We start from the raw sequence: 72,089 nt of genomic DNA, 5'->3' as shown, positions 1-72,089 counted from the left end.
TGTACAAAAATATTTATAACAGCACTCTTTATATTGGCCAAAAACTGAAAATCAAGGGGATGCCCATCAATTGGGGAATGACTGAATAAATTGTGGTATATAAATGTAATGGAATACTATTGTGCTGTAAGAAATGATGAAGAAGAAGGCTTCAGAGAGGCCTGGAAAGATTTATATGATCTCATGCTGAGTGAGAGGATCAGAACCAGGAGAACTTTGTGCACAGAAACGACCACAGTGTGTGAGAGTTTCTTCTGGTAGACTTGAAACTTCCTTGCAATGCAAGGACCTGAAAAATCCCCAGTGGTCTCTTAAGGCAAAATGCCTTCCACATCCAGAGAAAGAACTATGGAATTCAATCGCAGAATGTAACAGGTCATATTCTTTTGTATTACGTTTTGGTTTGTTATATCATTTCACCCTTTCATTTGAATTCTTCTACACAGCATGACTATAGTGAAAATGCATTTAATAGGAATGAATGTGTATAACCTATATAAAATTGTATGCCATCTTGGGGATTGAGGGTGAAGGTAGAGGGGAGGTAGGGGGAACAAAAAACTCTAATTTGTATGGCAGTGGTTGTAGAGCTTTGAAAATAAAAAAAATAAAAAAATTTAAAAAATTGATTTCACATGAAATTGAGGGGGGAAGAAATATTATTTTCATATAATTAAAAGGATAGTCATTTTTGTTCCATTTTGTTCCCTAGAAAAGAACCAGAATTTGACAGATGTTTTAGACACTTTTTTTCTGCTAAGGGGAGGAACAAATGGCATCAATTCATAGGTTCTTAAATATAATCATAAAATAGGAAAAGGAGGCATTCTATTTTAATCTCATTTTATAGATGTGGATACTTAGACTGATAAATGTGATGTGCCTGTTAAAATCACATAATAAGTAACAGAGCTGGAGCGTACGCCATTTCCTCTGAATTCAAATGCAATGTTCATTTAATGGCCAATTTATAATAATTAGAACTATGGTAAAGGTAAATAAGATGGTTTAATAGTTAATGGATTCTTCTTTAGTGAAGGATTTCGCACAAATCTGGATGACCATTTGTCACTTATATAGGATTGTTATTGACATATAAGTTGGACACTACATGCTTTCTGAGTTCATTTCTAACTTTGAAAATTTTTCTGTTATGATCTACATTGTTTTATAATTCGTTTCCTAAAGCAATATATATCAAAAATCAGAAAAAATATTACTGATTTGCTTGTTTTTTTCCTTTTCGTTCTGTCCTCTCCACAATAAAACAAATTAAAAATATTGATCATTTTAATTGATTGGATTTTCTTGTAAACAAAGTATGTCTGGCTTAGACAAAAAGTATTTGATTAAAATTCTGAATTTTAAAAGTCTTATCCCAACCTATCTTTCAATATTCTGCTTGTAAATATTTCTGCGAACTGAAAAAGAATAAGATATTAGTCATTATCATATTTGGGCCATCACATCATATATTCACTGATTGAAATCAGTTGATTTAAACAAAATCCATCTTTTGAAAACAAATACTGTAACAAAAATTTGATAAGTCCATAATTTATAGAATATCATGATCTCAGAAGAATCGTAAGTTAAGGTGATTAAATGAACAATCAAAAAAAGATAATGATGAATATAACTAGGCAGCAGCTTCATGACACAAGATGCAGAATGAAAATCAAAGAAATATATGAGGGGACAAGGAGGTGCAAAATAAATTTAACTAGATGAAAGGATATCAGATGGATAGTCAAAGTGTTGAGAGATGAAACAGGCAATATTAAAACAACTAGGGAAAATTTTTGGGGGGAACACAGCCAAGATGGCAGAGTAGAAAGAAGTACATACACTAGCTCTTCCCCCACAGCCCATAAAATCCCCGTGAAGAAAGACTTTCAACAAATTCTAGAGCAGCAGAAGCTACAGAACAACAGAGTAGAGGGGATTTCCAGCCCAATGTGACCCGAAAGGAAACGTCTGTCCCACCAGACACAGAGCAGAGACGAGGCCAGTCTTGGCTGTAAGGCTCGGCTCTAGGAGGAGGACGACAGCAGACTTCGGGGGCAGAATCCCCAGGTGCAGTAGTAGCGGTTCACAGATGCCTCTACCCACAGGCACCAAAGGTTAGTGAAAGGGTTTTTTCAGCTGGCTGAGAAGGGAGAAGGGCCTGCCGATAGCTCTGGCTTCAAGAGGCGGTCAAAGACGTCACAACTGGGCAGGATTCAGCAGCTTCCACAGTAGCCCCTACAGCAGACCTCATCCACTGTTGGATAGTAAAACCCCTGGGGGCACTGAGCAGCTGATTCTTACCTCAGCCCTGTGTAGCAGCCCTGCCTCCACCTAATACTCTTGAGGGATCTGAGCAGCCGAACTTTACCTCCCACTGAATGGCGGCCCTGACCCTGCAACTTATCCAAATCTCAGCCCCCTGTGCTGGCTTGGCAGAACTGGAGGCGAGGTGATTGTGAAGACGAGACTCTACTACTCAGATTCTGAGCACAAACATTTCTGTTTGCTCCCAGACCAGTGTACACTCTTGATTTTACCATGTTGGAGGAACTGAGATCTTAGAGATCCCCAGAGTATACCCTACTCTTGACAAAGGACCCAAAAGTCAAGTAACTGGTTCGGAAAATGCCTAAAAAAGGGGGGAAAATAAGACTATAGAAGGTTACTTTTTTTTGGTGAACAGATATCTTCTTCCCATACTTTCAGATGAGGAAGAGCAATGCTTACCATCAGGGAAAGACATATAAGTCAAGGCTTCTGTATCCCAAACATCCAAAATGAATATTGAAATGTCTCAGGTCATGGAACAGCACAAAACGGATTTGAAAATCAAATAAGAGAGGTGGAGGAAAAATTGGGAAGAGAAATGAGAGAGATGTAAGAAAATCATGAAAAGCGGGTCAACGGCTTGCTAAAGGAGACACCAAAAATGCTGAAGAAAATAACACCTTTAAAAATAGGCTAACTCAATTGGCAAAAGAGGTTCAAAACTCAATGAGAAGAATGCTTTAAAGAGCAGAATTAGCCAAATGGAAAAGGAGGTTCAAAAGATCACGGAAGGAAATACTTATCTCAAAATTAGAATGGAACAGATGGAGGCCAATGACTTCATGAGAAACCAAGAAATCACAAAACAAAATCACAATAATGAAAAAATGGAAGATAATGTGAAATATCTCATTGGAAAAACAACTGACCTAGAAAATAGATCCAGGAGAGACAATTTAAAAATTATGTGCCTACCTGAAAGCCATGGTCAAAAAAAGATCCTAGACATCATCTTTCACGACATTATCAAGGAAAACTGCTCTGATATTCTAGAACCAGGGGGCAAAACAAATACTGAAAGAATTCATTGATCATCTCCTGAAAGAGATCCAAAAAGAGAAATTCCTAGGAACATTGTGGCCAAATTCCAGAGCTCTCAGGTCAAGGAGAAAATATTGCAAGCAGCTAGAAAGAAACAATTTGAGTATTGTGGAAATACAACCAGGATAACAGAGAATCTGGCAGCTTCTACATTAAGGGATTGAAGGGCAAGGAATATGACATTCCAGAAGTCAAAGGAAATAAGACTAAAGCCAAGAATCCCCTGTCCAGCAAAACTGAGTATAATACTTCAGGGGAAAAATGGTCTTTCAATGAAATAAAGGATTTTCAAGCATTCTTAATGAACAGACCAGAGCTGAAAAGGAAATTTGACTTTCAAACACAAGAATGAAGAGAAGCATGAAAAGGTAAACAGCAAGGAGAAGTCATAAGGGAGTTACTAAAGTTGAACAGTTTACATTCCTACGTGGAAAGACAATATTTGTAACTCTTGAAACTTTTTTCAGTATCTGGATAGTTGGTGGGATTACACACACACACACACACACACACACACACACACACACACAGGGGTGGGGAGAAAGAGAGAGACAGAGACAGAGACAAAGAGCCCAGGGTGAGTTGAATAGGATGGGATCATACCTTAAAAATGAAATTAAGGGGTGAGAGATGAATATATTGGGAGGAGAAAGGGAGAAATGCAATGGGGAAAATTATCTCTCATAAAAGAGTAAGTAAAAGACTTTTCAGTGGAGGGAAAAAGGGGGAAGGTGAGTGAGAAAACATGGAGCTTACTCTCATCACATTCGACTCAAGGAAGGAATAAAATGCAAACTCATTTTGGTATAAAAACCTATCTTCCAATACAGGAAAGTGGGGGAGAAGGGGATAAGCAAGGTGGGGGGGGGACTATGGGAGGGCGGGCAGTGGGGGAAGGACAAGGTCAAAAGAGTGAATAGAAGAAATGGGAGGCAGGATAGGATGGGGGGAAATATAGTTAGTCTTAACCAACACTACTATTATGGAAGTCATTTGCAAAACTACACAGATAGGACTATATTGAATTTCTTGCCGTCTCAAAGGTGATGAGTGGGGAGAGAGGGAGGAAGAGAAGTTGGAATTCAAAGTTTTAAGAACAACTGTTGAGTATTGTTCCTGCATACAATTAGGAAATCAGAAATACAGGTAATGGGGTACAGAAATTTATCTTGCCATACAGGACAAAAGAGAAGATGGGGATAAGGGAAGGGAGGGAATCTTAGAATGGAGGGCAGATTGGTGAGAGGAGTAATTAGAATGCTTGAGGTTTTGGGGTAGGAGGAGGGGAGAAATGGGGAGAAAATTTGGAACTAAAAATTTTGTGGAAATGAATGTTGAAAATTTAAATAAATTAGTTAGAAATGCATCTATGAAAATAGAAAATTTTTAAAAAATATTGACTAGACTTATTAATGTACTGGACTTTTAAATTCGTTCCAAAATAACTCTCCTCCCATCATTTCAAAGGAAAACATATGATGTGTTCCCTATATATTTGATATTTATATTCTGTAACTTATATTCTTGTATTGTTTTGAAATTAAATATTAGATTTTTCAGGAAAATCAACCCATAACAAAATCTTACCTTTAAAGAATATACGGCACACCATATTTATTTGTTCATTTCATGGCAATTATTACATTTGTATTTAGGCATGTACAACTATAATGATTTGTGTGTATACAAAAGTCATATAACATACATGCATATATGAATACATGCATGCGTATCTACAAATATGTAACACATATGTGAGTATATATTTCTATGTGTTCAAGTCACTTACCTTTGTTTATATTACCTACATGCATACATTTGTAGATATGTTAAAGGTAGATTTAAGTTCAAATTTCTTCTATAATCTCTTTTACAAATCATTATAAATTTGAAAGTTCCATTAGTTGGTTAATAAGTACAGTTTAAGTCATATATACATTTTATATTTCATCATTAGAAAGTATTATTAAAACTATGACTTGACTATTGTGTGGTTTCTTCTGCTTTAGGTGATCCTTCTATGGACGGTTCATAAAAATTAAAGAAAAAATATTTGTGTGGTTGACAATGAACTAGATGTCATGCAGTGTACCAATGTATGGATTAGCCATTATATATACACAGAAGTTTCAATGACTTTGTAGTAAATGTTTATTTATGAAATGGAATATTATACGTTGAAAAAAATTCCTTGCACTCAGATTAAATATAAAAGATTCATTGCATAAAGGAATAAGTCCAAAAACTTAGTAGGGTATGTATATTTATATTTTGTAAAGAAAATTATTTTTCTGTGAGCCACTCCACTATTTCATACGTTTGTATTTCATATGAATTTTTCATCCCAGGATTCTATTTGAATTCTTTATACAAAAAGGAATAATATATATTTTTTAAAAATTTTAATGACTTTTTCCCCTAACCAGAGCTATGCAGAAGTGAAAACATAATTTTAATAATGGGAAAAAAACAAAAATTTCTTGGTATCCCCTGGGAAATGAATATGGCTTGGCAATGCTCAAAGGGACTAATTACTTGGAGAAAAAACAAATTATTTTTTTTGTTGTTATTACTGCTATTACTTCATTGGTGTTCTCTTTGCCAGTGCAACGATTGCCTGTTCCAGTGATCCCTACAGAACTGATTACTGTAAATTTTCTATGGAACCTAAATAAAAACAACATAAAAGTCTGTTTTTAATGAGTCCTTAAGGGAATAAACTTTTACATTGAAATCTTCATGAAATCCAGTTATCAGGACTATTGAGATTAACTTAGACAGAACAAGCTAGACAATGTTTCCTTAGAAAGTAAAAAAAAAATGCAAAATAATTAGCAATAAATTCTAAGGAATCTTGGGGCCCTAAATAAGAAACATAAGACAGATACTAAGTGAAGCTTTTCGTTAATGTCTTCAAAGTATTATTTCTCTTTTGAAGATTCTCAATAGAGAATGAGTTGAGGGAAGGATTTCGTTCTCAGCTTCTCCATTTTATTGAGTAGAACCTGTGGTAATGCCCTAGAGACTACATTTAGACCAGGAGGTCCTAACCTAAATTTAATGTATATTTAAAAATCAGTACCTGTAGTTTAATATCAGTGAGTCTTAGCAATCTATGCAACTAATTGTGTGCCTTTAAAAATCTTACTCTGGTAAAGTGTCTATTGACTTTGTTTTTGTTGTTGTTCAGTCATTTCACTCGTGTATTATTCTTTATCACCCCATTTCGGGTTTTCTTTTCCTTCATGAGTTTATTTTACAGATGAAGAAACTGTGAAAAAATATGGTTAAATGGCTTGCCAAATGACAAATAGCTTGTATGTGGGACTGAGTTTGAACTCATGCAGGTGTCCTCCTGATTTCATGCCAAGTATTTTATCAGTTGTGAAACCTAATTGCCCTTGGCTTTGGCAGTGTCCAAATTGCAAAAGAGGACCAAAGAAAAGATTTAGTACCTTTAGGTAGGACTCTCTGAAGATTGAAATACCATTGATTCAACATTTGAACTAATCTTTAGAAATATTTAACAGTGTGTTTACTTGAATTTCCTAACAAACTTTTGAAATCATATATAGCAAAGAAATAAGATAGCAAAATTGGATCTGGGAGTGGTATTAAATCCCCTACTCAGAAAATTAGGCTAAAAACAATCACACAGACTTACATTCATGCTGAGGAAACTTATGTCCAGAATAGATTATCGACTTGCTCAAAGTCAAAAAGGTAGCAAGCAATAGCCTAAGGCATTTGTAGGGAGCACCTTTGTGACACGTACAAGGATGTATGGAGATTACCTAGCACTATGTCACAACGACATGGGGCCAAAACACCAAACATTCTGTACTTAAGAGTTTGTCAAGAGACTGTTAAATCATACTTCTTAATATTTTGAAAGGCTTAGCAGTTTCTTTATTCAACATCAATTCTAAATCCTTCAATTCAAATATATGTATGATGTTTGTATTTCCTTTAATATCTATGAATATGGTCTTGTGTTAAGGAATGCATTTGAATGATACAGAAAAAAATGTATGCACTAGTTCCTACACGAATTTGTTGTGACGTAAAAGAAATCATGTAAACTTTGTGGATCTCAATCTCTTTACATATAAAATTAAGGGACAGGACTGGAGGACCTCTAAGGTTCCTTACAATTCTGAAAATTATTGAGTTCATGATAACACACGAATAGATTACACTGTACATATGTGTGGTATCTTTTTGTAAGCAATTTGAGTACAATCATCATAAAATAGCACTTTAACTTTATTCTATACATTAATTAATCAATATGTGTTAATATGTATATGTAAGTAATATGTATCATTATATACAATATGTTGAATATATTATAATGTACATTGAACATTAATATGTATGTGAATAATAATATAATTGATATGTATATGCAATATATGCAACTAATAACAGAAATATGTATGTGTGTATATACATATGTATGTATACATTATATATACATTCATACATACATATATATATACAGTAAGTTCTTCAATTTGTAAAGGCTACAAGCCAAGATCAAAGTGGAGAGAGTGTTGGTGCGTGATTTTCTGTTTGCAGATGATTGTGCACTCAATATAGCCTCTGAAGCTGAGATGCAACAAAGTATGGATCAACTCCCTGCTGCCTGCGCTAATTTTGGCCTAATAATTTACACCAAGAAAACGCAGGTGCTCCATCAGTCACGACCACACCATCCATATGGGAAACCATTGGTTACAGCAAATGGAGAAGTTTTGAATGTTTTAGATGAGTTCACTTACCTTGGTAGTGTACTTTCCAGGGATGTACACATTGACAATGAGGTTAATGAACGCATTGTTAGAGCTAGCTCAGTGTTTGGGAGGCTCTAAATAAAACTTTGGGAGAGAAGAGGTATTTTACTGACTACCAAAATGAAGGTCTACAGAGCAGATGTGCTGACCTCATTGTTGTATGTCTGTGAAACATGGACAGTCTACCAGTTCCATGCCAGATGATTTAATCGCTTCCATTTGAACTGTCTTAGGAAGATTCTGAGGATCACCTGGCAGAATAAGGTACCAGACACTGAAGTTCTTGCTCGAGCTGAACTGCCAACCATTCAAACTACCCTTCAAAGAGCGCAACTCAGATGGACTGACCACGGTGTTCAAATTCAAAATTTATGCTTGCCGAAAAGACTATTTTATGAAGAACTCACATGAGGCAGGCAATCACGTGGTGGTCAAAAGAAGCGGTACGAGGATACTCTCAAGAGCTTTGCATTTGACTGTGCAACATAGGAGGGACTGGCACAGGACTGCTCAGCATGGCGTGTCCACATCAGAAAGGGTGTTCTGCTCCATGAGCAAAGCAGAATTGAGACATCACAAAGGATGTGCAAATTTGGAGTATCCACCCAATATTCACGCGGACTATCAGTGCCGAAACTGTGGTAGAGCATTCCGAGCTCATATTGGTCTGATCAGTCACAGCTGGACACACTGAGTTTTCACTTTATCATGGTGATGTCATTTTGATCCTCTTTGAGAAAGAAGTACAACAATCAACCAATGTGGTAAGATTATTAATATTTCCTTTTGATAGATGGTCACACGATTCAGTTGTGAATGGACCCTTTGAACTATAGTTTATTTACAATACAGAGTGTTTACGTTCTCTGTAACACACCTTTTGCAAACCAACCATTTCAGTTTTCAAATATATTGTTATTAATCCTTTATTTTCAAAGGCGACCGATGCCATCACAAGTTGATGTCACGGCTCTTACATAAACTGTACTTAAGTGAAACATAGTTGCACAAAGTCATGAATCCCACTCTCTTCCAGATTCATCAAAGTCCAGTTGCAAGACAAGTAACAGGATTACTGGCAACAGCCGAGAACACAGTGAATAATCTTGGTGACTTTGATGACTGACCAAGCCCTAGGGGTTCCATAGTGCGTGCTTCACCTGTCTTCATGGTCTTAGTCCAAATAGTTCTCTCCTACCCATTCCACCAGGGGAAGTCTTCACATGTTTGACCTGTACACACCCATTAATATACTGATGGTTTGTGACCCATTGGTTATCCTCAACCTGATTTAGTCCAACTACCCACACACTTTTGCCAGATGTGGATCCTATGCATACTACACATTCTTGGAGCTACAGATAAGAGTAAATTGCTGGTTGGACATCAAAGTTGGATGAACAGCCTGGAAAATGACTTGGAAAGCCCTAACACCATAGGTGCTAATCTTCATTGAACGCCCATACAACTCTTATTTAAATATAGAGTCCATCTCCTTTATCCTTTCCTTCTTTTTTCATTTTCTTCCTTCTTTTTTCCTTTTCCTTTTTTCTTTCTTTCTTTCTTTCTTTCATTCATTAATTCTTTCTTTCTTTCCTTCCTCCTTCCTTCCTTCCTTCTTTCCTTCTTTCATTCTTTCATTCCTTCCTTTATTTTCCCTCCCTGAATCTCACGTTCCATATGAAGGAAAGTGACTCTTTCAGAAATACAGAAAATGATCTGGATAAAGTATAGTCTTGTAAATACTGACTTTTAGCTTCAGTTAAGGGCTGGAACAGTATTAGATTAATACTGATATTAAAAACTTCCTTGCAGTGTTCATCCATCCATTTACTAAGAATTTTCTGAACATTTTTTAAATCTCTACAATCAAAGACAGCTTCGATACAAAGAGGAATAAATATACTGCTTGCCTCCATGAAGTTCAAAAGTTAATAGTATAATCTACTCATAGACAAGTCTAAACAGTGTTAATTTATTGAAAAGATATTCGCTGAATATTTTTTTGTGTGGGCAGAGCCTCTTGATTGACAGAATGGGATGTAAGAATAAGACATAGTTCCTTCCCTCTGGGACATAAAAATCTAGTAAATCATGAAATAAAATTGGAAGCATATATTACTTGCATAAATCTACACATAGTCATAGGACAAGGCAATATTTTAAAGTGATAAGATACCACTTTTTCTGATACCTGAAGTGCTATTACATGGAAAAAGAATCAGCTTTCTTGAGCCTGAACCCAGATGGCGGAACTAGGAGCAAAAGGTGAGATTTGCAGAGAGGTAACATTAAGTAAAACTCATGTAATGGTGGTGTTATGTTGGGGATCAGAGAGACATAATTCAATTTAAAGGAAAGCTTTTCATTTTCTTTTTTACAATTTCACTATAGTCATATTGAATAAAAGAATTAAAACGAGTGGGAGAAAGGATAGAACAAAACAAAACAAAACAGAACGCAAAAGAAAATGGTCTTCTTCAATCTGCCATCCAATTACACAATTGTTTCTCTGGATGTGGAAAGTGTTTTGCCTCAAATGTCCGTTAGGAATTTTTTAGTTCCTGGTTCCCGTGAAGGACTTAGTCTATCAGAAAAATTCCTCACACGCTGTGGCTGTTGCTGTGTACAAAGTTCTCCTGGTCCTGCTCCTTTCACTCAGCGTCGGTTCATATAAGTCTTTTCCGGAATCTCTGAAGTTTTCCAGTTCACCGCTTCTTATGGAACAATAGTACTTTATTACATTCATATACCACAACTTGTTCAGTCATTCCCCAATTGATGGGCATCCCTTTGATATCCAGTTTATGGCCACCACAAAGAGTGCTGCTATAAATATTTTTGTACATGTGGGACCCTTTCCCACTTTTATGATCTCTTTGGGATACAGTCCTAGAAGAGATATTGCTGGATCGAAGGGTATTCACATTTTTGTAGCCCTTTAGGCATAGTTTTAAATAGTTCTCCACAATAATTGGATCAGCTTGCAGTTCCACCAACAATGAATTAGTGGTCCCACTCACCCACATCTTCTCCAACATTTATCATTATCCTGTTTTATCATGTTAGCCAACCTCATAGGTGTGATGACGTACCTCAGAGTTGTTTTGGTTTGCATCTCTCTAATCAAGAGTGATTTAGAGCATTTTTTCATTTGACTATAGATAGTTTTAATTTCTTCCTTTAAAAACTGCCTGTTCATATCCTTTGACGATTTATCAATTGGGGAATGACTTGTATTCTTGTACATTTGACTCATTTCTCTATATATTTTAGAAATTAGACCTTTATTACAGACACTAGTTGGAAAATTTTTTTCCCAGTTTTCTGCTTCGCTCCTAATCTTGGTCGCATGGGGTGTCTTTGTGCAAAAACCTAAACAAAACAAAACGGAAGACAAAAGAGTCTGCTTAATTCTGCGCTCCAATTCCATAGTTCATTCTCTGGATGTGAAAGGTGTTTTGCCTCAAGAGTTCACTGGGAATTTTTTAGGTCCTTGAATTGCTGTGAAGGGCTAAGTCTACCAGAAAAATTCGTTGCACACTGTGATTGTTGCTGTGCACAAAGCTCTCTTGGGTCTCCTCCTTTCACTCAGCATCAGTTCATTTAAGTCGTTCCAGGCCTCTGAAGTCTTCTGATCATCATTTTTTATAGCACAGGTGTATTCCATTACATTCATATCCCACAGTTTGGTAAGCCTTTCCCCAACTGATAGTCATCCCCATGATTTCCAGATCTTTGTCACGAGAAAGAGAAATACTATAAATATTTTGTGTATGTGTGACCCTTCCTCATTTTTATGATCTCTTTGGGATATAGTCCTGTAAGCAATATTCCTGTAAGCAATATTTTCCAGGTCAGTTGTCTAAAGGGCCCAAGGTCTCCCAGTGCATCCTGGGTCATCTCCAGTCATCTTGAGGAATATAAGATCTCTGGATCCAGATGGTTCTGGAGTAGAAGTGAAAGTGGTTACCTGCACAGCCCTCCCTCACTCAAACCAAAGTCAAATGCAAGTCATGTCATCATTTCTCTGATTGCATGGGGTTCTTCAGCAACGAAGAATGAACACAATTCTTTCAGGAGTCTATTAAATTTCCCTGGGCATGATGAATCCATGGCATATCAACCACAAACAGAAGCCTATAAGGTAAGAGCCGCTTCATGAAATTAGACAGATGTGAACTTTTTCACTTATTACAGTCTGGGCAATTTCCATGACATGGTCATACAAAATCAATTAAATACTTCCATTGCTTTAGGGATATTGCCTCATGAGGACAGAGAAAATCATAAAGTCTTACTAGCAGCTGAAAACACTGCAGAAGTTTCTACCTTCCAGATGAGCAGGTAACACTATTCTTTGTGAGCTTACAGAGGAATTTAGAAATCAGCGTTCAAAAACTGATGACAATGCATATTGCGGGGGTGAATAGGAGAATTTTTGCCCTTAGGTTGAAATTGTTCCCATTGAAATGACATTAAATCCTTCCAGGAAAACTAACAAATGAGAATTCCTAACTGTGACAATTTCCACAGAAACTTGTCTTCAACTAGAAAAATGAAATGCTTTCTTCAAGGGATATTTATCACTAATAATGTGTGAGATCAGAGTGTTTATAGTCACCACTATGTAACTGGACATCATCTTAAAAAGTAGAAAGTCTCTTGGAAGAAAATATATTAAAGACACAAAAATTATTAGCCTAGGTCACTTACATAATCTAGAAGCAAGGACTCTTTTCTCTAAAAAGACAAAGGGAAAGGAGACTACAAAGAGTACGTAGAAATATTTAGTCTTCCTTAATGTCACACAATTAGTGATTGCATAAGGCAGAGACTGAAATAGATCCTGGACATTTATCTTGAGGGGATCAGGGGATTCCTAAAAAGGAAATTCCGTTTCTTTGCACTGACCATCACTTTACAACTGATAGCCATAGGTAATGCCTGAAAAATCAGGAAATTTCTTGGATAGCAGAGATTGTTTGTAATTGAGCATAACATGCTGTTTATCCCATCAATACTTAGTTTCAAAGTAAACTTGATATCTACTACATCGTAATTCCAATAAAAGGCAATCTTATATGCTCTATCTTACATCAGTATCACATTATAACCTCTTTTGTCATTGATTAGTTAAAACATTTTAAAATGTATCCACAATATTTTCTGGTCCCATCACTTGGAGAAAAGTAATTTCATACTTTACTATTTTGTAGAATAAAACCATATTCACTGTCTTATTTGTGGTAAGATACTGATGTGATGAGAAATGATATGATGTAATGTGATATTATATCAAAGGATAAAATGTGATATTTTTTCAATTTGCCTGAATTTACCACATGGAATCTATATGATTTAAATTACATTATAATTTAATGGGGAAATTCCTGCTCATCTCAATCTAACACATTTATTGACATTAACAGCCTAGTTATCTATAAAAATAGTACTCAAAAAGACTTCTTTCTTTTGTTGTCAGAATATGGTTCTTGGATTGAAGAAATGATCAGTCTGAATGAAACTACAGGGAGTCAGGTTGCTGAATATAGTCTCACGAGAATCACAAATTGTCCTGAGCTGCAGGGCCCCCTCTTTGTTCTGTTTTTCCTCAATTACATGGCCGTAGTTGTGGGGAACATTGGTCTAATCATCCTAACCAGTGTGGATTCCCACCTCAAAACGCCCATGTACTTTTTCCTCAAGTATCTGGCATTTGTTGATCTTGGCTATTCCACAGTTATTGGGTCAAAAATGCTAGTTGGATTCATGGAGGAGAAAAGTATTATTTCTTATAATTGATGTGCATTGCAGCTATTTTTCTGTGTGATATTTATTGCCAGTGAACTTTTTATTCTGTCAGCTAGGCATGTGACCGCTATGTGGCCATCTGTAAGCCCCTCTAGTATATGGTCCTCCTATCAGACATGGTATGTTGGCTCTTGGTGGCTATGTCATATCTCTATAGCACCATGGTATCCCTACCGTTTCCAATAAAGCTTTTTAAATTATCTTCCTGCAAATCAAATGTAATAAAACATTTCTTCTGTGATGTTCCTTCCCTATTGTCCATTGCATGCTCAGACACAAGTGAGATTGAAGTCATCGTTATCATCTTTGGTGTACTTAATTTTGTTTCTTCACATCTGATTATTATTATTTCCTACATGTTCGTTCTTGTAACCATCCTCAGGATAAATTCTTCTGAGGGTTGACACAAAGCCTTCTCCACATTTGGCTTTCACCTTACAGGTGTGGTCATATTCTATGGGACACTTCTCTTCCTGTATCTGCAGCCACAATCTAGCCATTCCTTTGACACAGACAAAATAGCCACAGTGTTTAACACTGTAGTCATCCCCATGCTCAACCGTTTGATGTATCGTTTGAGAAACAAAGAAGTGAAGGGTGCCTTGCGGAGACTCTTTAAGAAAATCACCTAAGCCTTCTTTTAAAAAAACAAACAAAATACTTTGTTTTCAAAAGTCACTTCTAAAAGTTTTTTACTTTTAAATTTTCTCCCCCTCCTTTTCTTTCTCCATTTGCAAAATAGCATGCAATCTGATAAAGCCTCTACATATGCATTCCTCATAATCATATTTTCACAGTAGTCATGTTGTAAATAAGAATTAGAATGAATGGGATTAACTACGAGAAGGAAAAACAAAAAAAAAAGAGAAAGTAAACAGCATGTTTTGATTTACATTCAGACTATGTAGTTCTTTCTCTGGTTAAGTCTTCTTTTTAATGCCCAATGTAGTGTGAGATTCCATTGCATTATCAGAAAGACATAAACATGTGCTAGATTTCTTTCAACTTCCCCCTGACTCTTCTCTTATTTTTTAGAGAAAAAACTTTTTCCTAATATGCAGTCAGAGAATGACTTCTGATTAGTTGTTGCTCTTTTTTTTTTTAATGGTCAACTCCAAATAAATCTTAGGATACTGAAATATTTAATTAAAAGACTTATTAGAGGATTAACACAACATATCTCTACAAAATAATCTATTTCATTATACACTACAATAATAAGCAATCTAACTTTGTTTTAAGGTTCCTTTACTGAGAAAATCAGCTAGCAAACCTTTAAAAAATACTGGTGCCAGATAATATGCTAGGTATTGGGCCTACACTAATAAATTTAAAAACTAGTTTTTATTTTATTTAGGAAAATCATGTGTATATGACTGTCACACTGTCCAATAGAGTAACCAATCTTATTTTGAACATCTCTTATTGTTACGATGTTTTTCCTTGTCTTCCAGTCATTGCTACTGGTCTCTGTGAAGCAGAACGAGTTCACTCTCTCTTCATTATAATAATTCTCCAAATGCTTAAGGAAAACTTCCACCTCTTCCTTCAACTTCAGTTTCCAATTTTTTTTCATTTGGAAAATAGCACTGATATACAGGGTCCCCTGTCAGTAAACCCCTTAGGTTTGAATTAATTTTTTAAAAATTTTTAAATAAATCAGATATTGGTGCCATTCTGTATACTGAGAGAACTTAGGTTTGAAGAAAAAGTCTATTGCTGAAATCTGTGATATTCTGGGGAATATTTGCTCTCTGACTCCCATTCATCTCTAAAATTTGGGATTTAATGACATAAATTTTAAGTGCTATTTCACTAAAAATTCTATCATGGCATGAACCTATTCTTTGCACTAACAGCACAGTCTTAAATCATTACTCACAAGACAAGTTCCTTTTTGTTGATTCATTTATTGATTCCCTTGCTGATTTTTGTTTCCCATTAATAAGTCCATTTGTACCCATCAGTGCAAAAAGTAAAATTTTTCTTAACCTTTCATTTTTATATTCTGTTTCAGTTACTAGATAGTCATCTACTCGGATTTTGGTGTATTAATGGTTAGTGGATCTGTTCTGCATGGCTACATACCTCTTTCACAACCAGTGAAATATCCATTGACTTGTTTCACCCAAGATACATCACCCGCCAACAGAAACCTGGAACGCAGTAGTTATTTAATAAATACTTCATGAAATTATATAGCAAACTAGTAAAATTGCAACTTATTTTTGACTGGGCAATTGCAATGGCATGTTCATATGAAATTCATTAAACTTCACAGGTGCTTCAGGGACATGGCCTCCTGGGGACCGAGAAAACCATAAAGCCTCACTCTAGGCAGAGTTAGCATGAAAAAGCCACAGATTCTTTTTTCTTCCAGAAAGCCAGGTAACATTGTGTGTTGTGATCTTCTCATTGCACTGTATATACAAAGTATGGAACTTAAGCACCTAAATTCAGCAAGCCCATCACTAAGTCCACTGTTGGGAGCAATAGGACAATTTAGGGGTGATGTGGAGAATTCTCTCAAATTGTAATGCCACAAAGCTCTCATAGCAGAACCATCAGCTGAAATTTGCTGGCCATGAGAATATTCAAAGAAGCTTTGTGCAATCAGGGATTCAAAATAGTTTTTGTAAAGGGAGGGTGATCACTAATCACTAATATTAATGGGATACAAGTGATCTTTCAGATCAATGCTATGCAAAGGGACATCATCTGAGGAAGAAGCCTTTTTTTAAAAAAAAAGTCCTTTCTAGTGCCTGGCGAAGAAAGCTATTAAAAACTCTAAGATTCTATACCTAGCTCAACTCAATAATCTAAGCAGAAAAAATACTTTTCTTTCTGACAAGGCAATGGGAAGGAAGACTAGAGAGAATGAGTAAACATATGGAGTCTCCCTGGATGTCACAATATTAATAATTGCAAGATGGAGAGAGAAAAAAAGAACCTGGACCTTTCTCTAGTACTGGGCCATCACTTTGAAACTATTAGTCAAAGAAAATGGAGCCAAAATCAGCAGATTAAAGACCAGCACAGAGTTACTTGGAAAAGAGGTGGATAGATTTTAATCCCATCACTTCTGAATCTCAAAGCCAATTTGATACCATAATTGATACCAATTTTCCATAAGGACTTCTTACGTGCTCTGTTGTTCTTCAAGATTCTACTATAATTTTTGGCCCATTTTTTAGTTAAAATTTATTCAAAATATTATCCTCTCCTTTCCCTTGGGGATTAATAATTCTATAATCCACTCTGTTTTCTAAATAAACCACATTAATTTTCTCTTGGTGACACAATATTGATATTCTATAATATGGCATGCTATATGATATAACACAAAATCATACGATATTCTTGTGCCTCAATTGTAATTAATGTCAAAGTTCCTGATCATTTAATTTAAAACATTTCTATAAAACAACTACCTAATTACTGTTGCAAAAATGACTTAAAGAAGGTTTTTCTTTTATTCTTGAATTATTTTCCTTAGATGAAAGTAATGATTAAGTTGAATGAAACCTCATGGAGCCGGGTGACTGAATTCATTCTCTTGGGCATCACAAATAAACCAGAGCTTCAGTGTTCCCTTTTTGTTTTGTTTTTCCTCAACTGCATGACCACAGCTCTTAAAAACCTGGACCTGATCATCTTAATTAATGTGGATTCTCACTTCCAACCTCCCATGGACTTTTTGTTTATTATTTCAAATAGTTTTTTACTTGATTCTCTGGGATTCTCTAAATGAATTATCATATCACCTTCACAGAGTTATAACTTAGTTTCTTCTTTCCCAATGTTAATTCCTTCAATTTCTTTTTCTTCTCTTATTGTTAAATTTAACATTTCTAGTACCATATTGAACAAGATTGCTGGTAATGCACATACTTGTTTCACCCCTAATCTTATTGAAAATCCATCTGGCTTATCCCCATTGCATGTAATGATTGCTGATGACTTTAGGTAGACACTACTTATTATTTTATTGTAGGCTCCATTTAGTCCTATGCTCTACAGTGTTTCCTTTCTCTAATTATTTGGCAATTATGGGGTGCACCCATCCACCCACCTAGTAGTTTCTCCTGAGTGTCTGAGGTGGGCCTATCTGGGACTCCTCTGATCCTGCACGGGTCCCCTTCAGCCACAAGAAGCACCCCCCTTGCAACTTTCCTAGCCTCATGGGCTAGGAGACTGTTTACCCTTTCTTCTGATACCACTGTTCAGGATTTTTCCTGGGGACATATTCTCTAAGTTTTTCAAGGTCAACAAGAGGAGATGGATAATATTTCTCGATTGCTCCATGATCTTGATTCCCAGAAGTTCAAGTAGGTGACTTAGAGACATTTTATCTGTGGGGTCGTAGCATTAGGAGTGGGTGATGCAGTTACCTGGGGTTCTGAGGTTCTCTCTCATTCACTTCTACTGGACAGTTAACTTGTTTTTCATGATTTTCCTACAACACTCTCATATTCTCAATTTTTGCTCTACTTCTCTCACTTGATATTCAGAAATCTTTTTTGGGCTCTTCCATGGCATGAGATCAATTCATATTTTCTTGGAGGCTTTTCACGTTCAAGCTTTGTATGTGTTGTCTTCTGTTTGTATATTTTGGACTTCCTTGTCACCAAAGTAAGATTCTGTAGTCTGAATCTGTTGGGGTTTTTTGCTCATTTCCCCAATTATTTACTTGACTTTTGAGGCCTTTGTCAAGGTAGTTCTCTGCTTCCATTTGGGGTGGGGGTTGTAATGCCAGCTGCTCAAAAGCCACACAATCTGTGAGTTTTGAGCTCCAAAAGTAGCAGCTGCCTCTGGACCTACTACTAAGGTTCCTGCTGGCTCCTATACCCCTCTGCGGGCCTGGGACTGGGTCAGACCACTCTGATCTCTCACACAGGTCCCATAGTTTTTTTTTCCCATTGACTTCAATTTTTCCTTGGCATTTTGGGATTTTGAAGTCTTGACACTACCATAGGTATCAGAGATTCAGTCCCCAAAAGGCCTGTTTAGGTGCCAGCTGTGCAAGCAGGGCTCACCCTGTGCAGGGCTCTGCTCCCACCCCAGGGTGATAGATGCTTCTCCTCAAATTTCCAGGCTGTCATGGCCTGGATATTTGATTCACTCCTTCATTATCTAGGTCCTGCAGCTCCATTATTTTTCCAAAGCCTTTCTTTACAGTTATTTTCCTGGATTTAGGAGAGGAGCTCTAGAAAGTCCATGTTTTAACTCAGTCATCTTGGCCCTTCCCTCTTCAGGATCAATTGTTTCAAAATAAGTTTGAATTAGTAAAATTGACAAGGGCTATTTTGTTTTTGTTTTTTGTAATATGTGAACCATTTTTTAAAAAAACTAATAAACAACATGAAAAATCTGGGTAGCAAAAAACATTCATGTCCATGCTTCCACTTTTTTTCCCCAGACAGGTGTTACTGGTGTTCTAATACCAACCTTCTTTTACAAGAGCATGGCATAATTGAGGAAGCAATGATCAGTCAATAGATCACATCTATAATCTACTATGTATTCCCTTTTTAAGTGGATTATTTCCTCCACTATTTTTATTAGCATGTGTGATCAGGAGTGCCTGTGTTCCTGGAATGTTGCCAATGCTGCCATGGAAGGGGAAGAGGAAGGGTCATGTGAATAACTCTCCCTTTGTCCAAAAATTCAAAATGATCAACATCATTCATTACTGGTTAAAGAATACCAAAAATCATTTTTAAAAGCTGCATAAGCAATAATCTAGAAGAATTGATCTAGATAGCTTACTATTCAATAAAGTAAAAAACAAGAATTTCTTTGATAAGAGGTCATTTTTTTTAAAAAAAGAAACACATTAAAGGAGGTTGGAAGAAATTAAGGGTAGATTAACACTTTTTTAGAATGATGGTTAGGTGACACAGAAGAAAGAGCCCCAGTCCAGGGAGTCACAAGTTAAAATTCAGGGAGCTAAAGTTCAGCCAGAAATTTTTAAAAGATGTGTCACCCTGGGCACGTCTTCTAACCACTACCTTAGTTTACTTATGCGTAGAATGAGGGCAATTATAGAAACTACCTACCAGAATTGTTATAAATATCAATGAGAAAAAAAGTGTAAAGTTCTTAATAAATTTCTAATCACAGAATACATATTTAAAATGATATTTTTACTTTTGTTATAATCATCATTAACTTTATTCCATAAGAAATGCAGAATGGATTTATGACCAAAATATAAATGGCACATAAAGAAACAAAAATAGAAGAGAACAAAATGAAGTACTTACTATGGGTATGGTTGTCAAACAAGCAATTAACAGGAACAAAGAATTTTGTCATTTCCACTGTGACAGGCATGGGACATACACAAACACAAATGAATAAAATAATGAAGAAAGAAAGAAAAGAATGAAGAAAAAGAATGCGGTTTTGTGTGGTAGAGCCAGGACTTGAGCTTTTACCTTCACTATTCTAAGGCCAGCCTTCTATCCGTAATGAAACACCCATCTTTTGATTGTCTTTCACTTCTAAACATAAATAATAAACAATTAAAATAAAGAGAGGCTGATATTTTTTTCTAAATGTGCTGCATGTTCCCTGAAGAGGGATTGAACAAGGATGGGTAGACTGGACATGCTTGGAATGTGACTGTGGCTGGTGATCACAATACTACAATGATCAACTGATGACACCATTAGACTGAACAGTAATCACTTCAAAAAGGTTGTATTAGGCACCAATGAAACCATTCCATATGCACAATGCCTTCACTTTGAATCAAATTGCAGTAATTTTTAAAGTAAAGTATTTACAAATTGGAAAAAGAAGCTATTGTTATTACTGTTGGAAGGGTCTGGGTGGACTGCATATTTGTTTTTCCTTAAAGGGAATTGTTAGGCATCTATGTATTGGTGAGTATTAATTCATTGCTCAAACCTACAATGAGGAAAAGGTTGTTAAACACATTTCTCTGCAGAATTGTAGGGAGTACTTTGCTAGCATTTAAATCATTATCAAATCTAAATGCTTACCAATACTATAAGTCAGAAGACACAATTATTTTGCTATCATACAATCAGGCCTCACGGATTTAATGTTTCAATATGTATGAGGACACTATGTTTGGAAATAAATTAATTTGTTAGTAAAACAAAGAAACTCTTCATTTTAAACATGATTTTTTAAAATAATTAGAATCAGGAAGAAACAAGCAAAAGTCATAAAACTGTGTTTAATTTTGGTCCTTTAGGGAAAACAAAGATTATCAATACATAAGATGTAACTAATGCCTTTTGGTAGCTTCCATCCGTGACTTCTGCCGTTCCTTTTTTTTTTTATTTTTTGAGGTTCTAAATCATGTGTCCTGTCTCCTTCCTGATGATTTCTTCCAATTCACCGTCATCTAAGAGCCACATACTAAACATCTGCTATGCTGGGAACTGGAACAGGCACTGAGAATTAGGAGGTAATTGCAAAATTGTCCTTGCCCTGAAGAAACTGGTGTTCTACTGAGAATAATCAACACACGCATAACTCTGAGAAGGAACAATATCCTTAAATGACAAAAGGAAAATTATGGATCTAACACCATGCACATATTAACCAAGAACACTGATGGTTGATCAAGAACATTGATCAGATGAACACAGTATTGTTTTCTTGAGATTCCCTACATACAAGGATTTGAGATCAGTGAGAAAACTACTTTTCAGACAGAATAGCAACTTCTGTTACTTTATTTTATTGTCTGAGTCATGCATCAACTCTTGCCTGACCGTAATTTAAGAGTACTGACTTGATATCTAGTTGCACAGGACATAGAATGCTGGTCCTGGAGTATGGAAGACTCATTTTCTTAGTTCAAATCTGGTCTCTGACACTAATTGTGTGACAGTGGGCAATTCACTTAACTTACTTGTATCAGATTCCTCACCTTCAAAGTTAGCTGTAGGAGGAAATAGTAAAGTATTTCAGTGTCTGTGCCAAAAACGAACCAAAAGACATAACTATGTGGTGGCATGAAAACTCAGATATGACTAAAAATGGCTGAACTCATGTGACTTAAAAATATCTCAGTGATTCTTCACTCAATCTATCTGTTCCAATTCTCACTCTGCTAAGCCAGACTTCTATTAAGTAAATTATACTAATTGATCATAAAATTATAAATGTTGAAAAAATAGAGTAGACTGCCTCTAAAATTATTTTTTTAGTTTTTCTGACACTTTTATGTTCCACAGTTCAAAGGCCTACAATGTCACCTATAAAATATTGGCACTTAAAAGTGTTTATTGTTGATGTTTACACATGTTCAACTTTTTGTGACTCCATTTGGTTTTTTCCGACAAAGTAGTTTGTCATTTGTTTTTCTTCATCTCTTTTACAGATGAGGAAACTGAAATTAACACGATTAAGTGATTTGTCCATGTTCTCATACATATTAAGGATCTGAGACCAGATTTGAACTTCAGATCAAGCATTCTGTAGGGTGCACCAGCAAGCTACCCACAAAAAAGTTGAGATTTTTATACAAGTATAGTTTTAAACAATTATAAAAATACTAATAACTCAGATATAAGAAGAGCCATGTTACTAAGAAAAAACATAGCAATATATAAAAATTTGAAAAGATCAGTTCCTTGATCAGTCAAAATACCAAACAAGTATTTCATATAGTAAAATAAAAAAAAAAACAAATAAAATTCTTCTAGAGGAACAAATCCTTAAACATAGCAATTGAATGAAAAAAAAATTAAGAATGGTAACCTAGAAATACAAGATTTGATACTATTGTACAAAGCAGGAATCATCAAAACAGTCTAGTACAAGCTAAGAAATAAAGTGTTGGATCAGGGAGATAAATGAGGTACACAATGTACAGTAGTAAATGACAGTAGTAATCTAGTGTTTGATAAATACTAACTTAAAAGTTTTGGGGATAGTAACTTACCATTTTTAAAAAATTGCTTAAAAAGCTGGGAAGCAGTTTGACAGAAAGTAAGCATAGAGCAGCATTTCATACAACATGCTAATATAAAGTAAAAATCGGTTTATGTTGTAGACATAAAGTATAAAGAAATTAAGGGAGCATAAAAAAGTTACTTGTTAGGTTCTATGGATAAGGGAATATTTTTTGACCAAATGAGAGATAGCTTAATGAGAGGTCAAATATGCAATTTTGACTATACTAAATTTAAAAAGTTTTAAACAAAACCAATGGACTAAAAATAAAATGGCAAACAATGTGATGGCAAAAATATTGTGTCACAAATTTTGTTGTTGTTTGTTTGCCTTGTTTTAACAATTTTTTTTTGATAATTCAGTGGTGCCAAACAAATATAAACATAACTATAAGGCTGCCTATTGACTTAGAAAACCACAAATTAACATTATCTTTACTTTAGTGTGGGGCAGCTAGACAGTCAGGCTTGGAGTCAGGAAGACTTGAGTTCAAATCTGGCCTCAGAAACTTAATAGGTATGTGAGCAGGTGCAAGTCCCTTCATACTTTTTGCCACAGTTTCCTCATCTGTAAAATGAGGTGGAGAAGGAAATGGCCAAACACTTCAGTAATTTGCCAAGAAAACACCAAACACTTGAAATGACTCATCAGCAACAATTTATATTTTGTATATAGAAATATAACTCTGATGAGAAGCAAAAAAAAAATGTTCAAAAAGTAATCTTTGGAGTTAGTATAAGTAAAGCGAACTTAACTACTCACCTACATCTAAAATTCATAGTTCTCATTCAGCTAGGGACAGTTTGAGGTCACAGTAGTTGGAAATAACTGAGCAACAAAAAACATGTTGCATTTCAAAATTTATTATGTTAAACATTTGCCAATAATATTTTCATCTGGTTCAGGTACAGTCAAATTTTATAACTTGACTCTTTGGGGATAAACTCTTTTCCTATTCTATTCAATTCCTTCTGAATCGTTACATATCAGCCTTCCCAGTTTTCTCTGAACCATTTCCTATTCATTTTTTATAGCAAAATGGTATCCCATTATATTTACATATTACAACTACTTAGCTATTCATAAATTAATTAGTACTTCATTAGTTTCTAATTCTTTGCCTCCACAAAATGAGCCACTATACATTTTTGAACAATCTAATTTCTTTTGCTCTTTCTTTGATCATTTGGGTCTCTTCGTTTTACTAAAGAGGAAACTGGACCTCATAGAGGATCTTGCTGAAGGTTTCATAGCTAGTTAGTGGCAGAGCCTATCTCTAAGTCAAGGGCTCATTACATGGAATCTTTTACCTAGAAGGAGTTTGAAGGATCGTCTGCTCTAATCCCTACTTTAAGCAAGAAAAGCATCTCTATTATCCCTGACAAGTCCTCATCTGGTCTCCATTTCATAAAATGTTAGAATCTGAGGAAAGTCAGAGGTGATTTAATCCAATCTGTACCTAAATAGAAATCCTCTCTACTATATTATGAATTTAATTTTTTAAAATTAATTTATTTAAGTTTTAACATTCATTTTCACAAAATTTTAGGTTCCAAATTTTCTCCCCATTTGTCCCTCCCCCTGCCCCCAAAACACCGAGCATTCTAATTGCGCCTATCACCAATCTGCCCTCTCTTCTATCATCCCTCCCTTCCCTTGTCCCCATCTTCTCTTTTGTCCTGTAGGTCCACATAACGTTCTATACCCCTTTACCTGTATTTCTTATTTCCTAGTAGCAAGAACAGTACTCGACAGTTGTTCCTAAAACTTTGAGTTCCAACTTCTCTTCATCCCTCCCTCCCCACCCATTCCCTTTGGAAGGCAAGCAAGTCCATATAGGCCATATCCGTGTAGTTTTGCAAATGACTTCCACAATAGTCGTGTTGTGTAAGACTAACTATATATCCCTCCATCCTATCTTGCCCCACCTTGCTTCTCTTCTCTCTTTTGATCCTGTCCCTCCCCAAGAGTGTTGATTTCAAATTGCTCCCTCCTCCCATTGCCCTCCTTTCCATCCTCCCCCCCACCCTGCTTATCCCCTTCTTCCCCACTTTCCTGTATTGTAAGATAGGATTTCATACCAAAATGAGTGTGCATTTTATTCCTTCCTTTAGTGGAATGTGATGAGAGTAAACTTCATGTTTTTCTCTCGCCTCTCTTCTTTTTCCCTCCACTAAAAAGTCTTTTTCTTGCCTCTTTTATGAGAGATAATTTGCCCAATTCCATTTCTCCCTTTCCCCTCCTAATATATTTCTCTCTCACTGCTTAATTTCATTTTTTTAAGATATGATCCCGTCCTCTTCAATTCACTCTGTGCTCTGTGTGTGTGTGTGTGTGTGTGTGTGTGTGTGTGTGTGTAATCCCACCCAGTACCCAGATACTGAAAAGTTTCAAGAGTTGCACATATTTTCTTTCCATGTAGGAATGTAAACAGTTCAACTTTAGTAAGTCCCTTATGACTTCTCTTTGCTGTTTACCTTTTCATGCTTCTCTTCATTCTTGTGTTTGAAAGTTACATTTTCTTTTCAGCTCTGGTCTTTTCATCAAGAATTCTTGAAAGTCCTCTATTTCATTGAAAGACCATTATTTCCCCTGAAGTATTACACTCAGTTTTGCTGGGTAGGTGATTCTTGGTTTTAGTCCTAGTTCCTTTGACTTCTGGAATATCCTATTCCACTCCCATCATTCCCTTAATGTAGAAGCTGCTAGGTCTTGTGTTATCCTGATTGCATTTCCACAATACTTGAATTGTTTCTTTCTAGCTGCTTGCAATATTTTCTCCTTGACCAGGGAACTCTGGAATTTGGCCACAGTGTCCCTAGGAATTTCTCTTTTTGGATCTCTTTCAGGCGGTGATCGGTGGGTTCCTTGAATACTTATTATGCCCTCTGGTTCTAGAATATTAGGGCAGTTTTCCTTGATAATTTCATGAAAGATGATGTCTAGGATCCTTTTCTGATCATGGCTTTCAGGTAGTCCCATAATTTTTAAATTGTCTCTCCTGGATGTATTTTACAGGTCAGTTGTTTTTCCATTGAGATATTTCACATTATCTTCCATTTTTTCATTTTTGTGGTTTTGTTTTGTGATTTCTTGGTTTCCCATAAAGTCGTTAGCCTCCATGTGTTCCATTCCAATTTTGAAAGAATTATTTTCTTCAGTGAGCTTTTGAACCTTCTTTTCCATTTGGTTAATTCTGCTTTTTAAAGCATTCTTCTGCTCATTGGGTTTTTGAACCTCTTTTTCCAATTGAGTTAACCTATTTTTCAAGGTGTTATTTTCTTCAGCATTTTTTGGGTCTCCTTTAGCAAGGTGTTGACCTGCTTTTCATGCTTTTCTTTCATCTCTCTCATTTCTCTTCCCAGTTTTTCCTCCACCTCTATTACTTGATTTTGAAAAGCCTTTTTGAGCTCTTCCATGGCCTGAGCCTATGGTACATTTATTTTGGATGTGTGGGATACAGAAGCCTGACTTCTGTGTCTTTCCCTGATGGTAAGCATTGTTCTACCTCATCTGAAAGGAAGGTAGGAATTATTTTTTCACCAAGAAAGTAACCTTCTCTAGTCTTATTTTTTTTCCCCTTTTCTGGTCATTTTCCCAGCCAGTGACTTGACTTCTGAGTTTTCTTTCCACACCCACCACGCCTCCAGATCCACCCAGCCAGCACTTGGGGTCTGAGATTCAAATGCTGCTTTCCAGCCTCAGGACTTTGGGAGGGGGCAGGGCTACTATTCAGTGTGAGATTAAGTTCAGGTGCTCAGTTTGGGGCAGGGCCGACACACAGGGCTCAGTTCCCTCAGCGGGTTTATGTGGAGACCTTCAACAATGCATCCGGGCTCCTGCCTGCTTGGGGAGGCCCTCTCCGCTGCCGCCCCCTCTGCTGCCACCCCCTCTGCTGCCTCCCGAGGGAGCCTGAGTTATGGGGACACCCCACTCCCCTCTCGGCACCCCCAAAAGTCTCTCTCACCAACCTTTGTCACCTGTGGGTGGAGGGATCTGTGCGGCTGCTGGAGATTCTGTCCCTGAAGCCTGCTGGGATCTGCTCCTTTTGGTGCCGTGCGGGCAAGGCAAGGCTGGGCTCAGCTCCAGGTCAGGTGCTCGATGGACCTTTCGTGTCAGGTTTTCAGGTCTCTCTGGATCAGAAATCTCGTCTGCTCCATTGTTCTGTAGCTTCTGCTGCTCCAGAATTTGATGGGAGTTCTTCTTTACAGATATTTTATGGGCTGTGGGTTTTGGAGCTAGCATATGTGTATCTTTCTACCCCACCATCTTGGCTCCTTTACATTATGAATTTTAAATGGTTATCCAGGTTTCTCTTGAAGACGCTCTGTGCCTCAAAACTCATCACCTTTGGGGGCTACTCAAGGACTTTTAGACAGCTTTCATCGTTAGGAAGTTTGTCCTTACATTTAACTGATAATACTTGACCTTTCCTCAACTTCATCCAATTCTCCTCTTTCTGCCCTCTAGGGTCAAGCAGAATAATCTCTTTCTTTGTCTACAAGAAACCTCTTAAATGTTTGAAGATAATCATTCCCTGTTGTCCCTCTCCCTTTCCAAAAGACTTATCAGTTTGATGACAAACATTCACAGTTCTTTCAATCCTTCTTCATATAAGACATGCTTTTGGATCTCTTCACCAACACATTTTTCATCAGCATATTCTTACGCCTCGTCATGATCAAGCTTGCCCCTTCTTTTCATGCTTCTCTTGAATCTGGTGTTTGGAAGTATAATCTTCTATTCATCTCTATTCTTTCATCAAGTATACTCTAAAGTTCACTATTTCATTGAATGGCCATGTTTTTCCCTGAAGGAGGATACTCAGTTTTGGTCGGTAGGTGATTCTTGGTTTTAATCCTAACTCATTTGATCTCTGGAATATGATATTTGACGTTCTCTGATCCCTTAACGTAGAAGCTGGTAGATCTTTTGGTATCCTGATTGCATTTCCACACTACTTGAATTGTTTCGTTTTTCGAAATTATTTTTATTTCTTTTCAGTGTTCTGCAAAAATTTCCATACATCACAGATGTTTTTCCCCTTCCTCCCCCTCTTACACCCCCTCCTTTTTCACTCCCTCCCTTAGACATTGTGCAGTCTTATATGGGTGTCTATTTTGAGGTTAGGTTTATCAGATTCAGAGAGGGGGAGGTTAAGGTACCCCACTAGTATAGTTTTGCTCTCTATTTCTTCCTGCATCGCCCTTAACTTCTCCTCTAAGAATCTGGATGCCATACCACTTGTAACATATATGTTTAGTCATGAAACTGTTTTGTTGTCTATGGTGCCTTTTAGCGGGATATGGCTTCCTCCCTTTTGTCTTTTGATTAGATCTATTTCTGCTTTTGCTTTGTGATGAGCAGTGCTTTGTGCTATTCTTGCTTTTTCTACATCAGGTGAAGCACAATATATTCTGCTCCAACCTTTTACTTTTACCCTGTGTGTATGCCCCCATTTCAAATATGTTTCTTGTAAAGAACATATTATTAGATTATGGTTTTTAATCCATTCTGCTATCCGTCTCCATTTTATGGCATAGTTCATCCCATTCACATTGACAGTTATGATTACTATCTATGTCTTTCCCTCCATCTTCTTTCCCCCTTTCATGTGTTTAATTCTCCCTTTTACCTTCCCCTCCCCAAAAGAATTTTAATTTTTGACCACGACCTCCCTCAACATTTCCTCCCTTTTTCAAGCCCCATCAGTTTTACTCCTCTTTGCCCTTACTACTTCTTCCCTCCCTTTTAGCCTCCCCTCCCTTTTCTTTCTCCCGTCCCCTCCTACTGCTTATGGAGCTAGTTAGATTTCTATACTTCAGTGAGTTTGTTGATCCCTCCTAGAACCAAATCTGATGAGAGTAAATCTCAAACAATGCTCATCTGCCTCTATTCTTTCCCTCTACTATAATATATTTTTGTGACTCTTCCTGTGAGGTAATAACCTTTTTCTGCCTCCTCCTTTTCATATCTCCCATTCCAATCCCTTCCCACCCTTAAATCACTTTGTGATCATGAAATCATTTACTTTAAACCCACTCCCTCTATGTCTGTACATCGCTTTTATATATCATAAAAAGTCAGCCCTCCACGCAAGTCATGTCATCATTTCTCTGATGGCACAGTCCTCTTCCACAAAGAAGGAAGAATGCACGTTATAACAAATATACATTTTCCAAGATTAACAAATATTATCTTTCCCCTGTAAGGATGTAAAGAGTTTGTCAATATTTCATAACAAGTTTTTTTTTCCTCTCTTTTCATTTTTTTTTTATGCTTCTCTTGAGATTTGTGTTTGAAGATCGAAGTTTCTATTCAGCTCTAGTCTTTTCATCGGGAATGTGTGGAAATCCCTTGCCTGAAATATTACCTCATTTTTGCTTTGTTGTAGTCACAGCTCCTTTGCCTTACGGAATATCATATTACAATCCTTTTTTAATACAGAAGCTGCAAGGTCCTGTGTGATCCTGACTGTAGCTCCTCGATATTTGAATTGTTTCTTTCTGGCTGCTTGTTGGTATTTTCTCCTTCACTTGATAGTTCTGGAATTTGGCAACGACATTCCTTGGTGTTTTCAACTTGCGATCCCTTTCAGGAGATGAACGGTGGATTCTTTCAATGACCATTTGGCCCTCTGAATCTAGGACTTCTGGGAAGCTTTTCATGATGATTTCTTGGAAGATATTGTCCAGGCTTTTGTTTTTGCATAATGGCTTCCTGCTAGACCAATAATTCTTAGATTTTCTCTCCTGGAACTATTTTCCGGGTCACTTCTTTTTCCGATGAGATATTTTACATTTTCTTGTATTTTTTTATTCTTTACATTCTGTTTGACTGATTAGTGATGTCTCATAGGAGTCATTAGCTTTTACTTGCCTGATTCTGTTTATCAAATTGCTTTCTTCAGTTAACTTTTGCATCTTCTTTTTCATCTGTCCTATTGTTCCTTTTAAGGAGTTATTTTCTCCATGTAGGTTTTGTACTTCCTTTTCTGTGTCCAGTTTTCCCAGTTAAGTTTTGTGTTTCTTTTTCTATTAGCCCAATTTTCCTTTTAAATTCTTCCGTGATTAGTCTGTTTTTGTGGTGTTGTTTTCTTCAACACTTTTTAGCAAGCATTTGACTCCTCTGTTTTCATTATTTTCTTTCATCACTCTCATTTCCCTTCCCAATTTTTCTCTACTTCTCTTATTTGATTTTTTTCCCCAAACCTTAAACCTACTGAACTCTGAAGCCCATAGATTGGACAACATTAGCCTCCCCCTCCCCTGCTCAAGCTCCTCTTAAAGGCTATACTCTGGACCCCGCTAGCTTAAGAGTGACCTTCAATAGAAACTGTTGCTGTTTCCCTTCAAGCTCGATTTAGTTATTTTTTCTTTGGCTCATTAAAGCCGCCATCCTCCTGACAACTTCCTAAGCAGGCCTATTCACTGAATGGGCATTACCTCACCCTAAGTGAGAATCTAAATAGGCCTTAGTTCTCATCCTGGGCCGTCTCCAACCATGCTGATGAATATCTGATCACTAGGTCCAGATGGATCTGGAGGAGAAAGTGAGGCTGGTGACCTTGCACAGCCATCTCTCACTCAAAACAAAGTAAAGTGCAAGTCATATAAGCATTACTCTGATGACATGATCTTCAATGGTATGATAGGACAAACACACCAACAATCCTCTTCATGATTTTCATCGTCATTGCAGTATTATCAAATGCCCTAGCACACCCAGAATGGCTTTCTAGCACAAGTTCTTTGATCTCTTTTGAAAAAGGAATGCACCTTTTAAGGGATCAACAATCTTACCATCATTAGAAGGAAGTAAATGCAATCAGAGAAATTAGCACAAAATTCAACAGACAGAAATCGTATTTTCTGAAAAAAGTAATGCAACCTCCTAGTTATACGACCAGACTGAAAGAACACAAATTTCTGAGTAGTCGAGTGGCTCTTAAGAAATAGCTACTCAGAATCCTATCCAAGCAATCAAAAGTTCCTTCTCCTCAGCAAACCCCCAAAGCAAAATGTCAACCTCCCACAATATATAACTAAGAGTTAGCTCCTGATTGGCTCAGAGTCAGTAGGCATGAAAGCAACATGACTCAGCACAGCTGTGAACAACCCGATTTCAAAGGAGAACAATTATTCGGAAGTTTTCAATGAGCCCAGGAAACAATTCCGGAAAGAAAACAACAAAAAATCCCACTTTACTTGGGTTTGCAATCATCATTATCATCGTCATCTACACATTCTCCTAGCAATTATTCTTAAGTTCAACCACTGGATTAGGATCTATGGTATATGCATAGAAATATTGAGCTCAGCATTGTACCATATTTAAGTATTCATGAAAGTCATGATGAAAGTGAATGAGAAGTAGATTGCTTCTGGTAAGCACTAGGATCTAGAATCACTCAAAGAGAAATCAAAGGCATACATGTATTTAGAAATCCACATTAAGTCAACAAATGATGAATAAATGCTTAATAAACACCCACTATGATGTGTCAAGCACTCAGCTAAGTTCTGTGCTTAAACAAGGGGAAAAAAATTTAAAAAAATAAAAATAAATTTAAAAAATAGAAGCTACTATGGAATAATATGTACAGATCACTCTAAATATATGATAAATGGGACTTAATTATCAGAGTGAGTACACTTGAATTAATAGAAGTTAAAGAAGGCTTCTTATAGGAGATAGAGATGTATTTATTTACTTTGTAAAGAAAACAAATTCCTACTAAATGCATGTTGCGTAGAAGAATTACAATGAATGGGGGAAATTATAAAACAAAACAAAAAATAACATAATACAAAAGAAAATAGTCTGTTTCTGTCTGCAAACCAATTCCATAGTTCTTTGTCTAGATGTGGAAGGTGTTTTCCCCAAAAAGGCCATTGAAAATTTTTTTAAGTCCATGCGTTTCAAAGAAGTACTAAGCCTACAAGAAAAATTTCTCGCACACTGTGGTTGCTGCGGTGTACAAATTTCACCTAGTTCTGTGCCTTTCACTCGGCATCACTTCGTGAAAGTCTTTCCAGGCATCTCCGAAGTCTTTCTGTTCATCGTTTCTCATAGCACAATAGTATTCCATTATATTCATATACCACAATTTGTTCAGCCATTCCATAATTTATGGGCATCCCCTTGATTTCCAGTTTTTGGCCATCACAAAGAGAGCTACTATAAATATTTTCGTACATGTGGGAACTTTTGCCATTTCTGTGACCTCTTTGGGATAGAGTCCCAGAAGCGACATTACTGGATCAAAAGGTACACATACTTTTGTAGCCCTTTGGGCATAGTTCCAAATTGTTCGTCAGAATTATTGGATCAGCTCAGCTCCACCAACAAGGAATTAGTGTTCCAACTCTCCCACATCTTCTCGAACGTTTCTCATCTTCCTGTTTTGCCATGTTGGCCAATTTGATAGGTGTGATGTGGTACCTCAGAGTTGTTTTGATTTGCATTCCTCTAATCAATAGTGATTTAGAGCATTTTTTTCATATGATTATAGATAGCTTTAATTTCTTCCTCTGAAAACTGCCTGTTCATATCCTTTGACCATTTATCAACTGGGGAACGACTTGCATTCTTGTGCATTTTATTCAGTTCTCTACATATTTTAGAAATGAAGCCTTTATCACACACACTAGTTGCAAACATTCTTTTCCAGTTTTCTGCTTCCCTCCAAATTTTTTTTTTATTTTTTTATTTTATCTTCATTTTTTTAGTTTTCTACAATCACTTCCATATATCTTAGGTTTTTCCCTTCCCTCCCTTCCTATCCTTCTACCTCCCCACCCCATCCCTGAGACAGCATACAGTTTTATGTAGGTTCTACACATAATTTTCTATTAAATATATTTTTAGCTTAGTCATATTCCATAGAAGAATTAAAGCCAATGGGAGAAATCATTAAAAAAAAGCCTCAAATGTAAAGAAAGAAAATGATCTGCTTCATTCTGCGATCAAATTCCCTAGTTCGTTCCCTAGATGTGGAAGGCACTGTGCCTTAAGAGATCACTGGGAGTTATTTAAGTCCCTGCATTGCAATGAAGTACCAAGTCTACCAGAAAAATTCCTCTACATTGTGGTGTTATTGCTATGTGCAGAGTTCTTCTGGTATGGCTCCTTTCACTCAGTATGAGTTCATATAAATCTTTCCAGGCCTTTCTGAAGTCTTCCTGTTCATCATTTCTTATGGCACAATAGTATTACATTACATTCATATGCCACAGTTAATTCAGCCATACCCTAATTGATGGGCATCCCCTTGATTTTCAGATTTTGGCCACCACAAAGAGAGCTGCTATAAATATTGTTGTACAAGTGGAATGTTTTCCCATTTTTATGGTCTCTGTGGGTTGCAATCATAGAAGCGGTATTGCTGCATCAGAGGGCATGCATATTTTTGTAGACCTTTGGGCATAGTTCCAAATTGCTCTCCACAATGTTTACATCAGCTCACAGCTCCACCAACAACGAATTGGTGTTCCACCTCTCCCACATCTTCTCCACCATTTGTCATCTTCCTGTTTTGTCATATTAGCCAATCTGATAGGTGTGATGTGATATCTCAGGGTTGTTTTGATTGGCATCTCTCTAACCAATAGTGGCTTAGAGTGTTTTTTCCTATGATTATACGTAGCTGAAAACTACCTGTTCATATACTTTGGTCATTTATCAGTTTGAGAACGACATGTATTCTTGTACATTTGACTCAGTTCTCTATATATTTTAGAAATGAGGCCTTTATTGCAGACACACATTGTCAAAATTCTTTCCCAGTTTTCAGCTTCCCTTCTAATCTTGGTTGCATTGGGTTTTGTAGTGCAAAACCTTTTCAGTTTAATGTATTCAAAATTATGCATTTTGCATTTCATTAGTATTTCTGTCTCTTCTATAGTCAAAAATTATTCTCTTTTCCATAAATCTGATAAACACACTATTCCTTGCTCTACTAATTCGATTATAGTATCAATCTTTATACCTAGATCATGTACCCATTTGGACTTTATTCTTGTGTACGGTGTCAGGCATTAGTCTATGCCTAGTTTCTACCACACTGTTATCCTGTTTTCCCTACCATTTTTGTCAAACAGTGAGTTCTTATCCCAGAAGCTGGGGTCCTTGGGTATATCAAAGAGTACATTGCTATATTCATTGACTATTGTGTCTTGAACATCTACCCTATTCCACTGATCTTCCCTTCTGTTTCTTAGTTAGTATCAAGTATCTTTGATAACTGCTGCCTTATAATACAATTTGAGATCTGATAGAGATGGGCCACCTTCCCTATCATTTCTTTTCATCAGTTCCCTTGATATTCTGGATATTTTGATCTTCCTGATGAATTTTGACACTATTTTTTCTGGCTCTATAAAATAATATTTGGTAGTTTGATTGTTATGGCACTGAATAAGGAAATTAATTCAGATAGAATTTTCATTTTTATTATATTGACTCAGCCTACCCACGAGCACCTGATGTTTTTCCACTTAACTTATATCTGACTTCATTTGAGTGAAAAGTGTTTTGGAATTGTTCTCATATAGTCCCTGGATTTGTTTTGGCAGGTAGACTGCCGAATATTTTATAGTGTCTACCCTAACTTTACATGGGATTTCTTTTTCTATCTCTTGCTGTTGGGCTTTGTTAGTAATATATTGAAGTGCAGAAAATTTGTGTGGGTTTATTTTGTAACCTGCAACTTTTCCAAATTTGTTTATCATTTCAAATAGTTTATTTACTTGATTTTCTGGGATTCTTTAAGTGTATCATCATATCATCTGCAAAGAGCGATAACTTAGTTTCTTCTTTGCCTGTTCTAATTCCTTCAATTTCTTTTTCCTCTCATTGCTACGGCTAACATTTCTAATACCATATCGAATAATTGTGGTGATCATGGACATCCTTGTTTCACCCTTGAACTAACTGATATCGCATCTTGTTTATCTCTATTGCATATAATGCTTACTGACGGTTTTAGGTAGATACTGCTTATTATTGTATGGAAAGTTCCATTTAGTCCTATGCTATCCAGCGTTTTTTAATAGGAATGGGTGTTGTATTTTGTCAAAAGCTTTTTCTGCATCTATTGAGATAATCATGTGGTTTCTGCTAGTTTTGTGGTAGGTATGATCAATAATGCTAAGAGTTTTATTAATATTGAATCAACGCTGCATTCCTGGAATAAATTCTACCTGATCATAATGTATTCTTCTAGTGATAAGTTGCTGTATTCTTTTTGCTAAAGTCTTATTTAAAAATTTTGCACCTATAATCATTACAGAAATTAGTCTGTAACTTTCTTTCTCTGTTTTAGCTCTTCCTGGTTTATGTATCAAAACTATATTTGTATCATAAAAAGAATTTGGGAGGACTCCTTCCACAATCTTCCCAAATAGTATATATAATATTGGAATTAACTGTTCTTTAAATATTTGATAGAATTCATTTGTAAATCCATCCGGCCCTGGAGATTTTTCCATTGATGGCTTGTTCAATTTCTTTTTATGAGATGGTATTTTTCTTTGGATGACTATTTCCCCTTCTGCATTCAGAAATTCTGAGCAGATTTCCTTGATGATCTCTTAGAAGTTATTGTCCAGGCTCTTTTTTCCATCGTGGCTTTCTGGTACACCTAGAGTTCTTAAATTTTCTCTCCTGTATCTATTTTCCAGGTTCGTTGTTTTTCCTAATTAGATCTTTTACATTTTCTGCTATCTTTTCATTCTTTAGATTTTGTTTGACTGATTCTTGATATCTCATGGAATCATTATCTTCTACGTGCCCAATTGTAATTTTTATCAAATTGTTTTCTTCAGTTAAATTTTGCATCTCCTTTTCCATCAGTCCAATTATTCCTTTTAAGGAATTATTTTCTCCAGTTAGTTTTTGTACTTCCTATTCCATTTGTTCAATTTTCCTTTTGAAGGAGCTGTTCTCTTCAGTGAACTCTTTTTTCATACTTTTAAATTCTTTGGCCATTTTTTCTTCTCTTTCTCTAGTTTGACTTTTAAAATCCTTTTTCAGCTCTTCCAAGAGTGGTCTTTGTGCTTGCCACCAGTTCCTAGTCCCTTCTGCACTTTCATATGGGAGTACAGTCTCAGTGCTGACTTCTTTGATGTTTGGGTTTTGGTCCTTGTCCCCATAGAAAGATTCTATGGTCTTTTCTTTCCTGCTTTGCTTCTTACTCATGATAACGAGCCTTTGCGTGTTGTGGCCTATGGTTCTTTCAGCTAGAAGTTAAAGAAGCTGGTGCTTAGCTGGCTGGTGTGAGAAAGCAGAGGCCAGGTGAAGTCTTTTTGTGTTTCCCCAGAATTGCCCTGGAGCTGGCTTCTTAAGTGTGGGGGAGAGGTGGTCTGGCCAGGGGTGGTCTCTTCTGCTGAGCTAGAGCAAAGATAAACTCAGCGTTTGGTTATCCTGCCTGCCCTCGTGTCTTTCTCTTTTCCCTAGGGTGCTGATGCACTCCTAGTGTCCTTTTGTTGGTGGTTGCAAGCCTCCACCCCCCTGAGGCTCTGGTTGTCCTCCTGCTTCCCTGAGGTGGGACTGTCTGGGACAGTTCTGGGTCCTGCGCTGTTTTTCTTCTTTCACAGCAGAGAGGAATCCTCCTTACCAGTTTTCCTAACCTCACATGCTACGAGACTTTTGCCCCTTCTGTTGATCCCACTCATCTAGGATTTTTCTGGGGAAATACTTTATGCTTCTTTCAAGGTCAAGAGGGAGAGGGGTAAAGAACATTTACAGATAGCTCCGCCATTGTGGCTCACACAAGTTCAAGTAGGTGAGTTACAGCCATTTATTCTGTGGGCTGCTGGTCTCAAGACCAGCTGCTGCAGGTACCTGGGACTCTGTGGCTCCTGTGAGAGTCCTTTCCTGGGCTGATATGCTCAAGATTCCTCAGTGCACTCGCTGCCTCAGACTGCCCAGACCTTCCTGCTCAGCCCTCCCTCCATGGGGACGTGCTGTGCTGTACCCTGTGTGCTCCTCCACTCCCGTGGACACAACCTTCCTCTCCATCTTCTAGTCTGTCCTGACTGTGAATTTGCCACAGTGTGTCTCCAATTGGATTCCCCTCCTCCAAAATTTGGTCAGCTTCTCTTTATAGAAGTATGTGAAGGAGTTTGTCTGAGAACTTAGGTGAGTAGTTGCTCTCACTCGGCCATCTTGGCTCTGCCCCTGGAGACAAAGTTTTAGTTGAAACACAGAGGAAACAGGGGATGTCAGTATGCAGAGCGGAGAAGAAGAATGTCCAGATTAAAGGAGGAATTGGTGAGAGAAAGATTAGAGCTGAGGCATGGAGTGACTTTCACTGTTGTTGTTGTTGTTGTTGTTATTTTTCAGTAATATATAGATTTTTCAGTTCTCAGTAATCATTCCACAAGAAGAGTGACTTGCTTATGAATCAGCCAGTTAGTCAGTGTCATTGGTTAAAGAGGGCGAATAAACATAGCTTTAAAAGACGCACAGTTTAAAGCTGTGAAGGGCTTCAGAGTTTCTAGATTCACAGTATGCTGACAAAAGGCAAGAAAAGTTCATAGAAATTATATTAAGACTCTACAATCAATTTAGATGAATTAATGAAAATATAATCATTAAATGTTTGCTTTCTGCGAAACTATAAGATGAGCATTTGGGATACGAATAGAAATGGAAGACATCCTATACTCTCAAGATACTCACATCTCAATAGTTGGACGCAATGCATAGTGTTTTAAATCTAAGTCAGATGGAGACGTTGTGAAGTTTTCAATGTACAGCAACAAAATACACAGTAAGGGAATCTTCGTTAACATCATTTTTATATCTCTTTCTCAGGTTGAACCATACTTTCACAAAGTTTGATAAAACAATAAACTGCTTAGGAATTGCTAAAAAAAAAAAAAGGTTGGAAAGAAATTTGGCAGAAAGTAGGCACAGACCAACATGTTATACCACATAATAACATAGAATAAAAATAGGATTATGTTTTCCACATAGAGGATTATACCATAAGCAAATTAAAGGAGCATGAAAATCGGCACTTGCCTGTTCTATGGATAAGGGAAGTTTCTGTAACAAGATATATATTGTATTAAGGGAGGTGAAGTGTGTAATTTTTATTATGTCGAACGAATAAAATTAAACAAGCCAAACTAATGAACTTAAAATTGAAAGCAATAAAATGGGAAAAGTATTGTATCAAAAGTTTCTCTTATAAAAGCTTCAATTATCAAATGTGGAAAGTACTGAAAGAAGTCAACAAAAAATAACATTTTTTCCTTCACTAGATAAAAGAAACAAGTATACGTATATCAGTTATCAGTTGAAGAAATCAAAGCTATCAGTTTTCAAAGGAAAAATGCTCTTAATAATAATTAGAGAGAAGCAAGTTAAAACAACGTAGTAACTGTTTCACATTGATAAAATGGGCTAATATAAAAGAAAAAGGAAAATAGGCAATGATGGAGAGGCTATGGAAAAAAATATTTACACTAATTCACAGTTTGTGTATTTGTCAACTTGTCCAACCCCTCAGGAGAAAATTTGGAAACCATGCTAATATAAGACCTGGTGCTCTTGATACCACCACTGCAGTCTACCCATATGGGTGGAATTACTTTTACAGAGTCCAGCTATCGAAAAATACTGAAAATCATATTTTTAAGTTTAATACAGTTATGTTTCCAACAATACTACCCCACTAATAACAAGTTTTTCTTTCCTCTATGCAACTGTGTACCCAAAAATTCACTAAGTATTCTCAGTCTTGACATACATTTGCCCAGCTGCAGGTGGCTACCAAAATCAGGAATTAAGTATCTCACTGGCTTCAAAAGTTTCCCTTTTCTCACTAAGATTCAATCTTAGGAATGCTGTATATTTGAAAACGTAAAGTCAATTCTTTCCACGGGAGGGGAAAATCGTTCAGATTCAAAAAAGGACTAAAGTAAAGTGTGGGAAATAGACCTTCTGGCAGTGTCAGGAGAAAGAGGATTTTCCTCTGATACCGGTGGGTGATACTGCCAGTAGAGGAAACAGAGATCTGATTTCTTTAAGCTTTTTATTTACTTGTTTATATATCTATTTAATCATTTAAAAAAAAATTCTTACTTTATTTATTTATTTATTTTTATTTTTATTTGTTTTATTAATTTGATCGATAAAAATTTTATTTATTGATTCCTTTCCCCTGCAGCAGAAAATTGTCTAGAGGCCAGAATTAGACTACAGAGCCGAACATCCCCACATGCTTATTTTTTCTCCTTTCCCCTTCCAAGGTAATTGACAAGACTCTGCGGCAGAGGCAGGGGCACAGGCAGGGACAGCAGCAGCAGCCAAGAGGCTGACGTGTATGGGCAGAGCCACCAAAGCCGTCATTCCAGGTAAGTGTCAAATGCTTCAATGATCCTCAGTCAGAATCAAAGTCCTGGGAGCCGTCATAGTCAAACTCTTGGAGCACATCACAAGGATATTTGTTCCATTTCCTTGGTCTAATGACACTTCTTTCCTCATCAGTCAAACTGCCATATTCTTCATCAGACCCTCCACTGCTCTCTCGGTCATTGCTTCCTTCTTCCTCATTGTTTTCATCTTCTTCTTCATCATCATCTTCTTCAATTTCCTCTGCTTGATCATCTGCTTCCAGCTTGCACTCCTGACTGTAGGACTGTCCAGCAGTTTATTTTCAGTCAGTTCTGGCGCAGACGTCTCCACGTCCTTTAGGTCATAATCATAGTCTTCTTCTTCCTTGTCTTGGTGCTCTGTTCCTTTTCCATCCTTGCAGACGGCCTGTAGCTCCCGGATCACCCTGACTGAACTAGAAATGATCACATGTGGATGAGATTTCTCAGGGCAGGTAGCAGGAATGGAGAGGGTCTCTATCTGAACAGCATCATCATGAATGATATGACAGAGTTGAAATTTTTTAGGGCCTCCTCTCTGTGAAGTTTGTGTGGCAGCCTCAGAGTCTGGCTTGTCTGTGTCAGCCCTGCCAGCAGAGCCCACAGCTGGCAAGGTTGCTTCTCCCTGTTCATACGCGGCCTGGCTTTTGGAGAGCAGGCGATGGCGGTCATCTTGCCAGGTCAGCAGCTTTGCAGTGAGGAGTTCGTAACGCATTCTCGGATGGCTTTCCAGAGAAGGAGTCAGGGCTCTGGTGGCGTTCTCTCTGGTCATGGCTTTTCTGGCATGCTTCTGAACAGGGTCATCCCGGGAGAGCCCTTTTGTCACCAACTTCAAGATGTTCTCCTCGAGGGACCCTGGCTCTGCCACCTCTGCCCCCTCTTCCAAAGCCCCCATCTGTAGTTGTTTACACGCCAGCATCAGGGACTCGTTGGGACTCGCGCCGCACTTCCATCTCACCTGAGGCACCATGGGCGCCACACCCGCCTTCCTGGTCTTCGCACTCTTCTCCTCGACTTCGAAAGCCATTCGTGGCAGATTATAGATCTGTTGGGGCAGCTTGGCCTTGTTCTCCTTCAGCTTAACATGATTGTGTCTGGATTCCTCCTTCAGTCTTTGCAAAGACGGATATTCTTCATCCTTTAGGAACTGCAGCATTTTCCCACATTCAGAAAGAATGGAATGCCTCTCAGTGTCCTCATCCCGCTGAAGGAGGGTCTCTCTCTCACTTGGCCCAAAGCCCTTTCAAACTCCTCTCTTTTGTTCGCTAAGGCAGTGAGAGCCTCCTGGAGCTTGTCCTTGCCCTTGCCAGTGGCTGTTTCCAGGAGAAGCACTTGGTGATCCTTGTGCTCTGGAACTAACAACAGGAATCAGTGAAGACCCTCTGGTTTTCCTCACAGCACTGCCCTTTTTCCTCGTCTTGATCACAACTAGTCAGACTCACCGTACTCTGGCGCAAATGACGTCAGAGCATTTGACTAGTGAGGGACAGATTTTGCCTGTTCCTGTTGGGTCCCAAGTCACTGACTTTCAGAAGCCCTCGGCATTGCGGACAAGTCATGCTTTCATTGGCTCCCTCACTGCACTGGAGAAGACACACTGTACAAAAGCTATGGCCACATTGGACAGTCACTGGGTGAGTGAAGTAGCCCCAGCACATCAAGCAAGTGAGCTCTGTCTTCAGATTTTCAAGTAGGGCCCTTGAGTCCGTGTTCTTAGGATTCTGATTCCTTCCTTCTCAGAGCTTCCACTCAGGACAGGACAGAGAATGCGAACTCTTCCGTTAGAGCTCTGGAAGCAACTGATACTGCCCCAGAGCTGTGGAGGCCTTTGAAGGAGGCCTCCCCTACTTAGTTCCGCCCTTGCCTCCACCCACCAAGGCAGGGGAAGGCCTCCGTGGGCAGGGGACAACCAGGCTCTGCTCTACATCTCATTTCTCCAGCCTAGCACGTGATGTTGACTCATATCACTACGTCTATTCCATTTCTCAAATGCCACAATCCTTGCAGATGACTTACTCTCCATGTGTTCATGAAAGCCCCCTTCTTGCTGGGCATACTTCTTTATTCCTTGAGCAGATGTATTTTTGGTCACACTTTGGTGACTTCCGCCACTGGACTGGGAGTCCAAAGGGTGGGCATACATGGCACCACATTCACTCTTTTCTTTCTGAGCTCATGTGGGCAAGGCGCTCAGTTGTCAGAGCCTGGCTTTCCTTTTGATTGCAACGCCAGGGCTGGATTCACTCAGGAGTTCCTAACCTGGATTCCCAGATGGCCACGGGGTGCATAAACGGATTTGATGGGGTCTGTGAAAGTGCAGGGGTTTTTTTTATATTTATTTATTTATTTAACTTTTAACACTCATTTTCACAAAATTTTGGGTTCCAAATTTTCTCCCCTTTTGTCCCCTCCCCCACCCCAAAACACCGAGCGTTCTAATTGCCCCTGTCTGCCAATCTGCCCTCCCTCCCTCCCCACCCCTTCCCTTTGGAAGGCAAGCAATTCAATATAGGCCAAATCTGTGTAGTTTTGCAAATGACTTCCATAATAGTAGTGCTCTGTAAGAACTAATTATATTTCCCTCCATCCTGTCCTGTCCCCCATTACTTCTGTACTCTCTTTTGATCCTATCCCTCCCCATGAGTGTTGACCTCAAATTGCTCCCTCCTCCTCCTGCCCTCCCTTCCATCATCACCCCCACCCTGCTTATCCCCTTATACCCCACTTTCCTGTGTTGTAAGATAGGTTTTCATACCAAAATGAGTGTGCATTTTACTCCTTCCTTTAGTGGAAGGTGATGAGAGTGAACTTCATGTTTTTCTCTCACCTCCCCTCTTTTTCCGTCCACTAATAAGTCTTTTGCTTGCCTCTTTTATGAGAGATAATTTGCCCCATTCCATTTCTCCCTTTCCCCTCCCAATATATTTCTCTCTCACTGCTTGATTTCATTTTTTTAAGATATGATCCCATCCTCTTCAATTCACTCTGTGCACTCTGCCTCTATGTGTGTGTGCATGTGCGTGTGCATGTGTGTGTGTGTGTGTAATCCCACCCAGTATCCAGATACTGAATAGTTTCAAGAGTTACAAATATTGTCTTTCCATGTAGGAGTGTAAACAGTTCAACTTTAGTAAAGTCCCTTATGACTTCTCTTTGGTATTTACTTTTTCATGCTTCTCTTCATTCTTGTGTTTGAAAGTCAAATTTTCTTTTCAGCTCTGGTCTTTTCATCAAGAATGCTTGAAAGTCCTCTATTTCATTGAAAGACCAATTTTTCCCCTAAAGTATTATACTCAGTTTTGCTGGGTAGGTGATTCTTGGTTTTAGTCCTAGTTCCTTTGACTTCTGGAATATCATATTCCACGCCCTTTGATCCCTTAATGTGGAAGCTGCTAGGTCTTGTGTTATCCTGATTGTATTTCCACAGTACTGGAATTGTTTCTTTCTAGCTGCTTGCAATATTTTCTCCTTGACCAGGGAACTCTGGAATTTAGCCACAATGTTCCTAGGAGTTTCTCTTTTTGGATCTCTTTCAGGTGGTGATCTGTGGATTCCTTGAATACTTATTTTGCCCTGTGGTTCTAGAATCTCAGGGCAGTTTTCCTTGATAATTTCATGAAAGATGATGTCTAGGCTCTTTTTTGGCTTTCAGCTAGGCCCATAATTTTTAAATTGCCTCTCCTGGATCTATTCTCCAGGTCAGTTGTTTTTCCAATGAGATATTTCACATTATCTTCCATTTTTTCATTCTTTTGGTTTTGTTTTGTGATTTCTTGGTTTCTCATAAAGTCATTAGCCTCCATCTGTTCCATTCTAATTTTGAAAGAATTATTTTCTTCAGTGAGCTTTTGAACCTTCTTTTCCATTTGGCTAATTCTGCTTTTGAAAGCATTCTTCTCCTCATTGGCTTTTTGAACCTCTTTTGCCAATTGAGTTAGCCTATTTTTCAAGGTGTTATTTTCTTCAGCATTCTTTTGGGTCTCCTTTAGCAGGGTGTTTACTTGTTTTTCATGCTTTGCTTGCATATCATTCAATTCTCTTCCCAGTTTTTCCTTCACCTCTCTAACTTGATTTTCAAAATCCTTTTTGAGCTCTTCCATGGCCTGAGCCCATGGGTGGGCTGGGATAAAGAAGCCTTGACTTCTGCGTTTTTTCTTGATGGTAAGCATTGTTCTTCCTCATTAGAAAGGAAGGGAGGAAGTGCTTGTTTACCAAGGAAGTAACCTTCTATAATCTTATTTTTTTCCCTTTTCTGGGCTTTTTCCCAGCTAGTGATTTGACTTCTGAGTGTCCTCTCCACCCCCACCTCGCCTCCAGATCCGCCCAGCCAGCATTTGGGGTCTGAGATTCAAATGCTGCTTCCCAGCCTCAGGGCTTTGGGCGGGGTCAGTGCTGCTGTTCAGTGTGAGATTAAGTTCAGGTGCTCAGGTCAGGGCAGGACCACCCCAAGGGCTCCATTCCCTCAGGGGGTTTATGCAGAGAACTTCAACAACGGATCCAGGCTCCTGCCTGCTTGGGGAGCCCTAGTCTGCTCCCGTCTCCGCCGCTGCCTCCCAAGGGGGCCTGAGTTATGGGGGCACCCTACTCCCCTCTCGACCCGCCAAAGAGACCCTCTCACCGACCCTTGTCACCTGTGGGTGGAGGGACCTGGGCGGCTGTTGTAGATTCTGTCCCTAAAGCCTGCTCGGATCTTCTCCTTTCAGCGCTGCACCGCTGAGGCAGGGTTGGGCTCTGCTCTGGGTCTGGGGCATGAGGGACCTTTTGCGAGAGGTTTTCAGGCTCTCTGGAGCAGAAATCTCGTCTGCTCCATTCTGTGGCTTCTCCTGCTCCAGAATTCCGAAAGTGCAGGTTTTTGAAGGCATCTTTCTTTCCACTAAGAGCTAAAAGAACCTTTGCCTTCCCTTCAATTATTACAAAAGATATTGACTGGATCTGGGGTCCATGGACTTCACCAGACACGCAAACGTGACCAAGACACAAAAAAGCGAAAGAATGCTTGAGTAAAACAGTTTCTAAGGTTGTTCCAGGTCGAATATCTACGTTTCAAGTCAAAGACTCTCACAGAGGAGGGTAGAAGCATCTGAGCACGGCTTTACTTGAACGAAGGGATGTGGGGGAGGACAATCACGTCAGTCAGGATGTGTCACTGTTCCTTGACTTCGCAGTGTTCTGACCTGTGAGGGAGAGCCAATGGAATCAACAAGAGGAATGAAGGGCAGCAGCATATGAAGGGGAGAAACCGAGTGAGTGCAAGGGGACTCAAGGCAGGCAACAGTCTAGAAATTGGACACCCGGAGGAAGGGATCAGGAGGATTTGAGATTTCTTAGCCTTCAGAATGTAGGGTGTCAGGATATGAATACAGGGTAAGAAGCTGAAGGAGCTAAAAGCCATAAAGGGCTGAGTCAACTTCTTTCTGGATGCTACGTTTGTGTCAGTCATGAGATCTGCGTCACATCTTCAACTGGAAGTCTTGACTACATGAGTGGCCTTGAAAAGTTAACACCAATGAGAGGTTTCTGACCAGGTAAGGAACAAACATTAAGTAAAAATTAAATGCCTAAGGAATCCAAGGTGTATCCCGCAATCTCTTGATTCTGAACATAAATCATGCCCACAAAGTTTGCTCACAAACATGTCCACTTGGCTCTGGCCATGCCCAAGGCCACTCACCACCAACAAACCTTGACACTAACGATAATGCTCTGGTCTCTCTAGAGCTAGAAAGCCTTTCAGAGATCCCAGCAGTGGCTCCCTCCTTGTACAGGTAAACGTATTGGGAGCCTGGGAGATTCAGTGAGTACCTGCTCTGTTCTCCCCAAACCTTAAACCTACTGCACTCTGAAACTGGGGATGCAACGAGATCTTGCCTAAGGGATCTTCTGGACCCTCCTAGCTTGAGAGTGGTTACCAAGAGTAACTGTGACTGTTTCCCTCCCAGACTAAAGTCTTTCTTTTTCTGGGCCTCATTAAACGGGCCATGCCCTGGCTGCTTCTTAAACAGTCCTATGCAATGAATGGAACGGTGACTCACCCTAAGTGAGTTGCTGCAAAGACCTTGGACTAAAGAGGCCAAGGTCTGCCAGTGCATGCCAGGTCATTTCCCGTCACCCTGAGGAATATCTGCTCACTGGATTCATATGGCTGTGAAGGAGAAGTGAGGCTGGTGACCTGCACAGCCCTCCCGCACTCAAAAGGATACTGAGGCTCTGACAACTGAGTGACTTGCCTGGCGTAGCTCACATAGAAAGCAGCGAAGGAGCCATGGAAGTCCAGCCGTTTGACTCCAAGTGCAGTTTAGCAAATTCACAAAATTGTGGCAACGAAAAAAGAACAGATTTGCCTGGCATTTTTTCGAAGGAGTAAAGAATTGTCCCCAGCAGGAAGAGGGCTTTCCTGACCCCAGGAAGAGTTACCGAACTCCAAGAATCATGGAATTTGAGAAATGGTAGAGATGCAGAGACATGCTTACATGTCTCCAGATGGACTCTGTCGGGCATTCATGCACTCAGATAGTAGAAAAAATATATAACCTTAGTTTCAGTGACCTCGAATGTACTAACTTCAGGTATTTAAAAAGTTCATCCTGAAAAAGGATGCAGATGCTTTACAAGGCTCCCAGTATCCTTAGCGGACACACACAGAAGAAAGTTCCAGGGATGTAGGACTAAAGGCACCTTCTATACTCATCTGAAAACACCAGGGAAACTAAAGCATTAAGGATCAATGAATTGCAACTAGAATATTTGGGAGTGCTCATTTATGTGTTTATTGACTAGACATGTGTGTCATAATAGAGGGAATTTTCAGTGAGAAATTTCCCTGTATCACTGAAGATCAGAACTTGCTCTCCAAATTATTACATTATGAAGAATTCTGAGTTTTGTGAGTGGGAAGGATCACACCAGCCTATATGAAGAAAAAGGTAGAACCTGACAACAGATTTATTTAACTCCAAGACCAGTAAAATACACATCAAGTAACCATGCATCTTGTCATGCATCTAATATTTGACAAATATCTGTCAAATTTAATGAATAGGAACAGATTTTAATGAAATTTGCAAAAAACTTAATGTGAGTATTTTCTTTTCAGCCTGATGAGAAATCTTTGTGCACAATATGCATGTATGATTTATTCCTTCCTTTTGCATTTGAACAAGCTGAGGCTCAGAATGGTGTTTTTAATTGTCCTTAGTCCTTAGTGATACACTCAGAGGGAAGAGTTCATGATTCTAAGAGTAGTTCTTTAGGGTAGTTCTACCCATTATGAGACATGACCTTTCACGATACACACAGCAAGAAAGAAAATCTTGTTAAATTAAACTGAGGCTGAAACTTTTTGGGCACTTGGACAAAACTGAATATAACTAATTTCATCTGAGATTGACAACATTTTGTTTTGTTGGGATTTTCTTGGAAGATTTTAGTTGTACCTCAATCTAGCCTTCTGATTCTGTCATCTTTATTTTTGAGGGTACTAGCAACTTTCTAATCACCAAGATTTGGAATCTTTGGTGTCATTCTTATCGCGTCCCCTCTCTTACACACACACACACACACACACACACACACACACACACACACACACAAATACACACACACACACTGAGAGAGAGAGAGAGAGAGAGAGAGAGAGAGAGAGAGAGAGAGAGAGAGAGAGAGAGAATGTCCCTTCAGTTGCAAAGTTCCATCAATTTTTCTTATGGGACATATCTTCTCTACAACCCCTGTTTTCATTTGAAATTTTCAACTCTTTGGTGCAAACACTAAATACTTCTAACCAGCATTATTGTAGTAGCCCTGTGGGTAGTCTCCTTGTGTCATTCAATCACTTTTAAATCTCCTCCATCCTTCAATGAGCTATCAGGTTGCTCTTCCTAAAGAGTAGATCTGACCATGTCACCCCCCAAGCCCACTCAATAAACTTCAGTGGCTTTCTATTACAACAACGCTTAAAAGTAAAATCTGCTTAGCTTTTAAATCCCTCCATCTATTTGCTCCCTTTTTATTTTTCCAGTCTATTTATACTATAATCTCCCTTACTTCCTTAGAGAAAGATAGTTGGAACAGAGAGTAGAGTACTACACCTGGAGTGAGAAAGATTGGAGGAGTTTACATTTCATTTAAGATACAAACTCTGTTATCCTGACTACATCATTTAAACTCTGTCTGCCTCAACTTCTTTATATAAAAAGAGAAAATAATACCATCCTGTTCTTAGGGATTTTGAGAATAAAATTAGAAAACTTATTAAAACACTTGCTGTGACTCACAGAGGACTCTATATCTGAGTGGACTTTTATTTGGCATTTTCTCAATCCTGGATTTCTTTCTCTAATTAGCTTTGCCTCCCAGATTCTTTGTCGATACAATTCGTAGCTAATATCCCACATTATGCGACAGGAAGCTCTCAGTTCTCTTTAATACATATACATTTCCCTTGAGGATATCATGCATAAATAAATAAATACATGCGTGTGAAGATGTGTATGTTGTCTTATTTGACTGTGTGTTCCTTGAGAATAGACACTATTTACGCCTGGAGATGTATCCCCAATGATTATCACATTTCCTGACACGCAGTAGTTCCTTAATAAAATTTTATTGAGTTGAGGCCCCCATTTTACCACTGAGGAAACTGAGGCTGAGAAGTGTTTGGGTATTTGATCATGGTCACATAATTAATACGTGTCTGACGCAAAATTTCAGTTCAAATCTTCTTGAATTCAAGTTTAGTAATGCTTAAATATGCATCAGTTCCATTAGTTGGAGACTGTAACACCTGAGGTTCTTATGCTTTAGGGAGGAAGATTATGAAATAATACTGTTGATATTTCTCAGAATTGTTTCAGGAAAGCTTATATAAAGATCTTCATCTATACTTATTAATTGTTTGATCATAGAAAAATATCCACTAAATCTAAACTTTTTTTTTCACAGAGAAAAATTTGAAATATTCATTTTTGCATTTCACTACTCATCCATTTGTGCTAAGGAATTTTTTAAGCTTTAAAGAACTATAAAATTGTGAGGCATCTTTATATCTTCACATCCTTCTTCTCTGCTTGTGAGTACCTCGTCTGGACAAGATGAAGTTCCATATCTTTCTTTGGCATTAACATATAGTGTGCAGGGACTATTTGTCTCCTTCTTACTGATGAGAACCAGTCCGAAAACCCTGTTCTCATTAGCTTTAAAAAGAGGGAAAATATAATTCCTCCACTTGCCTGCTTCCTATTCACAGAAACAGAGGAGAGAACAAAACCGAAATGAGAATTACTCCATCCCCACCGAGTTCATCCTCTTGGGAATTATCAATGCTCCAGAGGTAAAGGTGGTCCTTTTTGTTCCCTTTCTCCTCATTTATTTAATTATTATTGTAGCAAATCTTGGGATGATCATCTTAATCAGGATAAACCCACAACTCCATTTACCTATGTATTTCTTCCTTAGCCGTATGTCCTTCTCTGACCGCTGCTACTCCACAGCTATTGGCCTCAAAATGCTGGTGGACTTCTTTGCCAAAGACAAATCAATTTCCTTCATTGGTTGTGCTCTGCAATTCTATGTCTTCTGCTACTTTACAGATTGTGAGTCCTTATTGCTAGCAGTAATGGACTTTGATCGCTACATGGAAACAAGCAACCCTTTGCTTTATACAGTAAATATGTCTAGCCAGGTCTGCTACTTATTGATGGTTGGTGTCTACATGGTGGCGATGGTGGATGCTGTGGTCCATACTACTTTAATCTTCACACTGAGTTTCTGCAGGTCCAATGAGATTACTAATTTTTTCCTGTGGTATTCCTCCTCTTCTATTAATCTCTTGTTCTGATACCCATATCAGTGAGCTGGTGATCTTCATTGTCTATGGCTTTATTGAAATGGTCAGCATTTCAGCAGTCCTCATTTCTTATTGTTATATTATCCTCTCTGTGTTTAAGATCCGCTCCACTGAGGGCCGATGCAAAACATTTTAAACCTGTACTTCTCACTTAACTGCAGTCACAATCTTCCAGGGAACTCTCCTTTTTATGTACTTCAGGCCAAGTTCTGCTTATTCACTAGATCAAGACAAAATGACTTCCTTGTTTTATACCCTTGCCATTGCCATGTTAAACCCCTTAATCTATAGTTTTCAGAAACAAAGATGTGAAAGGAGTTCTGGGAAAACTGAAAAATTAAATGTATTCTTAATGATTTGGACCCTGTAGTGGGAGACTGGGTATCTGAGAGTCCAATTCAATTCATTAAAGATACACTAAGCCAATTGAACTGCTTGAAGTCTTATTGAAGTGACAATATTAACATATCAATATACAAACACTGAATCTCAAAATGTTAAAGGAACCTCAGAGTTCAGCTGGTCCAATCTATACCTAAACAATAATATATTCTATAGGATTATTGATAACTACCTAGATGTCAAATATTCCTTGGAAAGTAAAAATTTCCAAATGAATGTGTGTATATACATACACACAAAATATACTCATACAAAAAACCACATATAAACACATATATGCATGTACATATACACATATGAATGTATGTTTTATTTATATTATTTCACATACGTGAAAGATATGAGTAAGTGAGATTTTTTAGAAAATAGGACTATGAATCACAGATTATATCTTTACCTTCAGTTTAAAATGACAGAATGTTCTACATTTATCAGTGTCTCATATACCAACAAATCACTCCTTGAGACACAACACCTTATATGATGATTGTGGCTTTATTTCCTATATCTTAAAATTATTGTTGCTTTACCCAGATATTTGATTTCACTTGTGTAAGAAGGTGCTGGTAAAGAATTATTCTTTTTACCAATTCAGATCACAGAGGAATTTCCCCGGTCACACAGCCAAGTATGATGTAATGATCAGACTTTTACCCAGGTGTTCATCACTAAGAGAACTGAACTTTATCTGCAATATGTCTGTGTTTTGATTTTCAAATGATCTAATATATAGAGTTTTGCAAATTTTAATGCCTTGTTGTGACTCTCTATGATTATATTGTTGCCTGAAATTTCCAGAATCTCTCTTGGAGCTCCTAAAGTCAAATCAACATGTGTTAAAAGTATGCATTCCAGTGGAATATTCTATCCCTCTCATCATTGCTTTCTGTGTACACATACATATGTACACGCATATATGCACATATATATCCTACATTAGGGGAAGGTACCTTTATGTCATTTGTAATAAGGAATATTTGGAGTGATTATTATATTAAAAAGGCATTATCTTAGAGGAGGAATAATTGCTTCTGGGTTATTGAGATTAATAAAACACGATTTTAGGATGCAAAATGTACATAATTGTAAGATAGAAGTGAAATAGCATAGTGAGAAAAGAGAAGAAAGCCCAGGACAGAACCATGAGATATAACTATATTTAGAGGGTGTGATTTGAAGGAGAATGCAGTGAAAGAGGTAAAGAAGGAATAATCACATAGGTGGGAGGTAAACAAGGAGAAGGTGGTAAACTACAAAACTAGAGAGAAGAAAGTACTAAGGAGGAGAGAGTGATCAACGTTGTCAAAGGCGGCAGAGAGGTCAGAGAGAATGAGGATTGAATAAAGATCGGTGTATTTGTCAACTAAGAAATCATTAATAATTTGGGAGAGAACAGCTTCAGTGGAATGATGAGATCAGAAGCAAGATTATAAGAAATCCAATAGATGTGTTGCTATTGAATGTGGTATATATATAACACAATAAAATCAAATGCAATGTCACAGATTCTTCACATATGATAGGATTATAATAAATTCAATTGGCCATGCAAGATGAGATTAAATTTTAGTGGGATCATATTTTTAGCAGGGAAATATGCAAGGTCATCTAGTCTAACCTCCTCTTAGAGATGCAGAAATCAAAGAGATTGAGGTAAAGTTTTGAAGTAGCAAAATCAGGTATGTGCTATCACACTTAGTTAATATGGTGATTTTTTTGGATAAGCTACTTTTCATCATTGTTCTCTCTTATTAATGTATTGCTACAAGGCAAGACATTAGGTTTCTGGGGAAGGGAAAGAGGAGAGAATAATCTTGTGATAAATTAATAAGAAATAACGTATGAAACTATTGTGTAGGTCTTAGGAAGGACAATGAACATAAAAAAGAATGGTGCATACAAAGCTACATGTGTGGGAAATCAACAATAACTTCACCTCATCAGATGTATTGGAAATGACTTGTGGTATATCTTGAATGAAATTAGACCTTTAATGTCAAGCCTTGGACCTGCACAAATGATCATTCTTCAGCTTCATAATTGATTTCATATTTCCACAATTATCAGACTCAAATAGGTTTTAAAACCTTCCTTTTTGATTCCAAATCTGTCTTCGTATGGTTCTGGGTGCCTCATTTATGTGTGTTTATATGCGAGCTTACATTTATGCATAAATATATACACACATGAATATGAAGCATATATGCATGTGCATTAAATCAAACAACTGTGTATACACACATATATAATATACACGAATATGTATATGTTCATATGTGTGAATTAGATACCAATAAGTTTGGATTAAAAACGAGCAATTCATGCATACAGGTATGTATATGCATAAAATTTATACATACATATAGAAACAGTTTATATGTACACATATGCATTTTTATACACAATTCATTGCTTATGTATTGTATGCATATGTACAGATGTTGTATATTCATATACGTAGGACTTATCTATTTACATGTATTGAATTACACAGTATAATTATACCTATATGTAAGTTTGGATTGAGACATATATTATTCATAATTTGTGTGTGCTTGTGAGAGAATTGAAAAGAACATTAAAGAAATTTGGAATTTGACATTTGGGAAATTATCTTATCTAATAAATATTAGTCTCTTTTGAGGCTACCCAAAGCAGGGAAAGAAGTCGGGGAGGGGTACTACTGATTCTCCTTAAAGATCGTAAATTGCGTCGAATAGAATGTTGATGGACATAAATATCTATGCAAATCTCTATTCAAAATCTCTTCTTTCTTTCTCACCCCATCTCCCCTCCTATGTCTCCCACACATATTTTATGATAACAGTGGATCCCACTTTGTAACTTGTGGAAATCTATTATAAGACAGATTAGAAACGTGGTTGATGGCAAACGGGAAGTCATCCCTAGCCAAATTAAGATTTCACTGAACTACCTCAAACTCAATGCTAGCAAATATACATTATGAATCAGGACACACAACATACCACAATACTTTCATACTTTTATATTTCCAACAGTATTTTCCTCATTAAGAAACATGGGGTAATATTATCATGCCTACTTTACAGATAAGGCAGCTGAAACTCAGATATCATAACTGAAATGAGAGGAAAAGAAATAGCAATGTTGGGGCCAGCATCCAAATCCACGTCTATGGAAGACAAACCAACCACTCTTTCCACTCTATTGCACTACCTCAATTAACATCAGATGCCATGAGACGCTGTTATCTAAATTATTCATTCAAAATTAAGAGTTAATTTCTTGCTTTTGGTCTTATTTTTAAGTTCCCTTCTCTTGTTCCCCTATGTCGAAGTGAAGCAATTTTAACTCCAAATGAAAAACAGTAAAAATTTGGTGTAATATAAAAATTATTTTAGCCTTTCTGTTCCATGGACATTCTCAGTCCAAAGCTATTTAAAAATAAAATAATTCAGTGGCAATGGAATATTTTCATATTTAAAGTCTCATGACAATACAAGCTACTTAATTCAACTTAATAAACAAAGATAGAATATATTCCAAGGTTTTAAGTTTTATCCCTATTGAAACCAGATAGTTTTACTATATTTTTGGTCCACAAATTTAGCACTCTCCTTCAATCATCCATTTGACAATTGCACACCATTAAAAACCAATTGTTCGGTCTGAGAATACAAATGGATCAGTATAAAGTATTTCTCCTCCATGAAGTATGAGTTAAAGCACAGATCTTAAAGATGTCATCAGTCCAGGGAGTGTTATATGCAATAAAATTGTTTCCACACACGAATTGGATCTCAATTATAGGAGAGAAGAAATTATTTTCCAGGAATTAATAACATATCCTGGCATTCTTGACACAAGAGCGTTATCCTGGATAACCAACAATGTCCCACACAACAATGAATGTCTGAGATTCCATATACTTTGTATCAAGTATTCATTAATAATAATATGTCCACTGAAATCTTTATATATAAATTTTTTACACAGAAAATATATTGTTGAGTGACTAAACATATAACTGGGCTCTTCATCAGTGTTGGTAAATAGCCATGGAGGTAGCCACATTTGTTGTTATTTTTTTTTTTATTTTGTAAGGTTTAACAATCACTGTCATACAATTGGGATTTTATCCCTCCCCACCTACTCCCCACTACCCACCTCCCTCCCCACCACTGCATACAATTCTGTATAGATTCTACATATACTTTCCTATTGAGTATATTTTCACTATAGTCATGCTATGTAGTCAGACTAAGATAAATGAAAGAAATCGTATAAAAAATCAGAACATGATACACAAACACATACACATACACAAACATGATCTGCTACAATATGTGAGTGACTTCCATGTTTCTCTCTCTGAGTGTGGCAGGCATTTTGCCTTGAGATCCTCCATTGGGATTTTTTTTTTTTTTTGGTAAGAAGTTCTTGTGTTATTACAAAAATCTAAGTCTACCAGAAAAAACTCTCACACACTGTGGTTGTTGCTGTGCATAAAGTTCTCCTGGTTCTGCTCCTTTCACTCAGCATCAGGTCATATAAGTCCTTCCAGGCCTCTCTGAAGTCTTCTTGTTCGTCATTTCTTATGGCACAATAGTACTCCATTACATTCATATACCATAATTTATTCAGCCATTCCCCAATTGATGGACATCCCCTTGACTTCCAGTTTTTGGCAACTACATAGAGTGCTGCTATAAATATTTTTGTACATGTGGGACCCTTTCCCATTTTTATGATCTCTTGGGGATATAGTCCTAGTAGCGATATTGCTGGGTCAAAGGGTATGCACATTTTTGTAGCCCTTTGGGCATAGTTCCAAATTGCTCTCCAGAATGGTTGGATGCACTCACAGCTCCACCAACAATGAATTAGTGTTCCAACTTTCCCACATCCTCTCCAGCATTTATCATTTTCTTGTTCTGTCATGTTTGCCAATCTTATAGGTGTGATGTGGTACCTCAGAGTTGTTTTGATTTGCATCTCTCTAATCAATACTGATTTAGAGCATTTTTTCATATGATTATAGATAGCTTTAATTTCTTCCTCTGAAAATTGCCTGTTCATATCCTTTGACCATTTATCAATTGGGGAATGACTTGTATGATTATACATTTGAGTCAGTTCTCTATATATTCTAGAAATGAGGCCTTTATCCCCGAGCTCAGCTGTAAAAATTCTTTCCCAATTTACTACATCCCTCCGGATTTTGGTTGCATTGGGTTTGGTTGTGCAAAAACTTCTCAGTTTAATGTAATCAAAGTTATCCATTTTGCATTTCATAATGCATTCTATCTCTCCTTTAGTAAAGAATTCTTCCCTTCTCCATAGATCTGATATATACACTATTCCTTGCTTCTCCAGTTTATTCATGGTATCAATCTTTATACCTAAATCATGTACCCATTTGCACTTTATTCTTGTGTACGGTGTCAGGTATGGGTCTATGCCTAATTTCCACCACACTGTTATCCAGTTTTCCCAGCAATTTTTGTCAAACAATGAGTTCTTATCCCAGAAGCTGGGGTCCTTGGGTTTATCAAACAGAAGGTTGCTATATTCCTTGCCTACTGCATCTTGAGTGCCAAGTCTATTCCACTTGTCTACCTCTCTGTTTCTTAGCCAATACCAAGTGGTTTTGATAATTGCTGCTTTATAGTACAGTTTGAGGTCTGGTAGCGCTAGGCCACCTTCCCAAGCATTTCTTTTCATTAGTCCCTTTGATATTCTGGACCTTTTGTTTTTCCAAATGAATTTTGATATTATTTTGTCCAGCTCTAGAAAGTAATTGTCTGATAGTTTAATTGGTATGGCACTAAATAAGTATATTAATTTGGGTAGAATTGTCATTTTTATTATATTAGCACGGTCTATCTATGAGCAACTGATGTTTTTCCACTTAATTAAATCTGACTTTATTTGTGCAAAAAGTGTCTTGTAATTGTGTTCATATAATCCCTGGGTTTGTTTTGCCAGGTAAACTCCTAAGTATTTTATACTGTCTACCCTAACTTTAAATGGGATTTCTCTTTCTATCTCTTGCTGTTGGACTTTGTTGCTATTATATAGGAATGCAGAAGATTTATGTGGGTGTATTTTGTACCCTGCAACTTTGCCAAAGTTGTTTATTAATTCTAGTAATTTTTTACTTGAATCTCTGGGATTCTCTAGGTAAATCATCATATCATCTGCAAAGAGTGATAACTTAGTTTCTTCTTTGGCTATTTTAATTCCTTGGATATCTTTATCTTGTCTAATTGCTACAGCTAACATTTCTAGTACCATATTAAATAATAGTGGTGATAATGGACAACCTTGTTTCACCCCTGATCTTATTGGGAATGCATCTAGCTTATCCCCATTTTATATAATGCTTGCTGAAGGTTTTAGATAGATACTGCTTATTATTTTATGGAAAGTTCCCTTTATTCCTACATTCTCCAATGTTTTTAGTAGGAATGGATGTTGTATTTTGTCAAAAGCTTTTTCTGCATCTATTGAGATAACCATGTGGTTTTTGTTAGCTTTGTTGTTGATGTGATCGATAATGCTAATAGTTTTCCTAATATTGAACCAGCCCTGTAGTCCTGGTATGAATCCTACCTGATCATAATGTATTAATCTCGTGATAAGATGCTGTATTCGTTTTGCTAGAATCTTATTTAAAATTTTTGCATCTATATTCATTAGGGAAATTGGTCTATAATTTTCTTTCTCTGTTTTGTCTCTTCCTGGTTTGGGTATCAAAACCATATTTGTATCATAGAAAGAATTTGGGAGGACTCCTTCTTCCCCAATTTTCAAGAATAGTGTATGTAGTATTGGAATTAACTGTTCTTTAAATGTTTGATAGAATTCACTTGTGAATCCATCTGGCCCTGGAGATTTTTTCCTAGGGAGTTCATTGATGGCTTGTTCAATTTCTTTTTCTGAGATGGCGTTGTTTAAGTATTCAACTTCCTCTTCTGTTAATCTGGGCAATTTGTATTTTTTAAAATATTCATTCATCTCGTTTAGATTATCGAATTTGTGGGCATAAAGTTGGGCAAAGTAGTTTCTAATTATTGTTTTAATTTCCTCCTCATTGGAGGTGAGTTCACCCCTTTCATTTTTAATATTACTAATTCGGTTTTCTTCTTTCTTTTTTTTAATCAGATTGGCCAAAGGTTTATCAATTTTATTAGTTTTTTCATAAAACCAACTATTGGTTTTATTAATTAATTCAATAGTTTTCTTAATTTCAATTTTATTAATCTCTCCTTTGGTTTTCAGTATTTCTAATTTGGTATTTACTTGGGGATTTTCAATTTGCTCTTTTTCTAGCTTTTTCAACTGCAAGCCTAAGTCATTGATCTCCTCTTTCTCTATTTTCTTTATGTAAGCATTCAGAGATATAAAACTTCCCCTAATAACTGCTTTTGCAGTATCCCATAGGTTTTGGTATGTTGTCTCGCTATTGTCATTCTCCCGAATGAAATTGTTGATTGCTTCTATGATTTCTTCTTTAACCCAACCCTTCTTTAGAATTAGATTATTTAGTTTCCAATTGATTTTTGGTTTCTCTTTCCATGGCCTTTTATTCCATGTAATTTTTAATGCATTATGATCTGAAAAGGATGCATTGATTATCTCTACCTTTCTGCACTGGATTGTGAGATTTTTATGTCCTAGTACGTGGTCAGTTTTTGTAAATATTCCATGTACCGCTGAGAAAAAAGTATATTCCTTTCTATTCCCATTTAATTTTCTCCAAAGATCTATCATATCTACCTTATCCAGAGTTTTATTTACCTCCTTAACCTCTTTCTTGTTTATTTTGAGGTTGGATTTATCGAGTTCAGAGAGGGGGAGGTTGAGGTCCCCCACTAGTATAGTTTTGCTATCAATTTCTTCCTTCAACTCCCCCAACCTCTCCTCTAAGAATCTGGATGCTATACCACTTGGAGCATACATGTTTAGTAATGATATTGCTTCATTGTCTATGGTGCTTTTTAGCAGGATATAGTTTCCATCCTTATCCCTTTTGATTAGATCTATTTCTGCTTTTGCTTTGTCTGAGATTAGGATTGCTACTCCTGCCTTTCTTACATGAGCTGAAGCACAATATATTCTGCTCCATCCTTTGACCTTTATCCTATGTGTATCCCCCCGTTTCAAATGTGTTTCTTGTAAGCAGCATATTGTTGGATTATGGCTTTTAATCCATTCTGCTATCCGTGTCCGTTTTATGGGAGAGTTCATTCCATTCACATTCACAGTTATGATTACAATCTGTGTATTTCCCTCCAACCTCTTTCCCACCATTTGTGCTTTTAGCTCTCCCGTCTCCCTTCCCCTCCTGAATAGTATTCACTTTTCTCCCCCTCCTCCTGCAGCCTTCCCCTCCTTCTTTTGACCCCCCTCCCTTTTAGTCCCCTTTACTCTTATTGCTTCTTTCCTCCCTTTTAGCCACCCTCCCCTTTCTTCCTCCTTCCCCTCCTACTACCTATAGAGCTAGTTAGGCTTATCTACTTAAGATTATTGTTCCCTCCTTTGAACAAATCAGATGAGAGTACCTTTCAAACAATGCTCATCTCCCTCCCCTCCTTCCCTCTACTATAGTTTTGTACTTCTTCCTGTGATATAATTTGCCATTTTCTGCTTCCCCCTTTCCACACCTCCTATTACATTCCCTTCTCATACTTAAATCATATTTTTGACATGACATCATTTACTTTATGCCCTTTCCCTCTACATGTCTCCCTTTTATCATAATAGCTGCACAGTTCTCAAGATTAACAGGTATCATCTTCCCTTATAGGGAGGTAAACAGTTTGCCCTAATTGAGTAGCAAGTTTTTCTTTTTGTTTTTTCCCCCCTCTTTACCTTTTTATGATTCTCTGGAGACCTGCATTTGAAGATCAAATTGTCTATTGAGTTCTGGTATTTTGGTCAGGAAGCTCTGGAAATCCCTTATTTCGTTGAATGACTTTCTCCTTGCCTGAAATGTTATGCTGAACTTTGCTGGGTAGTTGATCCTTGGTTGAAGTCCCAACTCCTTTGCCTTACAGAATATTGGGTTCCAATTCTTTCGATCTTTTAATGTCGAAGCTGCAAGGTCCAGTGTGATCCTGACTGTGTGTCCTTGATATTTGAATTGTTTCTGTCTGGCTGCTTGTAGTATTTTCTCCTTCACTTGATAGCTCTGGAATTTGGCAACTATATTTCTTGGGGTTTTGAGTTTGGGATCCCTTTCGGGAGGGGAACGGTGGATTCTTTCGACGACTCTTTTGCCCTCTGAGTCTAGTACTTCTGGACAGTTTTCCTTGATGATTTCCTGGAAGATATTGTCCAGACTCTTTTCTTCACCATGAGTTTCTGGCAGGCCAATAATTCTTAGATTTTCTCTCCTGGATCGATTTTCCAGGTCAGTTGTTTTTCCAATTAAATATTTTACATTTTCTTCTATCTTTTCATTCTTTAGATTTTGTTTGACTGATTCTTGTTGCCTCATTGAGTCATTAGTTTCTACTTGCCCAATTCTAATCTTCATCGTAGTGTTTTCTTCAGTTAGCTTTTGCATCTCCTTTTCCATCTGACCAATTTTTCCCTTTAAGGAGCTCTTTTCTCCATTTAATTTTTGTACTTCTTTTTCCATTCGACCAATTTTCCCAGTTAGGTTTTGGGTTTCCTTTTCCATCTGATCAATTTTCCCAATTAGGTTTTGGGTTTCCTTTTCCATTTGATTAGCTCTTCCTTTTAGGGAATTATTCTCTCCAGTTAATTTTTGAACTTCCTTTTCCATTTCTTCAATTTTCTTTTTCAGGGTGATGTTCTCATCAGGGAATTCTTTTTTTATAGTTTTAAAATCATTGGCCAGTTTTTCTTTTATATCCTTCTTCAGACGTTCCAGGTAATCTAGTTGTGCTTGCGAGAAATTCATAGTCCCATCTTAGGTTTCAGATGGAAGTACAGTCTCAGCTCTAACCTCTTTGGTGTTTGTGTTTTGGTCCTTATCCCCATAGAAAGATTCTATGGTTTTTTCACTTTTCGTCTGCTTTTTCCGATTCATGATGTTGGCTGAGTGTTGTAGCTTTTGGTTCTTTCAGTCAGAAGGTACAGATCTTTAAGTTGAGCTGATGTGTGTCTAGGCTAAAAGCAGGCTTTTGTTTTTTGTTTCCCCGATCAACCCTGGGGTTAGTTTGTTAGGTATGTGGGAGGGGTGGTCTGTCCTCAGGATATCTCCTCAGCTGACTTGAGGCAAAGGCAAGATCAGGGGATGGTGATCCCAGCTTCCCTATTGTCTTCCCTTTTCCCCTGGAGGGCTGGGGCACGCCTAGAAGCTAACGCGTGTTCCCGCCCCTCCTTGGGCTCGTTTCCCGGCTCTGAGGCTTGCCTGGGTCTCAGTGCGAATTTTCTCTGCCCTGGGTCGTCTGTCCCTCCAGCCGTCTCCGACACCGTAGGGAGAATCCCCCTTTGCCACTTTTCCTGCCTCTGGTGTTATGAGACCCCCCGCCCCCTTCTGCTGTTCCCGCTGATCCAGGATTAATCTGGGGAAGAATTTTATGGTTCCCTCACGGTCATCAGGGGGAAGGAGCGAGCACTTACTGATCACTCCGCCATCCCAGTTCCTGGAAGTTCAAGTAGTGACCCACCGAAGTCCGTCTTCAGGCTGAAGATTTCAAGGGCTGCTGCGCTGATGTCTGGCACTCAGTGGCTCTCACTGGCTCGGCCTGGCTTATCTCCTGCTCCGCTGGTCTCGCCTGCCACTCTCGGGCTCCTCTGGTCCCCTCCGCCCTGCCGTGCCGACCACGCTGCGCTGTGCGCCGGGGTCTTACCCCCGCGGAACAGATCCCTCCCGTGGACCCTCCGGTCCAGCCTGGGCTCCGAATCCGTCAAAGTCAGTCACCCACTGGATTCTACACCTCAAAAATCTGGTCAGACTCTCCCCCCAGAGATATCCAGAGGAGTTTTTCCAGGAGCTTAGGTGAGTCGTTGCTTTCATTCCGCCATCTTGGCTCTGCCCCTGTTGTTATTTTCTTGGTGAGTCATTCACATATAATATTACTAAAATTTCAGTATGTAACTGTATTGAAATTTCAGGTGGGACTCCAAAGGGCTCACAAATATCAACTCTTGAGTTTGAAATTGAATAGTAATCATAAGCCAAGTAAGTCTGAAATAAATAGACATTTATTCTGGCCAGGAACAAAAAACACCAAGATGAATCTCATTTACCTGAACCTGGTATAGTAATCTTATTATATATAGATTTTTAGGGAAGAATTCATGAGCTAAACGTTATTAAAGTAATATTTTGTGAAATGAAGAAAAGCAAAATGTCCATTCACAAAATAGATTTTTATACGAAAGAAAATATACAATTGAAGGGAAAATGTGTACATGCATGTATATATGAATGTATATGTATATATATACATACGTGTGTGTGTGCTTGTATAAAACATGTTCTTAGTGATAGGAGATAGATAAATGAGTTAACAACTGAGTATATGAGCATGACTGGTCTCATAAAATCAAAGAAATCTTCTTATTGTTCCAGAGACGGTGAATTTTCCCAGTATACTGTAAACAAAAGGACTGAAACAGAACCAAATGTAGTTAATTTGACTTGAAGTAACCCTGTTCTTCAAGATAGAACAGTCTACATGTCATTTAATCATGTGAAGTAATTTCATAATACAATACCAGGACACATGTTAAGAGTAATTAAGGCAGGGGAGGAGCCAAGATAGCGGAGTAGAAAGAAGCACATATGCTTAGCTCTTGCCCCATAGCCCATAAAATACATGTAAAGAACTCTCAACAAATTCCAGAGCAGCAGAAGCCACAGAACAACGGAGTGGAGGAGATTTCTGTCACAGAAAGACTTGAAAGACCTCCAGGAAAGGTCTGCCGCACACCAGACTTGGAGCAGAGCCCAGGACTGCCTTGGCCATGCAGCACTGAGAAGAGCAGATCAGAGCAGGCTTCAGGGACAGAACCTCCAGTAGCAGCGCAGATCCTTGATCCACAGGCTCCAAAGGTCAGTGAGAGGGCCTTTTCGGCTGGCCAAGAGGGGAGCTGGATGTCCCTATAACTCAGGCCCCCTCAGGATGCAGCAGTAGAGGCATCAGCAGACTGAGCTCCCAACGCAGGTAGTAGCCCACATCAATTGTTGAAGGTCTCATCGTAAACTCCCTGAGGGAACTGAACCCTGTGTAGTGGCCCTGACCCTACCTGATCAGCTGATCTTATTCTCACACTGAATACCAGCCTCGCACCCGCCAAAAGCCCCTGAGGGTTTGGGAGCACCTCATTTGAATCTCAGCTACCAAGTTCTGGCTTGGCGGAACTGGAGGCTAGGTGGTTGTGGAGAAGAAACTGAGAAGTCAAGAAACTGGCTGGGAAACTGCCCAAAAAAGGGGAAAAATTAGATCATAGAAGGTTACTTTCTTGGGGAACAGGTGTCTCCCCCATCCTTTCAGATGAGGAAGTACAAGGCATACTGTGAGAGGAAGTCAGAGCCTGTGCCTCCAAAGGGAACTTATTCTGGGCTCAGGCAATAGAAGACCTTAAAAAACAAGTCAGCATCTTACTAAAGGAGAACCAAAAAAATACTGAGGCAAATAAAACTTTAAAAAGAGGCTAACTCAACCGGAAGAAGAGGTACAAAAAGCCAACGAGAAGAAGGAGGTTTTAAAAAGCAGAATTAGCCAAATGGAGGAGAAGGTTCACAAGCTCACTGAACAAAATAATTCGTTGAAAGAGAGAATTGAGTTCATAGAAACGAATGACTTTGAGTTAAACCAAGCAGTTAGTAAAGAAAACCAAACATTTGAAAAAATAGAAGATAATGTGAAACAACTCATTGGAAAAGCAACTGACCTGGAAAATAGATCCAGGAAAAATAATTTAAAAATTACAGGACTACCTGAAAGCCATGATCAAAAAAAGAGCCTAGACATTATCTTCCATGAAATTATCAAGGAAAACTGTCCTGATGTTCTAGAATGAGAGGGAAAATAAATATTGAAAGAATTCACCGATCACCTCCTGAAAAAGACTCGAACAGAGAAACTCCTACGAATATTGTGGCCAAATTTCAGAGTTCCCAGATCAAGGAGAAAATACTGCAAGCAGCTAGAAAGAAACAATTTGCGTACTGTGGAAGTACAATCAGGATAATACAGGATCTTGCAGCTTCAACATTAAGGGATCAAAGGGCTTGGAATGAGATATTTCAGAAGTCAAAGGAACTGAGATTGAAACCAAGAATCACCTACCCAGCAAATCTGAGTATAATACTTCAAGGGAAAAAATGGTCATTCATTGATATAGACGACTTCCAAACATTCTTGTTGAGGAAAAGACTAGATCTGTATGGAAAAATTTGACTTCCCAAGAGAAGAATCAATAGAAGCATGTAAAGGTAAACAGGAAAGAAAAATCATAAAAGACTCTCTCAAGCTGAACTGTTTACATTACTGCATGGAAAGAAAATATTTTTAACTCTTGAATCTTTTCTCAGTATCTGGGTAGATGAAGAGATTGTACATACACACACACATACACATAGATAGATAGAGAGTACAGGGTGTGTTGTATCAGAAGAGATGATATCCACACGAAAAAACAAAATAAAATGTAATAAAAAATTAACGGGTGCAGGAGGAAAATTCCAGGAAGAGAACGGGAGAAACGGAACAGGGCAGACTATAACTCATAAAGGAGATAAGAAAAATCTTATTCAAGGGAGGAGATAAGGGAGAAGAGGAGGGGGGCATAAAGCTACTCTCTCCACGTGTAGCTGAAGAAGGGAATAACATGCTCACTAAATTTGATATGAAAATTTATATCACACAACAGGAAAGTAGGAGAGGAGGCGACAAGTGGGGTGAGGAGAATGTTAGAAGGGAGGGCAAATGGGAGAAGGGAGTCGCTAGAAATGAATACTTTCAAGAAGGGACAAGGTCAATTGTAGGGAAAAAAATGAGGGGGAATAGAACAGGACAGAGGGCAATATAATTAGTACTACACAACATAAGTATTATGGAAGTGTTTTAGAAAAGAACACATATTTAATTTGTATTGAATTGCTTCCCTTCTCAGTAGGGCTGGGGAGGGAGGGGGGAGGGAGAGAAGTTGGAATTCAAAATATTAGAGACAAATGTTGAGAGTTTTTAATGCATATAATTGGGAAATAAGAATTACAGGGAATGGGGTATAGAAATTTATCTTGCCCTACAAGAAAAGAGTGAAGTTGGGGATAAGGGAAGGGTGGGTACATTGAGGGAAGGAGTAATCAGAATGCAAGGTATTAGGAAGCGAGGGGAGGGGAGTGATGGAGAGAAAAACTGGACATGTTGCAAAGTGAGTTAAAAGCAATTACTATTAAAACAATTGACTGAATTGATTACTGAGGATAAATCAACGGCATCTTTAGTTTGGAGAAAAGAATTTCAGTCCAAATTCCTAGAGGAAGGTAACCTCGGGTAAAATTTGGCATTGATGGAAAAGTCAAGGTTTTAATGGTAAATTTGATTTTATGATTGCCATTTAATCAGGAGCTAGAGCATGTATAGAAAGGCATGTAAGCCACTTAAGACTTGCCTCAGAAGATGTTCCTTAGCCAAAGTGAAAATTATAATCATATTTGAAACCTGGTTATTAGAAGGTGCCATTTTTAGATGCTATGGGACTATTAAGTGACTACTCTTCTGAGTCTAACTCCAGGTATGGGTAGCAAGAAAGGCGATCTGAGCCTCCAACCCATGATGTCCGTAAGCTGGTGAGGTGCTGATACGAACTGCAATAGGTGATCTCATGGGAAGGGTGGGAGAGCGACTCTTCAGCCTGGGCTGAGGTAGGATTCTCCTGACTCAGTTTCCCCACTGACACCTGGCAGACCTTAAGCCTGACTGAATGCAAGTGGACAATCTAATCCTGCCTGGAACTGACATGAAGTCGGGGAGACATTGTATCCCTGCAATGTCCTTACTATTGGTGGCAATTTCCTATAGTCAAAAGGTTTGCAAGCTTAATACCAGATCTATTCAATTATAGATTGTTGGTAGGGGAACATCGGAGGTTAAGTCTAAAATTAAGCTATTGGGCATAGGACTTTAGACCAACAACAATAAGTTAGGGTCCTTTAATTCTTAGCAATACTGTGGAGACAATTAGGTCAAGAGCCTGTGAAGTTAGCAACTTAAATATTATTTGTGTCTCAATTGGTTAATGTTTAAAAAATTCTTTTGTGTTCCATATTGTAAATGCTTTAAAAAGAAGTAGCACTTGACCAAAAGTTTGAGTTGTTTTATCTATTATAAACTGTGTCAAAAAATTAAAAATAAAAAAAAAACAAAAAATAAAAAAAATAGTAATTAAGGTGAAGGATACGAAGAAGCTCACTAGAAGCTCTGAACCTCAGGAAACTCACTGAATTCAGTCACTGGGTTTCAGCTCCTCAAGGAAATTTTGTTCACTTTTCCCACATAACTAAACAGTCAAGACATGGTATGATAGAAGCACATATATATGGGAAGGCACACTGTGGAGCAAGGCCTGGGCATGAAAGAAATATAACACTCAGTCATTCAAATCCCCTTTGCCCACTAGTTTTCCATCAATTCCAACTGCAGATTTTGCCCGGCACTCTTCATTCAATACTGATTTTGTGACTGAGTCTGTCTCCTAGTTACATAACACTTTAAGGTTAATCTCATTTGAGTTAAAATATCGTAGCCCTTGAGTTACAAGAAAACCCTATTAAATAAGAAAATCTTATTAAGTAAGAGCTTGAAGTCTTCTCGCTCCTTTCTCCAGAAGAGGGAATTGGGATCCACAGAAGTTTTAAGCCTTGTATAAACACAGATTGTATATCAGAAACATAATTTGAATCCAGACTTTCTCATCTTTATGTTCAGCATGGAGAAGGCACGCCATGGGAAAACATAAAAAAATTCATTTCTTTACCAATTTGCTTCCAATAATGGAATATGAGCCTTTGACAGAGCTAAAAAGATTAACAAATCATAGACCTAGACTTGGAAAGAACCTTGAAGGCCATCGTGTCCAATAGCTAGGTACCATTTTTAATTTTTTCCATTTACATTAAAAAAACTGAAATTTTTATTTTTTTGTAATTAAATTTATTTATATTCAGTTAAAACAAAATTTTGAATTTCAAACTTTCTCCCCATCTCCCCAATGCCCCCACCCCAGAACAGCATGTATTCTGATTACACTTTTCTCCAGTCTGCCCTCCCTCTTATCACCACCCTCCCTTATCCCTCTCCCTTCTCTTTTCCTGTAAGATAAGATAGATTTCTATACCCCATTGCCCATATATCCTATTTCCCACTTGTATGTAAAAAATTAACATTTATTTTTAAAGCTTTTAGTTAGAAAATCTCCTCCTTCACCTGTCCTCATCCACTCTCATTGAGAAGGCAAGAAATTCAAAACAAATTATACGTATGCAGTCATGCAAAACTCTTACGTACAGTCATATTTTCAAAGACTAAATATATTTCCCTCCATCCTTTCCCACTTTTCATTTACTCCAGACCTATCGCTCAACAGAAATATTTCCTTCTGGTTACCCCTTCCCCCAGTCAACTGTCCTTTCTATTATCCTCCCTCTTTTTTTCCCTTCCCTCCATTTTCTTGTAGGATCTGTTAAACTTCCATACCCAAATGAATGTATATATTTTTCCCTCTTGAAGCCAAATCCCATGAAAGTAAAATTCACTTATTCTCTCTTACCTTCCTCCTCTTCCCCTCCAATGTAAAAGTTCTTTCTTTCATCTTTTATTTGAGATGATTAACTATATTCTAACTCTCTCTTTCGCTCAGTGCATTTCTCTTAATTCTTAATTTTATTTTTTAGATATATCCCCTCATGTTCAACTCATACTGTGCCCTCTGTAGTTCTCCATGTATGTATTTTTATGTACATATGCATATACACACATTCATATATATATATGTACATATATGTTCGTATATATATGTACATATATACACATACATACCTACAGACACACACACGTACACATGCATGCATATATTCCCTCCAACTACCCAATATTGATAAAGGTCTCATGAGTTAGAAATATCATCTTTCCATGTAGGAATGTAAACAGTTCAACTTTAATAAGTCCTTCATGGTTTCTCTTTCCTGTTTGCCTTTTCATGCTTCTCTTAATTCTTGTATTTGAAAGTGAAATTTTCTATTCATTTCTGGTCTTTTCATTAAGAATGCTTAAAATTCCTGTTTCATTGCAATTCCCTTTTACCCCTGAAGTATTATACTCAGTTTTGTGGAGTAGGTGATTCTTGGTTTTAGTACTATATCCCTTGACCTCTGGAATATCATATTCCAAGCCCTCTGATCCCGTAGCTGAGACGTTGCTAAATCTTCTCCTGATTGTGTTTCCATAATATTTGGGTTGTTTCTTTCTGGCTACTTCTAATAGTTTCTCCTTGAGATGCGAGTTTTGGAATTTGACTATAATATTCCTAGGAGTTTTTTTTTCCTTTGGGTTTCTCTTTCATGAGGTGATCAGTGCATCCTTTTCATTTGTATCTTACAGAGTGGTTCTAGAATATCAGGGCAGTCTTCTTTGATAATTCCTTGGAAGATGATATCTACGCTCTTTTTTTGATCATGGATTTCAGGTAGTCCAATTATTTTTAGATTATCTCTCCTGGATACATTTTCCATGTCAGTTGTTTTCCAATGAGATGGTCACACTGTCTTCCATTTTTTCATTCTTTTGGTTTTATTTTATGATTTCTGGAATTCCCCCAAACCGTTAGCTTCAATGTGCTTCATACTAATATTTAAGGAATTATTTTCTTCAGTGAGCTTTTGGACCTCTTTTTCCATTCGGCTAATTCTGCCTTTTAAGGCATTCTTCTCCTCACCTTTTTTGGGCCTCTTTTGTCATTTCAGTTAGTCTAATTTAGAGATGTCATTTTCTTCAACAAATTTTGAGTCTTCTTCTGCAAGCTGTTGACTTATTTTTCGTGATTTTCTTGCATTGCTCTCATTTCTCTTCCCAATTTTTCCTTCACTTCTCTTACTTGATTTTCAAAATCCCTTTTGAGCTCCTCCATGACCAGAGAGCAATTCATATTTTTCTTGAAGAATCTGGATGCAGAAATTTTGACTTTGCTGTCTCCTGGTTGTATGTTTTGATTTTCCTTGGCACCAAAGTAAGATTCTACACTTTGATATTTTCCTGCTTTTGCTCATTTTCCCAGCCAATTATTTGACTTCTGAGATTTTGTCAAGGTAGTTTTCTGCTTCCAGTGGGGTTTGGCGGGGTGCATTGCCAGCGACTCTATTGCCCCAAATTATGTAGGCCTAGAGCTCCAGAAACAGATGCTGCCACTGCCCTTGCTACTGCTGCCACTGGTGCGGGATCTTCCACCTTCTCTGCTGTCCTGAGCATGGGGCCACACCATTCTACTCTTGCGTACATGTCCCATAGTTTGTTTCCACTGACTTTCCAATATGTCCTTAGTTGTTTTGGGATTGGGAAATCTGCAAACCGCCACTGGTACCAGTGATTCTGTTCCTCCAAGGCTTGCTTAGGTCGCATCTGTGCCAAGTGCTCCATGCTGGATTTTGCTCTGCTCCCAGCCCAGTGTCATAGATGCTTTCAGATGACCTTCCAGGCTGTCTTGGCTGGAGATTGCTTCACTCCATCGTTCCGTGGGTTTTGCAACTCTAGAGTTAGTTTTGTCATTTTTAAAGGCATTTGGCTGGATTTGGGAGGGGAACTGTAGCAGCTCCCTGCTTTTACTCCTCCATTTGGCTTTGCTCTTGAAAATACCTTTTCAGTGAGGAAGTTGGAATCGGTAGTCTATTTTTACTCTCTGTTTGCTCATTTCCCCAGCCATTTACTTGACTTTTGAGATCTTTGCTAATTGAAATGCTCCAGAAAAAGCTGCCATTTCCACACTGGCAGCCACTACCCTGGTGCTGGAGGTGGACTGGAGCTGGGGGAAGGACTGGGGCTGAGGCTGAGGCTGTGGCTGGGGCTGGAGCTGGGGCTGGTGCAGTTGCAGGACCATGCTCCCCTCTCCTCCAGGTGAGAGACCCTTCCCACTGACATTTGAAGCTATATTTAACATTTGTGGGTTGAAAACTCTGGAAAACACTGCAACCACCAGAGATTCAGTCCCTGAGCCCTGTTCCCAACTGTTGATATGAACTGCTAAAACGAACTTCGAATTGTTTTTGCTTCAGGATACCACGCCCTAGAAGCAGATTCTCACGGTTCCCATGAGCCTGAACTGAAACTGACCCTTTTCTCATCTGGTGTTCGTTTAGCAGAAAGGAATTTTAGAACATATTGAGGTGGATAAAGACAGTTTCACTGCCATTATTATCATTTTTTGATGGGGAGTGAGGACATTAGGAGAAAGTCATAGAACCAGTAGAAAACAAGCAGAACTGGGCCTGTTCCAGAGCAGAAATCAGTAAAGAATTTGTGTGGGAGGGGGTGTGAATGATTACAGTGGTGTGAGTGATTAGATCATTATCTGTTCCATGCTCCTAAACGAGCCTTTCCATGATCTCTATCCTCCTGATATTGTTCCTTGTTGAAAAATGCCCACCTTACCTAACCAAGATGCTAGTCCTGATTTTTGCTTGCATCTTGGTGTTCCTTACAAGAGCCAATCATCTCACAAGTTTGTGACCACCACAAGTAGGATGTGGCTATATCCAATACTTTTTGTGACCAAAGAAAATAATTATGCATTTTTGAGTCAACAATGCAATTTCTAGAAAGAAAAAAAATTTTATTAATGAGACAGTTTAAAAGTATATTGTCAACTTATACCTCTTTAAAAAGAACAAAAAATTCTAGGAATTCATTGTGGAGATTATGGGTAATCTAGACCAATCATCTCTTTTTCAAGAAGTCATAATGCATGTTACATCGTTACCTCTCTTAAAATATGTCTTGCTGGTATATATTTCAGGACCAAAAATGGGGGATATACTGAGTTTTAAGGATCACCTGACTGAGCCACTATCTACAAAGCATGTATAAATCATATTTTAACGAATGGAGGTGCATTACACTGAACCATCTATACATTTAGCAGCTACCTCCAGTGCCATTTATGGATTAGAAATATGAAATTCATCATTTAAGGAGAGAGGTGAATTTGAAGCTAGAAAATATGGGGAATTTATCTGTTTACAATAGGAATGAAATCCAGAATACTGGAATAAATTCCTCCTTGCCCTAATACAGTGCTCTAACCAGCCAAGGAAAGGATGAAAATCAAAACCCTTTTAATAAATAAAACATAAAATGTAGTCCACATAAAGAACTTCATATGAAATTATCCCGTCGACATTGAATTTTTATGTTTATCATTTCTGGAATAGTGATAAGGATGGAGCAAAAAACTATGGTTTTCACACGTGATACTCAATCATTGATGTGATCTCATTTTGGAATTAAACTTGTTTTAACCCTTGTTAGGGGAAGAAGATAATGGAATATGAAGGAAAGGTTGAAAGGAAGAAATGGACCATTAATTTGGAGAATGTTGTGACCTATCAAGTATTTGATGTTGTTCGATATTCAGTGCAGTGAATCAGAAAGAAAAGACATGCCTTGGATTCAAGAGAGATGGATTTGAATTCTGATTCCAATATAATTAGCTCTTCAGCTAGATTTCTTTCACTGAAGGCCTCTGAGGAATTGTTTCTTTATTTGTAAAATGTGACTGATATTAATTCATAAGTTTCTTAATGAGGAAACTGCTTCCTGAAATATCAAGTACGTTTTACATTCTCTCATAATATTGTCTCCTCTGCTCAGTCTCATTGCATTTTCTCCACCTCTGTTTGAGAAGCACCTCATTAAATAGCCTGTTGGGCATGAACTGGTATTTAATTTACCAACAAACTCCTTTCAAACTTGTCTTATAAAGCATCAATAAAATGAACGATTTACATAATAAAAGTAATAGAAAGCAGGTAGGAAAGATTTACTGGAAGGGATAGGATGGGAAATCTATATTTAATAATGAGACACGTACACATACTCAGATACATTCACTTCGCATTCTAGCCAGTTTAGAATCTTTAGGGAGAGCTATCCTCCTTCCCTCACCCCTGCACATGCACTTCTAACTTACTCACTAGAATTCCACAACGGTTAGATGAGATAATTTCCCAAATGACAAGTTCATTTTCTTTATATGTATACATATCCACACATAAGCTATATTTAATGTTGATGTATATATGTACACATACAGATTCCATTTCTAACTTCCCTTTGAGGAAACATTTCCCAGATCTGCCTCATTTGGTCCCAGGTTTATTATCCATACTCATATTATTATTAGAGTCACAGTGGAATATTTGTTTAAGCTCAACTCTGAATTTCAGTTGAGTTTTACTCAACCAACTGGGATAACGTGTTTTTCTCAACACAAGATATTACACCTATTGAAGGAGCAGCAATTTATTGAACACTAATGTCTTCAGGTTTTCTAGTGTAGGAGTCAGGGTAGTGAGTTCTAAACAGATAAGAATTTTTCGAAGGTGTTAGCCAGACAACAGGAGGAAGGACTAGTAACAGATCAATACTAGTACATTATTAATGCTATTAATCTATTAAATCTCTCTATCATCTTTTACATATGTTCATGCATCCCTTTTCTTCACTACTAAGAATGCCCCCATAGATTTCGAAAAGGAAATAAATGGCCACTGAAATACAGAGAGGTTAAATAACTTGTTCACGACTCTAAATACAGAATAAATTATGATTGAAATTAAAACATTTTTCATTTAATTTAAAGTGATGTCTTATATTTAGGGTATTGCTATCACTTCCAGTTCCAGATAAAACCTTCCTCTCTCCTCTCCTCAGAGATTCACTGCTTATATCAGTGCATTAAAAAAGAGAGAAATTACAGCAATAAAAACAAGTTAGCAAAAGACAATCAGTACAATGATTAAATGATGGTATAACGTTTCACACCTATAGTCTCCAGACTCTTCAAGGAAAGAAAAATGATATATTTACTCAAAATACCAGTTTAAATCAAACTTGGACCCACACAAAATCTCTCTCTCTCTCTCTCTCTCTCTCTCTCTCTCTCTCTCTCTCTCTCTCTCTCTCTCTCTCTCTCATCTATCTTGTCTCATATAGAAACTCGATCCTATATTTTCTTCTTTACATGAATGCACAAATTTGGATCGGGTTTTAAGTTCCTCAGAAATCCAGTAGAACTAATTCTTACACTCAGGAAAAATCTTATTTTACATAATAGCCAATTAGAACTTTCTTCATTATAAATAAGGAATAGAAATATTACCTTAATGTAAAAATTGTTAACCATTGATTCTTCAACAGAGCGATGATGGTGGTGTGTGTGAATGCTACAAGTAAAACAAAAGGTATATAAGTTACCCAAGTATATTTGATTTAGAAACTCTAAAATAGGAGAGGTTTACACGACTAGAAATTATAAGAATAATGTTATTTCCCACGCAGCACTTCTGGT

The 72,089-nt window shown here is 37.7% G+C and overlaps 1 protein-coding gene and 2 pseudogenes across 1 annotated transcript; 2 read left to right on the top strand and 1 right to left on the bottom strand.

Annotated features, from left to right (window-relative positions):
• Positions 1-13,637: 13,637 nt before the first annotated feature.
• On the top strand, positions 13,638-14,620 carry LOC140516558 (olfactory receptor 8K3-like; annotated as a pseudogene).
• Positions 14,621-39,321: 24,701 nt separating this feature from the next.
• LOC140516731 (probable RNA polymerase II nuclear localization protein SLC7A6OS) lies at positions 39,322-40,469 on the bottom strand. The gene is given in 2 exon segments (XM_072627693.1): positions 39,322-39,584; positions 39,587-40,469. Coding segments are annotated over 2 exon segments (1,146 nt in total).
• A 301-nt stretch (positions 40,470-40,770) lies between these two features.
• On the top strand, positions 40,771-49,498 carry LOC140516730 (olfactory receptor 5W2-like; annotated as a pseudogene).
• The last annotated feature ends 22,591 nt before the right edge of the window (positions 49,499-72,089 follow it).

Source organism: Notamacropus eugenii, chromosome Y, assembly GCF_028372415.1.
Source record: "Notamacropus eugenii isolate mMacEug1 chromosome Y, mMacEug1.pri_v2, whole genome shotgun sequence".
Lineage (NCBI taxonomy): Eukaryota > Metazoa > Chordata > Mammalia > Diprotodontia > Macropodidae > Notamacropus > Notamacropus eugenii.
This window is presented reverse-complemented; position numbering and strand designations above follow the sequence as displayed.